Genomic DNA, 72,089 nt, shown 5'->3' with positions numbered 1-72,089 from the left:
GCAACGTGTTTCCATGTAAACGGAACTTCCTCCCCGTCTGAGTCAATCGATCCTGAATCCGATGGGTCATCTTTTGTCTTGCATTTTAGTACGCGCATCGTGGTGATGATTAGGCATGGGATTCTCGTGGATTTGGAGAAGTTGTTGATCTGGACAAGCAAGACTGAGACGAGGACTATAACCATGCCGGCTGCCGTCAGAAGGATCACAAATATAGACATGATTGCGGTACTTCCAGAGCCATGCAGCAACGTCGTTGACGCGATAGTCAGGAATATGGCGAATGACAAGAACACGATCATCGAATACCCATTTTCTCTCCGCTTGAACATTGCAGCACGAACGTGAACAGGTCCATAACGCAGAGGAAGATTATTGGCAGGTCGATGGTCAGAAAGACATACAATGGTTTGCGTTTGATCTTGATGGAGAACGTCACAGACGCTTCCTTTGCGTCCTCGCTGCTTGACCATGACATACTCCTCAAGTCCCAATCAGAGTTCGCTTCATAATATTCCAAGCTTAATCCATAAATGCCCACTTGTAAGTGAAGCTACAACAAACAAAAATGTGTTTTAAATACAAAAGGTGTTATTATTTTCACATATTCAATAAACAAAGGTTTAACACTTTATAATATGTACTTATTACTAAATACTACCGACTGGTATGATATGATTTAAAGAACGATAAGATCTTTATTGTTATTCGTGCCGCTTACATATAGATCTAACAAAATATTTATTTAATTATACATGTACATTATTTTTAAACATTCATTCTTTTTCTTACAAAATAATGAAGATGTGAAAAATAATGTTCAATTTAGTATGTAGGTTATACACATGATTTTTAGTTTATCGTGGATAATAAATGTTATATGTTAATTACTCAAAACAGTATTTAGCATTAATTTGACTTTGTCAAACATTTTATTAATTTTGAAAATGTGCGCAATATTATCAGCGTTTACTGTTGACACTGCATTAATTTTCACAATAGTCAAAATTGAGATTATATAGCTATGTTTAATATTTCACTAATTTTCCAAACAACATCTGACTGTGTTTTGAAACAACAGAGATGATTCGTTTAGTTCCATCAATCTATATGTTATTATGTATCTCTTAATACATAAGCTTAAAAACACACATAAACAATGCTTGAATGAGGGTATTCACCAGCTTCTTTATGTAGCTCCAAGACGTGAAAATCAACTCACAATTTTGAATGTCGAATGGGAAGTACGTGATGTCAAATGAACAGGTGGACTCAAATACCTGAAATATTAACATGCTTAAATACAGTCAATTTAGTAAAATCATGGCATTTCATACCAACTTTATTGCCTTTGTCACGCACTTAATGGGAGTGTTATTAAACGGGCGTCTGGTTTAAAGCCGATCTTTTTTGTATAAGAATAACGCGTGTCCTCATCTTTAGCGCTCGTTGCATTGTTTCAAAGTTTCTATTAACTGATAAAATATCAGGAGCTATTATAGCGCATTTTATACCGTTAATTATTCCGCCCAAAATTACGAAATATATGCCTCTGAATGGTAGGTACTTTTTATCCTTGAATATGTCTTTGACAGGAAATCGCGGCCATGTTTAATTATCTGCAAACTAGCATGTACATAAATAATAATGCATTATATATATATATATTATAATAATTTTAAAGAAACGCAACCTTAAACGGACGCCTTGTCATTTCTCCTGTGAAATTATTCACACAAGCAGCGAGCTGTCCCCAAGACTTTTGTTATCTAGGAAGGAGTTCTTCAGCGTGAGATCAGGTTTCCAGACTTCATTCTGTAATAAAACATTTCTTAATTTTCTGAAAGATTTAATTGTATATCGTTCATTACTGAATTATAAAAAATATGTATCATCACTTGCATCTCATCATGGAGGTTTTGTTTTGAATTTTATAATATATCCGTCTTTCAAAATCGAATGTGCAACATTTTTAATACATACATAAGGCAATACGTAAGAATCAAGTTTTCGGCGTTTTAAAGTAAGGCTCAGATTCACCTGCGACCAATGGTATAAGCTGGGAATGTTTATTGCGGCGCTATGCCAGAGGAAGCCTGTCGTTTTGAGCTCCCAGGAAAAATCGTTGACGTCGTTGACGGACAGAAGATAAAAGTCCACGGTCACATCTGCACGTTGAAAAACACGTACGCGTTTAAAATATGCCGTGGAAAAATATGAAATAAGCTGATAATATTGTTGCGCGCCGGCTGCTCTGTTTTCTCGTCAGGATTGTAAAAATGCACAAACAAGTCATTTAAAGCGTCACGTAGCTTTATTCTTTAACGTAACTGGTAATTGGTAAAATCTAACAACAGTACAATTTTCTTAAATAATAAATAATCTACAAACTCTACGAAAGCAAGTCCTGCTATAACAATGAAACTCTCGCGCAACTGTTCAACACTCATTCAACACTATATTATATGTTTTAAAGAACAATTCTTTATTTAAATATATGTACGAAACAAGGCGCTTAATTTGTAAGGTATTTAACTTGAAAGACTATAATATTGTTGTACTATCTTTGTATTGTGAATTCAGTATATTATAATTATTTAGTAATTCTTACAAATTTTCTTAATACTTTGGAATCGGTGTATATGTCCTTGATGTTATGGCTTGACTTAATTACTTGACAAAATTTCTGGGCCTCTTTATACTCGAGTGCCCTTAAAGTTGGTCACCGAAAAATGCACATGGCCCGACCAAGAATTCTTGATCGATATCTCCAAAATAAATGGTCGACGACCCAAAATAAATGATTGATGACCCAAAAGTTGGTAATCGACACGTCAATCGACCATACAAATGTTCATGAACGCTTAAAATGACATCATGTAGAAATAAATCGCCATGTTTACATTTTGAACATAAATGTATGTTAAACAATCTATGGACACTTAGAAAAGATGGATACACCACTTTAAATGAGAATAATAAAGAGATTTCATCATATCTAAAAATAACCTGCTTCATGCCTAGTTAAGTCGCTGCCAGAAATAACTAAAATTTAACCACAATCCAACGCGACAAGATGACTGCAACTAGATCAGAAATGTTAGTGATCTGACAAAATATCATACGAAAAATGTGCTAATGTATGCATATTAAAATATGCATTAAGCGAAGCTCACAATGTGCACAAACATAGACATCGTAAGATGAAATTTAAGTTAAAACACAGAAAGAACAACAATAAGAGCGAAAGTAGAATTTACGTTAATGGTTGGAATGTTTTTAAACGGCTTTTGTTTGTGTGATGTTCTGTGTGATTAACAAGTTCGCATGGAAATGAAATCATGGCTGCTTAAAGATTGAATCAATCAGTTGTAAACAAACAGGTAAGAAAAGTTGTATTCACAGCCAAATTACAGATCTTTTAATGTTCCTATATGCAGGGCATATCAATACCCCTTGTCATTTTGGCAAAACTTCTGTTGCCACACTCCACTTGTAATTTTTTACAAATAATAAAACAGTTAACTGATACATATCTTAATGGTTTGAGATAAACAAGCAACATTAAAATAAACTTTTAAATCATAAAACAACACTACATCTTCTCCAAAAATGTTACATTGAAATGTAGGTTAAGTTAATTGGATCAGATTTGATGCGATAGAGCTGCCACCCACTATCACTCTTTACTTCTTCGACTCGTACTCCCTCTAAGGCTTCTTAACCATGGACCGCCTTTCTTGGTCTGCGTTGAACCTCAGTGCTTTTATATCGTCATTCATGTTGCCCAATTTTGTGTTGATTGCACGCTACTCATTAGTGTTCTTTTTTATTGCCTTTTTAATTTCCCTATTTTCCCTGCTCAGCTGGTTCACAAGGTCGGTAAAAGCTTGTCTGAGCACCTCATTCTGTGAAGAGTTTTCCGTTGGAGGATTGTCGACGCTGCTAGCAGGTCGCTCTTGCAAGGGTTCTTCAACTGGCCCCCCGTTTCTGCAACTGCAGACAAGCACAGGTCTTGGAGAAAAGAATCCTCGACGCCACCATTTAAAAAAGTGGGTAAGCGGGGTGTTTATTTCAATTCTTATTATTGAAGCGTTGGTGCCAGCTACTGGAGCGTATCCTGCCTTGTTCACGTCTTAGATACTACACGTAAACCTTGGCAACGGAAAAGGGATCGTCACTGGCCACATGTTTGAAGGGGGCGCCTGAACTGCCCGAAAGGTGGGAACATGCGGTGGGAGATGTGGCGTTTGTATAACACTATTTGCATTGGTGGGAGTGGTTCCCACAGACCCCTCCACTCGCCTGAACGCAAAGACGATGGCAGAGGATGAAGATGTTTCCAGTCTGCGACATCCAGTTAAGTCCTCCTAATATTGTTCAAACATGCCTTCGGAGTCTTTCTCTGGGTCGTCTTCATCCAACCCCTTCATGTTGTCGACTTCTACCGGCTTTTCGGCTTTCCTCAGGATTTGCGAGTAGTCGACTACTCCGGCACGTTTAGCCTCGTCAACATGGTGTTTATATTTCGTGATGTGGTTCCATGCTGCGAAAGTTGCACAACCCACACGAAAATGGGGCTTGGTCCATCGGCACATGGTGCATTAGTATATGCCCGATCAGCCACCCTTTTATGTCGGCCTTCACGCACGTTTTACACCGGTATCGACGCATTGGGCGCTGCTGCGCGTGTACCTTGGGGATCAACCTTCTCTGAAATTGAGTAATTCTTTGTAATTAATTAATTTAAATGTCTATGAAATTTATTAAAATTCAATATCCTTTCGCTCGGACACTGTCACACATGCATTGAATTTTACGTATCCTCATTATTGTCAACAAAATGGCATTAACATAACGTCACTCACAACCACTGTCACAAATGTACATGGTATCAAACTTTATTCAGAGTTTCAAAATATAATGTCCACTGATGATAAATTTGTCTATGGTTCTGGTATTTTTTTAAATCTTCCTCCGTGCGGATGACACCCACCTTGGTAGAACACTACCGTTGCAAGGCTTGAGCTTGTTGTGGTGTACAACTCTGGTTTTGCCTTCTTTGTTCAGTTGGATGGTAAAGTTGATCTCGCAGAGTTTCGCTCTAATAAGATAAGGACCATCGTAAGCCTTTTCCAACTTAGTGTTGACTCCACCTTCCTAGTCTTGTGTAGACACCACACCACGTCGCCGATTTCATACCGATGAAAGAAAGCTGTGCATCGTAAATTTCTTTGCTGCGTTGAGCCATCTTTCCGATGTGTTTTTTGGTCACCTCGTGGGCTTTCAACATCCTTTTCCACAGCCTTAGGACATACTCGCCGGGGTTCTCTTGTTTTGGTGATGCGTAGATGAGGCTGGCTGGCATGCGGACTTCTCTTCCTAAAGCTAACAGGTTGGGTGAAAGTTTGGTGCTCTCATGTGGTGTCGACCGGTATGCTGCTGCTAGACAGGCCAAGTTATGATCCCATTCTTCCTGTTCGTAAACGAGATACGCTCTGACCATGCTTAACATCGTTCTGTTGAATTTGTCTACTTGTCCGTTGGCTGCCGGGTAGCGGGCGCTAGTTCTGGACTTTCTGACCTCTAACAACTTGCACAACTCCTTAAAGACCCTGCTCTCGAACGATGTGCCCTGGTTGGAATATATTGCTAACGGGTACCCAATCTCGCTACGAAGTCATTTAGGACCCTCGATGCGCACTCTTCCTAAGTTGGTTTGGCACTGGGATGATAAACACGTCCGTTTACACGAGGATGTACCGGTTACCGCGTTGATTAACTGGAAATGGCCCTGTAAAATCGATCGCCAGAACAACCCAGGGTACGCCGGACCTGAAATGACACATAGGTGCCCTTGGTGGTTTTTGTGATTTTTTATCAGCGTCACAAACGGCTACATTAACACGCACATCAGCCTTTATACCGAACCAGTAATAACTTATCGCTAATCTTACCCTATTTCGCTTGGCCCCTAAATTACCAGATGTCACACTGTCTTGCATTCTACTCAACACCAACTTTCGCTCTGCGTGCGGGACAACCAGCTAAAGGCAATCGTGTGTTTCATTAAACCTTTGAAACTTTCTATATATCACGTTTTCTACTAGTACTAGTGAGCCCCATATCACCCAGGAATGACGTGCCTCTGGACTCAACGTTACCATTTCTTTAACCGGCGCTCTCGTACCAACGCGCATCATACGGAAAGTTTTAGCTAGATACGGATCGTCACTCTGCATGTCTGCAATTTCAACGCTTGTGAATTCAGTTTCCCATGTGTACAGGTTAGAACTCTCACTGTCGTCTGATGGACCTGGCTTTGGCACCTCACACTCTTTACTTGTAACACTGTTCATCACATGTGCGTTTTCTGTTGGTACGACAGGCGGTGTGAATTCGTCTTCAGATGACCCAACATTCACTTCACGATGCTCGTTCCTATCTTCCTTTTCGTTTGTTTTCAACAGTATCAGATCTGCTCTCCTTTGGCATTTATTGCATGGGCTGCACTTAAACGGTTCGCATTGATCTGCGTCGCTACATGTACAGTACCGGGGACATTCACAACGTGATAAAGCATCGCATTAGGCTTGCTTGCTACGTTCTCTGTATACAATGTGAAAGTCATACGCAGCCAGAATCTCAATCCAACTCGCGATTTTTTCTACTTTAAACTGAAGGGCCATATCAACGATTGGTGATTTGTTCTTACGATAAAATGCCGTGCCAGCAAATACTGTCTGAACTACTGGATGAAGTATACTGCCGCTAAAAGCTCTTAATCTCTGATGCAGTAATTCTTTTCTGCAGTATTCAGCCCCCTGCTTTCGTAGGCGATAACTCGCTCAAGACTCGCAACGACATCGATGTAGAATTTCCCACCTTCGTTAAGTGGATATCCCATGGCATTTTCGCCGATAGGACGTCCTTGATTCGTTTAAACGCCATATCACACGCATCGTTCCATTCGAATTTGGCTTTCTTTCTAATAAGACCAATCAAAGGTAGCGCGATTTTAGCGTAATCTTTTATAAATCTACGATAATATGAACCAGTTGCCACAAAGTGTTCTACCTGTGTTGCGTATCCGGGTTTTGGCCAACTGACAATTTTTCAACGTTCGTTGGGCCTGGGCTTACATCCTCCTTTGAGACCACGTGACACAGAAAAATGACTTAGGACTGGAAAAGGCGGCACTTATCTGGCTTTAGCTTAAAACCTGCTGCTTGGATATGATGTAAAACCTCATTTTCTCTCAAAATATTTTCCCGCCATGTGTATCCGAACACCACGATATCATCAATGTAAACGAAACAGGTAAGCCAAGTTAAACCTTGCATTGCCAGCTCCATGGTACGCTGGAATGTACTTGCAGCGTTGTTCAAACCGAAAGTCGTTTTCATATCGTAGTCACCATATTTACAGCAGAATACGATTTTTAGAATGTCATCCTCCTTTAACGGTATTTGAAAGTACCCTGACTTTAGGTCAAAACTGCTGAAGTAGCTTGCCCCGGCAACACCGACTAAACAATTTTGGATTCGTGGTAGCGGAAAACCATCTGTCTTCTGCAACTCGTTGACCTTTCTATAATCGACGCAAGGTCGTATAGCGACAGATTTCTTCTCTACCAAGACGATTGGACTGGCCCAATGGGACGTACTTTTCTATATAACGCCTTTTTTAAGCAAATCTTCCAGTGCTTTCTTTTCTTCTTCAGCGTAGGCCTATAGAGCCCGCCTTGGTCGCTGTTTAATGGGTGATGCGGTTCCTGTATTTATGGCATGCTCAGATAGATGTGTAAGTCCTAGGTCCCATTCGCTTTTAGAGATCGTTTCTGCATATTAAACAAACAACCCAGCTATAACAGATTGTTGCTCTTTCGTTTTGCCGACGTCTGATTCCAACAATGATTTCAGGTGTGGGGCACGTCATTTGCATTGGAAACCGGTAATACTGCTGTCGGTTGCAGCTGTTTTCAGCTGTACTCTTTTTACCGTTGTAATGTTATCCCGTTTGCTTTCGGTCTCTTCATTAGCTATAACCCCTGTACAACAATCTATCCTCTCTGCTTTTTCTATCTCTGCATCATGTCACAACGTAACGCCCGTTGAGAGAGGATTCAATACTCTTACCTTACAGGTGAGAGCTATGTTAACGTTCACTAACGTTGCCGAAATTATCAATTGGTAACGCTGTACAAAACCCTCTGTGGGTTCAATAATAAAATGTTCTTCTTTGTCTTTATCATCCGCCTCATCGCATTCAATATACACATCATCAACTACTTCTGAGAGTCTAGGGACTACAACGTCTTCTGCAACAGTTACCTTCCGTAGCCTCTTGATAGCGAGTATCAATGGGATTTCTTTTCCTTTTAGCGTGATGATACTCTTGCTTAGAAAGATGTCCGCCCAGCTCTCCAGCCAACACATCCAGCCCTAGTAGCACTTCGTCATCTATGTCGAAAACAATTGCTTGACAGGTCACCTTTACCTGGCTTATACCATATTGAATTCGCTGATCCCCATCTCACGTATTGGTGAACCGCCTGTTCCACGCAGCTTGACTGACCCCTTAAGGACCGGCCTGTCCTTGGTGCTCAGCTGGTCATACACGCGCGTGGACACCATCGTCCTCGAAGCACCGGTGTCGGCGGTGAAGGTCACTGTTGTCTCCCCTATCAAACCTCGGATATAGACGCCAGTGGACAGCTCTCTTCCTCCCTTCATTCCCGTATTTGGTACTTCGCTCTCCGACTCTCTGACCACATTATGATGATGATTGCCTTCTAAATTATTGTTGACTTCTCTTTCTAACAGTACCTCCCTCTGGGCTGCTTGAGAGAAGCCCCTCTCTTGTTTAAATCTACCCGAGATGGCTTTTCGCTGACAATCTTCGTGGCAGATATTTTATCCTTTGCTTGGTTTTACAGGCAGTCCCTCGCGTAGTGGCCGGTCTGATGACACCTTAAGCACTCTACGTCTCTTCTTCGAGGCCACCTCTGCAAATGTTTTTTTTTCCCTCTGCAGGTTTCTCTTTTCTACTTATTAGAGTTTTTAATAACTCTTGTCCCTTTACCTGCTTACCGATGTTGCTTTCCCAACTCTCGGGCATGTTGGGCTTACATCTCTTTTGGTCCGTAACTACTCTGCAGGCAGCCCTTTCAGTTTCACATTCTTCCGGAAATTTGTCATCAAGCTCGTCGGTGGTATAGACTCTCCTGGTGGAAGGCTTGTACCCTCGAACGGATTTACTTCCACTTCCTATTTGTATAAAATTCACCACATGAAATACCGCCGTGTTGATATGCCTTGGTTCCTTGTGGCACTTGACTTCGAACTTCACCTCTTGGTCAACCAGCCCATCTAGGAACCTCCGTACTTGGTCCTCATCTCTTGTGCTCCGATCAATGCGCTTTCGTAAAGACGCTTGAGTTCGGCGGCATAGTCTACTGCCTTTTCCTCATGCTTCTGATTTTGCCTACTAAACTTGGCTGCGAAAGATCTGCGATTTTCAATTACGCGGTACTTCCTGGTCAACTCTGTGGTCAGTTCATGATAGTCGGACAACACTTCCGTAGGCAGCTGTGCAAACACAATTTCACTCGCCTGACATTCTATAATTGGCAGCAAATTGTCCAGCTTATCGTCCTCGTCACCATATCTTCTGACAATTGCCTCAATTTCGCTGACCATACAATCCAATCTACCCAATTAACCCGTAAATGGTGATATTTTTGGCACAGAACGAGTATTCCGCCTGACTGCAGGCCTTCTATAGACTCAATCAGCCCTTGGTGCGTGACGTGCAGGCAACCGCTGTCCGTAATTGAAGGCATGTCCCATGTCACTTTCGATATCGTTGTCGCCTTCACCGTGGCAGTCCTGATCTTTATGACAGTTGTTGCGATCAACTATCGACGGACGCAGGCCGATGCTGTCAAACTCCCATTTCAATAACGAGGATCCTGAATCGCGCCTACCGGTATATATGTCGTCCCGTTGCTACCTATAGACATTCCTTCCCTCGCATTGGCCTTCAAACACGTGCTGTACCCTGTTACAAGCATTTCCAAAATGCTCGATATTCCGCTCATTTACACATTTAACGCCGATTTGTACATCGCCGTCAACCGAACCCCTGTTATTGTAGCGACTTTTGCCCTTTAGATCGCGCAACTCGTATACCACTTCCTTAAGCTCTCCGGCTACCTCACGCATGAACCCATGTGTAGCGACCATGTCACCGCCGCCGACGCGATCGCTACTTCCTTCTGCATCGACTTCCGTTCGTGTTATTCTCCTTGCACGCTCGATGTTTCCAGAGCGAAGTCCGGTTGCGCATCGTCCCTTTGAGCGCCTGATGTGTGCGGAAATCGTGTCCCCTCAAGAACCCCGCTATGATAGTTACTTCAAGGTCACTGTCGCTTAGATCACTCATAGTCGGTAATTTAATCGCCGAAGTGTTCGTGGAAAGTAAGGTATCTAGTTGAGTTGTTATCAATGTTTTATATTACCGATTGTCAAATATTAGTTATAGGGACATCGCTGTATTATACTGAATACTTAATCCCGTAAGGGTTATCTCTACTATAAATCTTGTATTGATATGAATATTCTTCCTAGTTGGTTTTACACTTGTATAGTTCACGAATGGAAAGCGTATTTTCTTTGTTGTCACTGACTCAGTAATTTAAATGTCTAGATTACATATCAGATAGTTCTTTCTCGCTTGAACTAGTAGAGTTGCATATATATACGTCCAGACATGAGTCCGATCACTGGATCTTTAAGTTTTTGGTTGAAAGGATCCCACATCTGACACCATAAATTGTTACGCGCCGCTTCTCTGTTTTCTCGACAGAATTATAAATACGCACAAATAAGTCATTTAAAGCTTTATCACGTAGCTTTATTCATTAACGTAACTCGTAATGGGTATAATGTAACAAGAGTGCAATTGTCTTCAATAATAAATAATCTTAAAACTCTCAGAAAACAAGTCCTGTTATAACAATGAAACTCTTGCGCAACTGTTTAACACGCCTTCAACACTATATTATATGTTGAAACGAATGATAAACTATTTAAATATATTTACGAAGCAAGTCACTGAATTTGTTAGGTATTTAATTTTTAAGACTATTATATTGTTGTACTATCTATGTGAATTCAATATGTTGCCGTATGGGCGTTTAGGGTTCTTTCTTCGAACAACACGTTTGGGTTTCTAAATATATTATATTTATGATTTAATATCATAAACATACAGGTTGACAGCATGAATGATATGCAAAGAATCACTCTCTTATAATAAGTATACATTTCAATTATATATAAAATGATGTGTTCCGACGGTAAGATACCAACAGAATTAATACACAAATACAACTATTAAAACAAAATAATTACAATAATACAACCGACAGACATGAATATAAAAGATGTATAAATTGCATATTTACCTAAATATATTATATTTATGATTTAATATCATAAACATACAGGTTGACAGCATGAATGATATGCAAAGAATGACATTCGAAATAGTCATTCATGCACAAGGATGTGGTTGAGTGAATAAACTCATGATTGTCAAGCCAATTAACGTATTAAAATGTTAGTAAAAACAGTTCAACTTTCTACCCAGTCTCTACATACTGAAAACTAATCAACTACTACAAAAGAACGCTACTAATCCTATTTACAGTTAAAATCTACTCTGTCCAACCATTGAACAATCAGAGCAATGTTTCCTTTAAAAAAATTACTTCAATATCATTCAGAATAAATATATTTATGAACTAAATATATTTATAACAATTAAATACGTCTATAACACATTTCCCCTCTCTAAGAAAATGTCGTCCTCGACATTATTAAAATTCAAACATCGCTTGTAAAGCGAGGTTTGATAAATCTCGTGATAAAAATATCTATGAAAGCATCGTTGTTAAAAAATAATGACAGTCAACAATATAACCGTTTTCGTTTGCAACTGTTTATTTTCAATTTGAAAACAATGACAATTTGACAAATACAAACATAATACAATAATTTGTATTTTAATACTCGAAGTGAATGTTAACAGCTGTGTATCTTTCCAATACAAATCCACGAATGTTAAATTTATGGTGTCACTGTACTTAATCATAATTGCAAATACATAACAACACCTATCACAATTTATACTCCCCGGATGTAAACCACGCCGACCGACGGGTCTGACGTTGGCTGCGGCGCCGTGGTATTTTCTTCCCTTGGAGCGTCGTGTATCTGTTTCATCTTCCGACTGATTGCTGTCGGAACTCGTCTTCCCTGTGCGTTCATCCACGTCCGTGGAGGACTCGTCGGAAACTTCAGGTGACGAAACACGCTGTACTTCCTTTATCGGTAAGAAGGAACACGGAAGCAGATGATTCCGGTGGACGATTTTAATGCCCACATCGCCGTTTTCCTTTTTTCCAATAAACGTACCGAAACAGTTATCTCAACACACCTGTATTACCTCCCTTGGGCTTATTTTAAGCCAACAGCCTGACTATCACAAATATCTAATCAAAGCTCTTTTATTTTGTACCAGGTGTTTACTAAGTTCGATTTTATTTCGATTCGAACCCGCAACTGGTTTACTATCGCGTGTTTACCACACTGCCGAAATAGCGTTTATTGCGCTACGATATCGCGAGCACGTGCATTTACCGGTAAGACGCCAGTCGCACATACACGCATTAAACTACATAATGCAGTTTAAATCGTATATGTACATTTTAACATTATCAATTTTTAGAAAAAAAAACAGTGATTATTTTTCGGTATTTATAAAGAGAGTTTTCTCTTTAAAAATACGCACAAAGCGTTTTCAATTCAACCATACGTAAAGTATGACAAATTAACAAATTTACGCATTGAAACCTCTCGATACTTATTATAACCCTTGGGCAAAATCTACTGCTTCTAAATAAATCCAGTTACTCAAACCTATCTACTACTTAACGTCATGTAAGTGGTGAGTAGATTTAACTTCGCCATGCAATAAACTTTGTGCTCGTGAAGGGACTATAATTTCCTTAAAATAACTTCATATGACACTAATTTACCAATGAGCTGACAAAAGGTCGTTTCATTTATCTCGACCAATTCGCAAAATGCATGAACACAAACTTAAATTAGCTATATTGTTGTTGTTGTTTTTGTAAGTCAACTGATAGGTATTTCAAATTATTCATTTACGACAATGAAACTACAATAAATAGATATATGTACATTGCACAATAATTATAAAAATATTTACACTCACCGAACTCCGTCGGAACACTTACAAAATACAAGCAAAACACAATAATGACACGACACACAATGTCCACAACGATTTAAGTGTCCATCACTCTCCGTCCTGATTGAATGTGAATCCTTCCTTGCGTAGCAGAACGTGAAATCCTGTACGTACGTTTTAACGGTTTTGACGTCAAAGTTTTGTGCACAAGAAATACGTAGTTGTACTCACATCGGTGCTCGAGCTCGATGCCGCGCAAAAATGTGGACTCCTACTCCCCGGGAAAAATCAAAAACCGGTTTCCTAGGAATCGCTGTGTTAAATTCCTGGACTCTCCCCCTCCTCGCTACCGGTCTGAGGCTCCTGTCTGTTTTCGCCGTAGTAACGTGTCCGCTACTTCCGTTTTTCTGTTCCAAACGCTGTTGTTGCCGAAGACTCGTTGTTGGGCGCCAGTGTTGCCGTATGGGCGTTTAGGGTTCTTTCTTCGAACAACACGTTTGGGTTTCTAAATATATTATATTTATGATTTAATATCATAAACATACAGGTTGACAGCATGAATGATATGCAAAGAATCACTCTCTTATAATAAGTATACATTTCAATTATATATAAAATGATGTGTTCCGACGGTAAGATACCAACAGAATTAATACACAAATACAACTATTAAAACAAAATAATTACAATAATACAACCGACAGACATGAATATAAAAGATGTATAAATTGCATATTTACCTAAATATATTATATTTATGATTTAATATCATAAACATACAGGTTGACAGCATGAATGATATGCAAAGAATGACATTCGAAATAGTCATTCATGCACAAGGATGTGGTTGAGTGAATAAACTCATGATTGTCAAAACATTTAACGTATTAAAATGTTAGTAAAAACAGTTCAACTTTCTACCCAGTCTCTACATACTGAAAACTAATCAACTACTACAAAAGAACGCTACTAATCCTATTTACAGTTAAAATCTACTCTGTCCAACCATTGAACAATCAGAGCAATGTTTCCTTTAAAAAAAATTACTTCAATATCATTCAGAATAAATATATTTATAAACTAAATATATTTATAACAATTAAATACGTCTATAACAAATATAATATAATTATTGAGTATTTCTCTTTTTTTTCGTAATATTTTGGAATCGATGTATATGCCTTTGATGTAATGGATACACTAAATCACTTAATAAAATGTCTGGGCCTTTTTATACTTGAGTGACCAAAAAGTTGGTCACCGACAAAACTTTACATGGCACGACCAAGAACCCTTGGTCGATTGCCCCCCCCCCCCCAAAAAAAAAAATGGTCAATGACCCAGGTCGATCAACGGAATCCGGATAGTGCCATCTATAATCTCTTCCTTCTTTCATCAAGGGCGACATACGAAGCGATACACGTTATTATGCGCGACAGTCGCGGTGACGCACGATATTTTGCGCGACAGTCGCCGCGACGCACGATATTTTTTGCGACAGTCGCGGCTACGCACGATATATTTAACACGGTATATCGCCCTTGTGTAGGTAGCCCAAAAGGCGATTTATCATGTCAAAACAATGAAAAAAAACAAAGAAGATGAAATTTGCAAAGAAGACAAAGATTGCAAAGAAAAAAACACTCATAGAGAAAACAATCGCAAAGATGACATACTTAGCAAGGAATACAACAATCTCAAAGTGGAAAGCAATTGCAAAGAAGACAACACTCGCAAGCAAAACTACAGTCGCAAAAAAGACAAAACTCGCATAGAGGATGACACAATCGCAAAGAAGATAGCAATCGAAAAAAGACAACAGTCGAAAAGAAGACAAGAATATTAAAGATGACAACAATCGCAATTAAGACGACAATTGCAAAGAAAATAACAATGCAAAAGAAAACAAAATCACAGAGTACACAACACTCGTAAAGAAGATAGAAAAAAGAACTTGATAACACAATCGTAACAAAGGCAACAACCATAAAAGAGAACATTCGCAGAATCTCGCCTCCTATAAACTGAATATGTGTAATAATAAACTTTTTTGTCATTCCAAAAAGTTTGTTTTAAAATCAGTGTCTTTCGGTCATATAACGTGTCTCTTCGAACGACAATATCAGGCTGGAGAAAAAGTAATAAATATGTGAACAGTATAATTATTAAATGGATTTAAAAAAAAAACGTCAATTCATTCCGATATAAAATTACTCAATAAGATTATAAAATACGACTGTATAAGATACACTTTATCAACGAACGTCGTTTATCAGTATCATAGACGAAAATAAATATTGAATACCAAGTGACAAAAATAAAATTGACCAAATATTATCGAAGTATTATATTCACTTATAAAATAGAAATAAGGTAAGAACTTGATGCCGTATTAAATAAAATCGAATTATGTTTCATCGATATTAAATTGTATACATTGTATAATTAAAATGAAATGTAAAAAAGTAATAAAGTCAACTCAAGTTTATCCAAACCATTCGATCATATTGACTGTCAAATAGCTCATTAACGCGCTTAATACAAAGACCTCTTCGATAGCGCGAACTTAGTTTTATGCGATGCAAGATTGCCAAGTATGAATTCCAACAAAAGGGATTTGCTAATTGAGTTGCAAAATTTAATGTTCAGATAAATATATTCTTTACAATCAGACACGTAAATATAAAAGTATGTATTTATTAAGATCCAACGAAAATGACACAGTATGTGAACATATAAGGTCGGTGTCCGAATCTTAAGTTTTCCGTCTAGTGTGATAAAATAATCATTAAAACGAAACCGGTCTAATAGCATTTAAGACCTGAGAGTCACAATGCAGAAGAATGGAACGTATACAATATTACAATTTTATATACGTGTTTGATAGAAATAAAGCATGGGTTCTACTCAAATACAAATGAGATCTATTTTTTAAATTACATTTAACCCATACGAATTTATCGCGCTCTACATGGTTGTAACAAAATTTGAAAACTCATCAAACGAATATACGAAAGCACGTTTTTTTCATAAGACTTGCAGGTCACAAACATGCGAGATGGTCGGTGGTTTGTTCTATCAATTACGTAATACAGCACATATTAAGTTAGGAAGTTTTGTCACTAAAGAAACTTTAAATGCACACTTATTAGATCATATTTTATCGCGATCACATAGTTGTTTCATGCTGGACATACGCATGTAGTACTGTTTTTAAACAAAACTGCTTTTTTGCCAAACTTGTTCGTTTAAATTATTATACAAGTGTAGTGTTTTCTATATATAAAATACAATAAACATTTATAAATAAACGAATTGAGTCCATCCGTCGGCAACTTAATTGCTTTACATGCTGTGTGCAAAAAAGGCCATATAACATACTTGCACATGGAATTGTGATATTCGAAAGAGCGTCGTAATAATCGAATCAATGCTTCATTTAAGAGTTTTACGTTAATTGAATTTGTTGAGAACAATTCGTTGGTGAACATAAGAACATGGATTACCTTCATGATAGTAGCGGTTGATGTTGATGTCGCTTCTTCATAATGTAGTATTAGCTTCACGATAGACTTGGGGAGCCTGATCCTGGTGGTGATCCTGGTGGTGATCCTGGTGCTGATCCTGGGGTGATCCTGGTGCTGATCCTGGTGCTGATCCTGGTGGTGGTGACAATCTGCTGGATCTCCAGTTGTTCTTCGTGCCTCTCGTTCAATTCTATGGCTGGTATTGACGTCTGCATCTGTGCGTCCAAGGTTGTCCAGGACGCCCGCGATAAATTTTCCGGCTCCTAAAGTGCATGGCCTAAGACTTAAATTGGTGTGTTGATGAATGCTTTGATCTTGAAAACCAACCTCCTTCATCTGTTGTTTTACCTATAATTGAATGTGGGGACCGCAAACGAAAGGCTGAATCGATCGCGCTGGACAACCGCGCTCGGAATGCCTGAATGCGGGGTTGTTTCGCTCAGAAAGCTCGGAAAGCGGCGAGGATGTTAATTCGACCAGCTGGCTTCCTGTGAGTGCGCTTGAGCAGTTCAGTTTTCTTAACTCTATAATAAATTCCTAATAAAGTACAATCGCAATTACGGTATCAATTTAAAAAATGCCAAAATATTATGGCTCAAAAATAGCTTATTGGTATACGTTCCACTTATTTGTCAATTATGTTTTGAATCAACACAAACAAATTATTCAACAAGCAATATTTATGATTAAAATGTGCGTTTATGGCAGAAGTTTATTTGGAAAGATGAATTAAAAAAGACGATTTTTATAATAAATTTTGCGTAAATTTCCGATGTTTTAAAGATAATCTAAGAAATCGTAATGATCGTACTTTTAGTTCGTGTATCTCTGATTTTATTAATGTATTTCAAACTTCTGGGGTAAATATGAAGTCTAATTCTAAATATTTTACTTCTTCACAGCCTGAATGGTGGGATCATGAATGTAATATTGCTAAAATTGAAAAGTCACGAGCTTTACGATATTTTAGAATTTTAAATGATAGACACGATCTTATGACATATAAGGCTAAAAAAGTATTTTCAAATCTATATGTTCAAACAAAAAAGACATATTAGCTGAGAAAAAGCGTAATGATCTAGTTAGTTCCCGGAAAAATTCTAAAATGTTTTGGAAAACTCTAAAAGGAAACCGTAAACATCAATCAAATAGTATAGATCAAACTCAATGGCAAGATTATTTTAAAAATTTATTCATAAATAAAGAAAACGATTCTCAAGAGCAAGATGACATCAGTCTTGAAAATATCCAATACGATTGTAGTAGTTTAAACGCACCCATTTGTAACCAAGAAATCATTGATAGTATACATCACTTGAAATCAAATCGTTCAGGGGGCCCTGACGGAATTTGTGTTGAAATGTATAAATCTACGATTAATGATATATTGCCCTTTTTAAATCCACTTTTTAATGAAATTTTTGATTCTGGTCTTTTTCCTGAAAATTGGAGCGAGAGAATAATTACTCCACTACACAAAAAAGGATCTATTAACGATCCTAATAATTACCGTGGTATCTCACTTATAGATTCTATATGTAAAATCTTTTGTCATATATTAAGTAATAGATTGACCATATGGTGTGATACTTTTGGTGTTATAGATGAGTCACAAGCAGGGTTTAGAAAACAATATACAACATCAGATAACATTTTTACATTAATGGCGCTCTGTCAAAAATATTTATCTAAGAAAAAAGGTCGTTTTTATTGTATTTTTGTAGATTTTGCAAAAGCATTCGACAGCATACAACATCAAAAACTGTGGAATGCTTTTGCAAGAAAAAATGTTAATGGTAAATTTTTGGTTATTATTCAATCGATGTATAGCAAGTTAAAATCATGTGTTAAGGTTAATAACAGATTGACGGAATTTTTCCCATGTAATATTGGAACCAGGCAGGGCTGTATGGCCAGTCCCATAATTTTTTCTATTTTCATAAATGACTTAGTTACATATCTGCACTCAAAATGTGATCATGGTATATATGTCTCTGAATATATAAATGAGTTAATTGCTTTAATGTTTGCTGACGATGTTTCCAGTTTCTCTGATACCATCATACGTCTGCAAAGGCAAATTAATTTAATTGAAAAATTCTGTAAATCTGTTGATATGAAAATCAATCTCGATAAAACAAAAATCATCGTATTTAGAAATGGCGGTGTTGTTAAACAAATTGAAAAATGGACATATTGTGGAGAAAACATTGATATTGTATCATCTTAGAAATATCTTGGTGTTTATTTAACGCCAAAACTTCTTTGGTCAAAAACTCAAAAAATGTTAGCATTGTAGAGTATAAATTCAATTGCTTGTATATTAAGATATCAACGTAAATTTGGTCATTTAAGTTCTGTAGATATTTTTAAAGTTTTTGATGCCATGATTAAACCTATACTTTGTTACGGGTCCGAGATATGGGGCTATTCATATGTAGATAAAATTGAAAAAGTAAAAATACAATTTTGTAAACAATATTGTAATTTACCGCAAAACACACCTGATATCTTAGCTTTAGGAGAATGTGGTAGACTTCCTTTATGTATAACATATATGTCAAATTGCATCAAGTTCTGGTTGAAAATCACCCGTATGGAGAATCATAGATACCCGAACCAGTGTTATGAAATGTTAAAAGATTTAGATGATGCAGGTAGAAGGACATGGGCTAGTCATATCAGAGAATTACTATTTAGTTATGGATCTGGTTATGTTTGGTTTGCTCAAGGTGTTGGGCATGAAGACAATTTTATACATCTGTTCAAAACACGATAACAAGATTGTTATCTTCAAGTATGGAAATCAAAAATTGACAATTCTCCTAAAGCATTGCATTATAGATTTTTTAAACTGATTTGTACTGTGAACCATATCTGAATATAAATATGTCTTTTGTTTTAAGGAAAACTTTGTCAAGTTTCCGTTGCTCAGCGCATGATCTCATGATTGAGAAAGGTCGACATTTATCAATAGATAGACATTTAAGATTTTGTCCATTATGTGTAAAAAATAATATAAGCGTAGTTGAAGATGAATAACATTTCTTTTTTGAGTGTAATGAATACGAAACATTTAGGCAAACATTCTTCAATCTTGACTGGTTAAGAAACCGATCTCATCAAATGTTTTATGCTATCTTATGCTTAAAAGATGAACATAATATAATAAGGATTGCTAAGTTTTTGCATAAGTCGCTTGTGAGAAGAAAAGAAATTTTAAACATACATACTTGAATATATTTTTGTAATGCTCTATCTAACATTTTAATCATGTGTATCACTTCAGAAACTTTTTTCTTTTTTGCTTAAATGTTCTGAAATGTATGATTATATGATTATGTATCACTCTGCCTGATATATTTTGTAAATGCTGTATTTTGGGCCGGTGGTCTATATTACTAAATAAACATGTCTATGTCTATGTCTATGTCTATGTTGAAATGTATTATATGAAATATAACTACCTTTCTAAAGAGGTATTCATTCCATGATGTATTTATTAATCTGTTAGCAATCTTACTTAACCAAAACACTGACCACCTTTCATTTGTGCATGTTTCGTAGAGGCTGCCATACATGGTGCCATGAGGGATGTCGTATTTGGTTTAGTAAGGTTTGTGGTTTGTAGTACAGTAGGGGCTGCCAAAGATACTGTCCCGGAGCTTCTGTAAGAGCAGTCGTAGGGGCTTAATTTCATAGTGTTTAAGTTATCCGTGTACACATGAATTCTGTTTTTATTGAACAAATCAATCAAGATGCATAAAAACGTGTCAGACAGTCTGAAAAGCGTATGTGAACATCTTTCTGATGGCCAGAAAGAAGTCTTCAATTGTGATTGTTAATTCCCTTGATTATGATATACCTCTATATCGTAAACGTTTCCGTTCTATGTTGTCTGTTTTCAGGCGTAATATAATACTTTGTTTCCCTAGCCCAACCGACAGTGAGCTGTCTTCAGTTGTCTTAGGTACTAGTTGGTGTTTGTCCCAGATATACCAAAATCAAGGTAAATATACAGGGTAGTTAAGTTTAGCAACCTTTTAACTTTTAAAATTTGATTATTTTATAAGCTTAATGATTTTATTTTAATGTATTCTTTTAATAGCTGAATCAAGCCATACTTATTAAAATAATTAATGCATTAGGGCGCATAAACTTCAAAAGAAACCTTTATGTATCTTTTCGCGACAAAATGCCTTATTCCTTATTACAACGGAAAGACTTGATATGTTTAAAAAAAACAAACACAAATAGGCAAAGAAATCCCCCACCCCCTCTTCTTTTGGTCCGTGAACCGCATAGGTGTTTACAAACATACACATACGCACGAGTTTATGTAGATGTTCATCCATTTTAAGTGTAGCTAAGTTATATCGAGACGTTCAGTTACCTCAAGGTAAACATTTTCAGGACAAGTTGAGCCGAACTTAATATTTTATGCCAATTAAAACTGTACCTTAATCATTTCCAGGAGAATCAATTTCAAAACTGCTTTATGCACACGAATATTTTCCCGACTGATATTCGAACTTACAAAACAAGCATGCTGTGCCAAGCAAATGGCCGTATTGTGTATTACGTTGCAAATGCATGATATACTGCCAACCAAATGTATTTGGCAAATATTATTTATATTTGCTTGAAAATAATTCCAGTTTCCATTATGTTTTGTTTTGGTTTCACAAATTCGGGAAACGTACATCTCCGTTTTTTCCCAAACTTTCAGTTTTATTGAATTTTTGGTATTGATAGATTCATTTTATTATCATAAACTAATCTGTATCTTCCTGACTATAATAAATTGACCCAGCAATGTCGTGTCACTGCCTTACCTTTTTTGTTTGAATTATTATAAAATGACAATGTTGCTGTTATTAAAAGATGGAATTGTACAAATAAAGCTGTTTAAGTATAGCGGTCTCCTTAACATGATATGGTGGAAACTGGGCTTACTATTTTACGTAACTGATAAATCTGCATATAAGCTACCTTCATAGAAACATCCTACCTTAATATTTATGTTTCAATGACAACGGCATTGACCAAACTGACCCTGACTTCAGTTCCAATCTTTTTACCCCTGCAAGGTTTATATATCCAATGTAATATCAAGTTTGGTCAAAGACAAATCAAGTACTTGGCCGGAAAACACAAACCTTACACATATTTTAAGAATAAAGGAAATATTTATTCTAAACTTTAGGGTAAAGTTATGACGCTTTGTAAACTTATAAAAAGTGCTTCTGAATACATACAAGTTTACAAATATCATATGTAAATGCATAATCAAAATTCTTATCCTTTTTCTACAATAAAATTGGTTACCATACACCATTGTATTTTGTGATTATTATACAAAAGGCGTTAGTGACCAAATTTGTAAGCTCATTCGTAAGCATCAAAAGCACGGATATGGGAATATTCTTGCCAAGATTACCCGTTTATTGCAGTCGGATTAAATTATTAACAAAATTTAAATATAGCGTTTGTGTGCCCTTTAAAATGGGTCGCTCGAAGATAAAATTTACCACGCAATGCATTTGTTACGTTTTTTTCTCAAAAATAAGATTGCGAAAATATGAACTCTGAAAACATCGTAAAAAGTAATCTGGCGTTGTATTTGCATTTGTGCTAAGATAACCGGCTCCTATGTATGCCAGGTTTACTCTATATACTCGAGACAGGGCTTGTTTTCACCTTGGTTCAATACGATTTAGGAAGACCTAAAGTCATACATTCGGATTAAGGAATTAGACAGTTAATTTATTTTTACTGATTGTTAGATTAAATAGCATATGTGACTAGTAACTTTATCATTTACATCGACTTCTATTGGCCCTTATTTCTTGTTGATGATTAATTCACATAAACAGACAAAACATGCATGAAATAAAATTTTAAGTTTTATAATAGTCTTTATAAAGAGAATTAAGAAACAATTTCCCAATGAATTGCATTATCTCGTTTCGCCAAAACAAGTTTTCAACTGTACTCTTGACATTTAAAATAATGAACGGTCGCAAATCCCACTTCATGTTCGTTTCTAATGTTTAAGGTTTCTCGTAAAATATATATAACACATAAAACGTAGACTATTTGAAGTAATTGTCAAGTATATCATACATGTGCACACTTCAAACATGATAAGTATTAAAAATAAGCGCCACGATGGACATGTTAAAGCATGTTTACGAATGCTAACACACGTTTTGTTATCTGTATGTGCGTTTGATTGTTTTAAGTACCTCTGCGTCTTCACGAAATCACTCTAAGGTTACGTAATCGTCATATGTTCTATGAGTGAAATCGACAATAACATTTGTCTGTGAGGGCCCGAGCAAAACATGATTGATTTTTTGACACAATTAACAAATTGATGGTATTTATAAAGGGTTTGTCAAAACTATGGGTTTTGCCACAACATGACGTAGATAATATTGTTCAATATGTAATTTCATTCTATAACAAGAGCAAGTTAAAAAACACAATAATTAACACCTAACTAAGGTATAGCGTCAGTTATTACACAAAAATCAGAGACTACGTGTTTCAAAATTCCGAAAGGGCTTAATGTACACAATTTAATGAAAACTATCACTTACGGAAAAGAAATTTCTGAAGCACATGTTTAAATGAATGGAAAAATTAAAGAAATAGACATAATAAAATGGATTCATTTGTAAACAAACTCTTGAAATTTTCCACAGTTTTATCAAAATGAATTGGCAACAAGGATGTGTAATGTAGAATTTCTGAGAAAAAAATGCACGTTTCTATCGATTAGACTATCAATACAATACAATAGGCTCAATTGTTTAAAGGGGCCGTCCAACAGATTTTGACATGTATTGAAGCTTGCCATTAAATGCTTTAAATGCTTTATATTGATAAATTTAAACATTTGAACTATAAATCTCCAGTAAAAAAAGAATACAATTTATAAAAAAAAGAAAAAAAGAAACCCTCAACAGGGTTCGAACTACTGACCCCTGGATTCCTGAAGTCTTGGAGTAAAAAACCTCCCGCCTGGACCACTCGACCATCCATGCTTATATACAGAGCGGATGTATTGTTTAGCTATATAAGCAATCCTCGAAGTTTCCCAAAATATCGAATCGCGTCGATACGACGCTTTATCTGTTGGACGGCCCCTTTAACGTTATTTAAACGAAAGCGTTCTCAAATCACCAAATCTACAACATAAAAGGAAGTATTTGAATGTTTATTTGCAATAGAAAGTCGAAAAGTAGGAAAGTAAGCAAACAATTTTAGTTTTAAAAATACAAGTTACAGATTTATCACGTGCTAGAATTAGGTATGTGGCTGGTTATAGGCTGGCTTTTGTGAAAACAAAAGTATATGCAAATGCAAAGAACTCGTGTGTTTTCATATTGTAAAGACATTCAAGAAAACTTTAAATTAAATTGATCAGTTAAAATTCTAAGTTAAGTTCAAGAATATGAACCCTTTAGGGAATATTTTAAACATGAACCATGGTTCATAATTGATATTAAAAGCAGACAGTATTCTTCAAAGGGATTGACAAATATAAATTACAAAATGTTCAAATTAGATGTCAATTCTACTGAAAAAATCTGTCAATTTTAGTTTAAGGCCACTTCATTAATATGCAAAAATATATTCAACAGATGCGTGGAAAGTACCGTTCCAACCTCCTGTGATATGCACAATAATAGCTTGGCAATCTCAAACATGCTATTTAACTACCTTTTTGTTGCATCACGTGTGAAAAGGCTATATTAAAAATTGTTCCAATAGGACCTTTTATATTTAACTACTTGAAGTAAACTACGATGTCAATATTTTTATTCTAAAATGAAAACTACTGTCCACGATTTCAAATTGTACACAGTTATTCCGAAGGTTTGTAAATAAATCCCTGTAAATCCTATACATTGTCAATGTAGATTTTATTTGCAACTAAAATAATTGTTTAACATACCGGTTCGTTTATGACGAACTTGTGATACATGTATGTTTTCTAGTTAAACCTTTCATTCACGTTGAGAATCGCTTTTACAATGGCGAGAATGTTGCACTCTGGGGTTAAAGACAGAGAGAAGATCCAGCAAGTCATGTAAGGTACAACCACACTAAAACAATGAGTTATGTAAATAGAAAAGAAAAAATTAACATAAGATTAGTAAAGAACAATTCTGCCAAGAACAAAAGATCAAAGAGCCGAGCTTGGACGTTTACAGTCAGAATTATTGGGATCAAAAAAAGAACATAATTACTATATTTAAGGCTGATATATCACTGCACAACTTTCTACAAGAAAATGCACCACAACATAGCCGATATAAGCAGAACAGAGAACGAGGCCTCAGAAAGAACAAATTTGGGGTCGACCAATATACTTAAAAATAGAATAATTAAAAATATGAACATGAAACTGTATAATAGATTGCAGAATTCACACAACGAAAGTAAAGACGACTCTTCTGAAACAGCGGTAGAATTAAAAGACGAACGAAGTAAAAAGTAAATCATTACCTTATGTTTATTATTATCGAAAACATCAGAAAGAGATATGCGAAAGCTAAGACATGCTAAAAAAATGTTTAATATATTACTTTTCAGAGATGCAATACGAAGAAAAATCGATATATTGGATATTTTCCCAAAAAGAGACATCGTGATTTTCAAGAATATTAAATGACTTACTCACAGTCAAGCAATAATGTTACAGAATTTTACGAACAAAATGACAACTCATGGGTTATGGCTCGGAAGAAAACATCTAATACAACATGGAGTGACAATCAAATACGTTATTAATTCAGATAAATTCACCAAAGTTGTCATTTTGAAAACACATTTAATATCAGTTTTAGCATTTATTGCTATATGCCCTCTTTGATATAACGACAAATCGAGAAAGATCGCGAGCACCGTTTTCAATACTTCCAATCGTCATATATAATGTGTTGAGTGGGAAGAGACAAATAACTTTATATATATATAAATAGACTGACGAGATCCACAGCGTGTTATCGATTTAAAATTCTCACGCAAGGTTTAAACCTCACGACGAATACATAAACTGTGTAAATGCCTGTAGCGAAACTATATCGCAAGCGCATATATATATGTCCTAGTTTTGATTTGCTACCGTGCTTCAAGCCAACATACGAAATACTGGAAACCCAACTTTGGTATGTACTTTCTTCTTAGAACGTCGGCATTTTTATTTTTTCTAACACATAAAAATGACAATAACGTTCACAAATTATCAAAAGAAAGAAGCTCACTCCTGACTTTGTTTTATGTTGCAGATTAATTTTACTTTCGATTTCCATGAGCTTTACACACGTTATAAACTGTGTAAATTTTCTGCAAATAATTCGGTTTTATCAGTAAATTATACATCTTGAACATATAAACTGTATGAAAATGCCATTGTCAAACGTAACGATTTGAAAGGAGGTATACTAAGAGTGTCCAACAGTGTATTAAACACATACCGCACTTAACCTTTAACCCACACAATCTAATCGAACAAGTACGATAAACAAGACGACACTTATAATATTGTGTTTTATTAGCTTCTGCAACAACATTAAAGTCTGATGGCAAGATTAAATAATCCATTTTAACGATTCGACGTTGAATAATATATCCTTGTTTATTTGTTTTTTTATTATATTGTTTCGTGAAACTTGAAATATTAAGGTGTGTAAACTGTTTATATTTATGACAAGCATTGATGTTTATTTTTCTATATTCCTACAAAAGAATTTAACAAAATGCCATCTCTTTGCATCCGTTCCAACCAACATATGTATTCGTTCCATATCCGTTAACTCTGTTTGTTTAATTACTTACGATGATATAATTAATACAAATTTAAAAGTGTGCGAGGACACCACAAGAACACAGCAGATATTTTTATCTCTTAAAATTGGGTTGTTCAATAAAAAATAATCATAAAGTTAGAGCTTAAGACAAAAACGCTTATTTTATGTATTTTATCACACAGCATGTCTCAAGAACTTGAAGGTTTGCTAATTATGTATAAAGAAATAAATCAAATACATCAAAACTTTACTTTCAAATATATAATATGAGACAAAGTTTAATACAATTATAATCTTTATAAAACTTTCATCTCCCTAGGAAGCAATAAAGTAGGCAATGAAATTTCAGAAACTAGATCAGGTGAATTTTATATCAATTACTTTTATGAAAGATCACCAACTATAGAAATTATATAATTTAAAGTGGGATCACCTCATTGAAACGATAAATGAAAGCATTTAATGTATAAACAGATTAAGGGCTAGCCGAACCTCAAACTTATCTCAAAATTAAGCACAAACCAAAGGCGAAAACGATTAAATTGGATGGGAACTATGCAAACAAAAAAATGAAATAATGAATGCCAAATCGTGAAGGGTTAATTAAATACTACACAGATAAGAATGTATAATGTATAAGTGTCATGAGTATCAGAAAACCTTTACAATGATTCGGGGATATGTTTTAAAGTAATTTGTATAAAAGAGGTATTATCTATCCATCTATGAAACATGACAATACCATTTAGGTGTATACAGTTGACAATGTTTTTTAAACGCAACAGTTTCTGCTAGTACTGAATTACCAATAAAAGGAATTACAAAAGCTTTGTTATTTTACCATTTTTGGGTAATGAGTATCCATCATTGAACATTTGTTGAACAGTTTCTATGTCAGTCGTGTTATTGTGCTTATTTGAATACAGTGTATTCAATACAAGTGTATTCTAGGACATTGTTAACTTTGTTTTAAACTTATCCTTAGGAAAAGTATAACCAAATGTTAATAAAAAACAAATGCGTTATTTGATGTCTATTTAAATGCGTGTAATTTACGTATACACGTATATAGCATAAATATATCCCCACATACACCATATTAGTTTGGTTAGTTTGCGTAAGAGAGTGAGTAAATCATCGGTATAATTTGCTTAATTGAATATACAATAGAATTGCAATAACTCGAGCTGGCGATTTCTTTCTTTAGTTTAACTTTATTGTACGTAAAAACATAACAAAATCTTTGCTTAAGTCTGCATCCATCGAGTAAGTAGCTTCTTTAACTATCTTATTTACTATTCTGGGTCATGTGTTAGTTTGGCGCTCCTTAAAACATGTTTAAACACTGAAGCTTTGCATTCACCAGTCCGTTAGGAAGAACCAGTTGCATTCATGTTTGTGTATTTGTGGGGCTAGTCTTGTCTTGTCTTGTACTTTTATCTCCCACAGTTTGTAAGAGAGAAAGTATCGCGTGTTACAGTGAGGCTACTATTTATCTGAAGTTGTATTTTTATCATATTTATAGCCATCTATGAGTCTTTTATTTAAGACATGAAACCCGTTTCCTATACAATTCATGTCAATACTTGAAACATCACTAACATTTATGTGAAACTCTAGTTGCACTACAGTGTTATAAAGGATTATGTCTAACAAGAGACCCATTTTACTCATAACAAAGGCAGGTTATTATAAATAGGAGCACGTTTACTCATGTAACCAATATACTTGTAAACACACATATTTACACAAACAACTGAACGCAACAATAATTATAAAATGGTTTTGCGTGTTTAATTCTTTATTATTCAAAACTTTTTTTAAAGATTTTTTTCATAAACAAACGCATAGTCTCGATGTATGTCTTTGTCATAGGTTTTATCTTGATGCGTTGTTTACAGTTTTTATTTTTTTTCTTATTTTTCAAAACAAAATCTGGGAACTAATTCTTTACAAATTGAACTTAAATCATATCATTCGAGCCTTAAGTTTCAATCTAGTCCTCAGCGACACTAGATAATTTCAATTTAAATATTAATAAAATACTCAATAATCGGATACATTCAAAGCATCACACTTTTAACTTTCTGGTCATTAGAAATGAAGAGAAATAAAGAAAAACTCAATCTCAAAGTTAATTAAAACCTTTTAAATACATTACATCGCAGATGTAAATATTACGATAATCGTCATCTTATTCAAACATAATTGAGTTGCAAAATAAAAATATGAACGAGAAATAAAGAAAACAACTATAAGATAACATAGAACTTATAATTTGATATAATAATATTTTTTCTTGTTAATTTTGAACACTTGTGTACCTGCTTGAAAATTAAGGTAACCAAGATATCATTTTGCTATTATTCTGTATTTCTGATTTAGGGAAATGACCCACATACAAGGTGATGCTGTCATTATTGTGAACATTGGTCGAGAAGGAAGTGCGACAGGGTCTTTTCCTTATCGTGAAGGGGCAAAGAAAGAAAAAGATAACCTTAAGAAAGTATTTGTTGAGCGTTTTAAGTTTAAACATCTGAATCAAGATATTCTTAACGATGATCTTTCATTGAAAGAATGGCATTGCGGTTTCAGCATAGGCCAGCAAGGCAATACAACGAATTGCAAAAAATGCATCATTTGTCTAATCGCGGCTGAAGCTGACCCACAGTCTAAATATTTCGTTCTTGCTATAACCTCTCATGGTTTCACGAGTGACGGTGAGCAGTTTATATTGATGCGCGACGGGGAGACATTTCTGGCATTAAAAGACGTCATCGCCACTCTAAAGTCCTGTCAGAACCTAGCTGAAAAGACTGTCATTATAAGTATAGAAGCTTGCAGGGCTGCCAGGAACGCAAAAGGTAAAAACACACATAGATATGTAACTATAGATACACGTCAAGTAATGATCTTAGTTTTTCAAATGAAATAGTCGGTATATCATAGTTTCAGAAATAACAAAGTTTTGATAGTCTTGCTTCGTGAGCATATCCGTAAATATATAAAATATAATACATTCAATCATCTTTTCATATTTTCTAATTGTGTTGTTACCTTACTTTTTATGGGATATAGCGAACATAATGTGCTCATGTTGAAGTTCCCTGACTGTTTCGAGCTACGTTTGCGCTTCGGCCGTAATGTTCGCCAGAAAAACTTGTGCCTTCGATTTCTAAAAAAATACTGAAAATTCCTGCAAAAAAACTTGGTATACTGGTATTCCTATAAATGGCAAAGCAATGATTATACGCGTTTTTTTAAACATAGGTCAAATGTAAGGTCACACATGCTGAAGCAGAACTTAAAAATCAAAACTCGAAATGTGCTACAGGTATGATCACGATATTGGTATACACACTAGGTCATTTGTATGTCAATCCCTTCTTCTCGGTTAGTTTGTTTCTTTGTTCAAAAATGTGAAAAAGGTCAAATAATACTCATGTTTATCATGACTGCGAAACTTTAGATACATATTAAAAGCCAATACGGTTCATTTTTCCATTTGATAAATGTAAGATGATTTAGCTAAGCTAATAAGAACTAGTAGCATCAGTATTCTGAATAATTAAACGTTACGTAAGTTTTAATATGATGTACACATGAAACTCAATATTTGCAACATATTTATCTTAATTCGATTATGAAAAAATGGACATTGGGTGGGATTATGAAACAGTGTTGTAATGAAATATCGTATTTACACATGGGCAGCTTAGGATATAATGAAGATAATGCACATGTTGTATTTGATCGGGTTTTCAACGGGTTAGGGATTTCTTTGATGCATGTAAAACTATAAAACCCGTTTGTTTTCTGAAATGCAGACGCTGTTGATCCAGGACTGCAGTTAGTTGTTAAGAAAGGAAAAACTCCCACTCAATTAGGTGCGTACTGTTCATCAAGACAATGTCAACATGCTTTGTGGTGGGCTGTAAACGAACTTCCTATCATCCATAATATCAAAATAAAGAACAAAAATCGGAATATGTACATATGTATACGTTATGTGTAAGTGTGTGTGGTTAGATTCTTGCTAAAGACATAAAAGCATGGTCATTCCAATTTAACTGGCTTTGCTATAATAGTAAGGCTTTCGATTGAATGGAATTGTTCTGTGATATCGCTCTCTAAGTTGGTAATTTTAACGTAACAATAACTGTAAACCAAAATTGCAATAGCGTACGTCATTAGTAATTTCTTATTAAGAATACACAATGCTTGTGTCGACGAATTCTTAATGCAAACTATATAATTATCTCCTGTTTAAATCATCAAGGACATCAAGCGTCCACCAATGTATCAGTTGTACCAACGGGACCAGAGAAATCAACCGACCACATTGCCTTTCTTCTGGACCTTCCAGAAAACTTCGTTGTCATCAATGGAACAACTGCCAACAGACTATCCTACCGGTTAGCAATCGTTCTTGTCTTTTATTAATTCACCATGTTTGAATCTGAACTGTAAGTTCGTGCACCAGTCTTTCTAATTTTAAGTCTTTTTCTGTGTCTAAACTAAAATGATTTGATCTTTTTGTTATAACCTGTGTATAATATTGTTGTATTACGATGCTATCCAACTTTTAACATTTAATTAAAACCCTATTGCAGTGACGTTGAGTGTGGTTCCTGGTTTGAAGACGCCCTTCAAGATGAAATAGAGAAACTAGTGAAGGCCAAGGAAACAGAGACCATGGAAGTCAATTTCTTAAAACTCCTTACAACGACAGCGTGGAATGTTTCACAGCGAGAAGCGGGGTCAGTTACAGGCGACATGTCCAGATTGCGAATAACTCAACCATCTGATTCTTTTCTCGTAACACAAGGCCAACCAGAAATATCTGCCTCTGTCAATGTTGTCGCCGACCGTTGTGCCACTCCAGGTTCAAAATGCTGCATACAGATTGTACATCGCCTCACGAAGCCAATCAAGCTTAGATTGTAGATTAAATATGTTGTTAGATGTGCCGCACACATATTTTTGAATACTGAATTATTCTATATTCACTCATAGCACAATCAAAAATTGTGTTCACCAAAGGTAATAGTCCCCTACCGGTTTCACCGGAGGGGACTTATGGTTTGCGTTCTGTGTGTCCGTCAGTCCGTGTGTCCGTAAGTACGTGTGTCCGTAAGTCCGTGAGTCTGTCACACTTTTCTGGACCCTGCGATAACTTTTAAAGTTCTTAATATGTTTTCATGAAACTTGTTATATAAATATATGGCAATATGGACACTATGCACGTCATTTCATTTTGTTCCTACGTCAAAAATTCTGGTTGCTGTGGCAACAAATATATATATATATAAATCTGGCAATGGTGGAGCCGGTAGGGGACATATATTGCTTGGCAATAGTCTTGTTTTGTTTGATTTATTATTTATTAGGGATTGAAATCACCGAAAGCTTACAACATTTACTTTTGAAAAGGATATTGTAAATATACACTTTAATTTCTTGTCATAGAGTATGATGTTGAATTACAAAACGATTCTTGTTAAACTGATATTATAAATTTTAATTAATTGTATCAAAACTGTCTTGTTGAATGTTAGCACCAGATTTTTCTTTTAATATAAGTTGCAATTATGAGTTTGATTTGTTTGATAGGACATGATATACAATACCGTTAAATTTATGAATGGAGTTTCGATTCACTAATTTTCGCGGAGGTCTGCCTTCTGCGCTTTAATGCGCTCCCGCCATTGCGCGACTGTATGACCATCGCGAATATTTATCGACTTTACGATTAGTTAGATGGTTCATCCCTATAAAGGAGTTCACCGTTCTCAATATTTCCTATAGTTGAATGTTTGAGTTAATAAGAAAGTGTAGCATTTGTATCGTATTCAAACTTTGTAATTTTGTTTTTATAGTTGAAATAAAAATATCCAAATGAGTATACGAACACCAATTTTGCTAGTGCTTCACATTTTAAAATACGTTAACAACTGATATGTTAACATTTTGGCTACATTTATTCGTAATATTTCTCTTTGTTCTGCCTTAAACCAGAAAGATTGCTTACATTTACAACCGCACGTTCTTAACGTGGAATGGGCGTTTTTTAATAGGTTGTAGTTCCGAGAACCAACCTTTACGTCTGTAAACATATTTGTATTTATGGCTACAAATGATTTTAAAAATTAATATTATGATACATTGAGCGAAGACTTCGCGCGCACCATTTTGGATTTTAATTTTAAGACGGAATTCAATAAACAAAAAATTATCAGTCTGACATGATGTGATAAACATATCTGGGTTACGTTTAATGGATTATTCATATTAAAACTGGTCCACTTGTGAAAACTAGGTCATAACTACACATTCGTTTAAGAAACTATGACGCATTGTGTCTGTCATGCAGGCATGATATTTTGTATTTTTACCATGACTGTGCCTGAAGCTTACACAAACCCGTTGTTGATGTCTTGTAATTTGATGCAATAGTGTTGTATACACGCATTAACGTTATAACTGTGTGCTTTGTGATGGTAGTTTTTTCACTTTACACTTTTACCGTAAATACCGTACATGGTCATGCTTTAGTTCGTGATTTTATATGATAAATCACAATCTCATGAATATTACATATGCAATTAAAATTTAAATGTATATTCCTTGAGAATATGTGAATATTGCATATTTTGTTTTATAGGCTGTGTACAGATGTTATCATTGTGTGGCAAATATTGTTATCTTTGATATTTTAACCGATATGTATTTCTATTCAATTATTATGCTATCATGTTGTTAAAAACTATGAGATGTATCACGTTAAATAAAAAAATAAAAATTGAGTACCCATGTTTAAATAGTGTATTTGCATATTTGATCTCCTTCAATGATCTTCCACGTTGAAACCACAGCACACTGTTAAGAACAGACAGGAACAGTCTGCAAACACCATTGGCGTTAAAATGAGTATGGAATCATGCTATAAGTTTTAAATATACATGTTGATCGTGTACGTGACTTGGCACACCTTATAATATGTACTGTGCGTTTCATGTGTATTGCTTATAGTATATATGCATGGTAAGCACATTAAGTACATGTATTGTAACATAAATACCTTTCGACGTGTTCGAAATGAACATGAAGTGAAAATCTAACTTCATCAGATGGAGAAAAACTTTTTTTAATCCTTCATTAATGATAAGGAGTATTGTCTTTGACTCTCTTGTTAGAAGCGCCTTATACTAAATAAAGATAGTATAGGCATCTCACATTTAGGCTAAGAGAAAAGAACTCTTCATATACGAGTATTATTTATAATCTCCTGGTGGTAAAGTTTCAAAAAATAACATTAAAAAAAAAATATTGCGTAATACTATAACCATGTGTTGATATCTGGAATGAGTTATGCTATAACACATGTAGAAGGGTCCAGTAAAAAGAGAACTTATACTGCCTTGCAATACGATCCAACATTGATAGCCACGCGGTTGAGTGTCTGTCTGATTTCTTATCGGAATGCCTTTGGTTCCAATTGAAGTCGGGGATTTTCTGGTTGGGGTACATTGGCGACCAAAGTAAAAAGAACAGATTTTGTGTCCGACGTCCCTCGGATGTCGTTGCATTAGGCTATTCATGAAAGAATTTCGGAATTGGAGAGGGGGGGGTAGTAGTATGTTCGGTAAGAGGAACTTATACTGACTTGCTTTATGAGCTTACTTTTTTTGCGACGCAGAAGAGTCTGTCTGATTTTGAAACGGAAGGTGCCGGGTTCAATCCTCATTGTGGTCGAGTAATTTTCTGGCCGGATTACACACATAACGCTTTATCAGAAATGGCATAAACTTGATTAAAAGAGAATAATAATGACATTGATTTGCGATATTTCTTTTTTATCGCAGTTATCAACTCGCGCAACAATTTTCACTGAACGACGATTGCATAAGCTGGTAATGTGCCTTTAATGTAACCAAAAACTGCGTATGCGCATTTACTGTTCTAGTTTCGATTTCGCCACTACGTTTAAACGAACAACGAAATTGTGGAAACCCAATATTGGTATGTTCCTTTTCTTAGCATCAGGGATTTTGCATTTGGCTTCTACATATACAGTTTATATACAAATTACTAAGTTTTAAAAGTTTAAGTATCTTTTAACAGCATTATATATATATATATTGAGTTTTTACTTTCGATTTCCATTGACCTTACATAAATTATTACTTTAGTCTTTGCAATATATAATTATGAGAAAATATCATTATTATATTCCAAAATTGACAGAACAAATGTACTTTAAAATTACAATAAATAAACAAAGGGTGGTATAAAATAAGGTAAACGAATAATATCTAAAAATTAAACAAAAACATAACTTCCTTGATCTTTAACCCTTAAATGTATTTAAAAATACATCATCATTAAACGCAAACAAAATAATATTCTACAAGTAATCAGTATTTCTTCATTATTATAAAACATGCAAATAAGATAAGGTTTTAAAGTTTGTGGTCGGGTGTAAATATTCACGGTTCATTGGTAATAAATTGCCCACTTAAATATTGTATTCGCGTCACTGAATTTAGACGTTGAAAGATTGTTAGGTCATTGTGTTATATCAAGCTTATGTATGTATTGGATTAAGGTTTTCTACTTTGAAATGTATTTTTTTTTACCACGACCGTCCAACATAATGTAAGTTATCTCTTTGTGTGTGTTTTGTTTATATATTTAATTTGTTAAACACAATAATTATGGCGAATGCTACGATACACATAAAAATTTAGTAATTAATTAACTATGGTTTAATTGCGTATACGGTAGTAGTGTTTGAGTAATACAGTAGTTAGCATCCAACACAACATTACCGAATCTGAACTTTTCAATATTCTTATACTTAAATTGTATTCAGGGACATGGCCCGCAAACAAGGTGATGTTGTGATAAGTGTCAATGTTGGTAAAGAAGGCGATAAAGACGCCAAATTTCCTTATCGCAAAGGAGCCGAGAAAGAAAAAGCCAACCTTGAGAAGGTATTTGTTGATCATTTCAAGTTTGAATATCTGAATAGAGACGTTCTTAACGATGACCTATCGCGGACACAGTGGGACCATGACTTGGATGAGGTGAGAATGGACCCGAACAGGAGAACCAACTGTGACGGAAAATGCCTCAGATGTCTAGTCGAAAAGAAAGCAGACCCGAAGTCTAAATATTTTGTGCTTGCTTTAACCTCACATGGTTACACAAGCGATGGTGAACTAAATATTTTAATGCCCGGCGATAACTCCTTTCTAGCACTAACAGATGTTATTATGACTCTGAAGTCATCGAAGAAATTAGAGGAGAAGATAGTCATTATTATTGTAGATGCTTGTAGAGTTACCAGAGATGAAAAAAGTGAGAACATTTTCTTTTTGAATTTGAATGTTTAACAGATATAGAACTTTTACTCAACCATTAAACGTTTTTAGCGTCGGTTTTTGTTTAAAGGATTCGTATTATAATATTATTCAATTATCAGTTATAAATAGACATAACTTAACTTGCTTTTAGTTAAAATTAAAGTAAAGATCAGAAGTATCATTTGAAGAAACAATATTACATATCACAATACGTACCTTGTTTTAACTACCCCACGATGTATTGCAGTGTTTGCTGAAATAAGCGACTAACCACGAGTGTTTTTACGTTACAGGCACTGAAGACCCAGGCATATCGGTTGTTTGTGCAATAGATACACCACCAAACGTCTTATCGGGTGCTTGTATGTCCTCTTTCAACAACATTCACTGACTTTTTTTCGACCGCTGTGTTTATTTTGAAGATTTCTAAATGTATGAGTATAATACAAAAAGTGTCATAGTTGAACAACTTGAAATACATCACATGCAAATTAATTGATTATCTAATCGTATCTGATACAAGCTGAATTTGCTGTACATGTTTCAGTTTATACAATGACATCAAAAGCTTCGGTTAATAATTTGGTGCACCTAGAATAGTGCATGGCACTTCTGTACTTGTATAACAATATCCGCTAATGCACAACGTGTAAAATATATAAACGAATATAAATAGTATATGTTCCTACAAACATCATTACAGAATTTTATAAGCATAATCTTAATGAAGGAACACGTGTCCTCTACACAATAATCTATATAATTTTCATCGAGTGTAATAATTCTTATATTCATCGTGTGCAATTTATATCATTTCTTAAATTAGTAGATTCACATAGATTTGGTGAAATCCCCGCTCAGACAAGTGGTCAATCAGGAATGTCAATGACCAATCTAAGAGTTCTCCCAGCTGAGCACGAAAAGGAAAGCAACCAGCTTGGCATGTTATTTGACCTTCCAGAGAACTACATAGTAATAAATGGGACAACGGCAAACAGACCATCCTACCGGTAGGAAAATACATATTATGTCAATTTATTAATCAATCGATTCGTGCTTATAGACTCATGCTCATCGACTCATTGATTTCATTATTTTTCGATTGATTGACTCATTCCATATTGGTTTTGATATATTAATTCATCAATTTCTTCTCTTATGTTGATTGTTGACTCAATGTTCGCATGTTTGTTTGAATGCATGAATGAATAATAAATAAATAAATGGTTGATTGATTGATTGATTGATTGATTGATTGATTGATTAACATGTTAACAATGTCATAATCAAAAGTGCTTTATCATGAGTAAAAAAATGTGAACAATTCTTCATTTAAACAAACTAATCTTGGATACATTTTAATAGTGTGTATCAATTCAATTATAACTAATATCATGTTGCAGTTGCCCAATAAAGGGCTCTTGGTGTGAAGACGCTCTTGTTGAGGAGGTACAGAAATATGTGAACGCAAAGCAGACAGAAACAACAGAGGTCAATTTCCTACAACTTCTTACAAAGACCAACCAGAACGTGGCAGAGCGCGAAGTGAGATCACCCACCGTTCAGACCACAGCAGCAGATGCTATAGCTAAAAAGGAGTTGGCAAAAGGAAATACCATTATGCAAGTTGAAGGAAGACTGGAATGTCCGCAACTACCGGTAGATGTAACACACACGGCAGCTGGTGTGAAGGGAGCGGAGACACCGTGTCTTTCTCATGAAACAACAGCCACTGCCTCTACTAATGTTGTATCTGACCATGGAGCAACGGTGGGTTCAAAATGTTGCATACAAATCGTACACCGCCTCACGGAGACGATCACGTTTAAGTTGTAAACGGAGTAGGAATTCGACATGATAAGCTGTTTAGAATATATATAATAAATAACAATAGTAAAATTCCAAAGTGACCAAGTATCTGCGAGAAGCGCTGGCCCTTTATTTAAGTAATGTGATAAATTATCTTAAGTTGCTACGTCATATATTGAGGACATGACAGAAATTAAAGGCATCGATTGAATAAAGTGTAGACCAAGACCAATGGTGTCTCTCGCCGGGCTTACTGAAACAAGCAGAACATCCTCAATCTGCGCAGAAAGCGTTAAATATTTTATTAAATTTATTTTCTTTCATTTTAAACGAAACTCAACTAGAACTAACACGTAGATTGTTGTTTCTAAAAAACGAACAAATTTTCTATTCCGGAGTCTTCTTGCTCACAGGCAAAAACTTGAAATAACACGAGTTCTAAGTGTTTATGACTAATGTCTCGCGGTTAGATTTAGGGATCGATTATGGCTTATCGATTTAAAATAGCAACGAACATATATCATTCCAAAAAATCTTAGTCTATTTAGGAAGGACGGTCTTCAAAAGGTGGTTTCAGTCCAATATAAAGTGTTTTATTATTTAACTATATATACATATTGCATTCTCAAGAACAATATATATATATATATATATATATATATATATATATATATATATATATATATATATATATATATATATATATATATATATATATATATATATATATATATATATATGTATATATATATATATATATGTGTGTGTGTGTGTGTGTGTGTGTTATTTACATGCGCGCGTGCATGCGTGTGTGTTTGTTTTGTGTATTACAAAGGTGGTTTCCGGACGATAATTTGAGTTTGCATTCATTTTGATCGATCGCATTCAACGAAACTTAGCATACAACAATGTTTAATGGTGACCTTGCTTAGGATTCTATGAATGGCTTGTGGGAGAAGGGCCCATGTTTCTGTTACTGAAACAAACAGTTTCAACTATAGTTGGGATAGAGATATTGCGTGGACATGTTACACTGCTTACATGACGGGCCGAATTCGTGGTTATTTCGATAGAGGTCAAGATCTATGTAACTAAATATACAAAACTGATTTCCGCTTATTAACGTTAGAGGTTGAAGGACATACAGTATTTACGTTCATGTTTATGTTTATTATATGGAGACATACCGACAAATAATATTGTAGTTCACTTGGGATACTTTGGTAAAGGTGAAAGTCACTGTTACAAGAAAACAGCACACTGTTTCTGATCAATAACGTTCGTTTGGACAGATAAATTTTCATGAAATTGTGTGTGTGTTGGTAGTGTGCATGAAAACCTAGATTGGAGTTTTACTTGGGACCAGTTTTGTAAAGATCGAGGTCACTGTTCCGTCTTAATAAAACGTCCCCTCTCAGTTGCTTCAGTGTTAGTTTTCTGATATGATCTCGAAATTTTGTATGTTGGTAGCGTATATGCAAATCTAGCTTGGTATTGCACTTTGGACCAGATGGGTCAATGCCTATGTAACTGTTACTTTAAATAGAAAACATGTTTCCCGCTAAATGGCTTGAGTTAAGATAGACGTATTGTGTAGGAAGGTAGTTTACATGCAGAATTATGTTTGGATTTAACAATAATTTAAATGTATATGCTGAAAGCTAAAATGTGGTTCCGTTTCGCTGCCGTGTTTCTTGTATAATGATATAATGATGTTAAAATTGCCAATTCATCTTAAATACACATTGTTATTTTTGTTGATTACTTTCATTATCGATAAGTTCTTTTATATTATTTGATTTTTGTATTAAATTTTACATACACATTGTACATTAAACATATAAACAGTGTGTACGTGTTGTATAATCTTATTTATTCATTAAACAATATTTTTTGAATTGCGATTAGCATCATTGACAAACAGAAATATTGAACACGTCTGCATCAATCAGCGACATGTTGTTATTCAGGAAATATTTACACATTCAAATAATATTTAGACATTTAAAGTATACCGATAACATACTTATGGTAAACATATAATAACAGCCTAACACGAACAGATGTCCAACTCAAACTGGATTCTAACTTCGTTAAAGCATTGTCGTGCATTCTCGGGCTTTTCCATTGAGTATGCTGCTCAATGTATTCATGAACTATTAAAGCATTATCGCATTAAACCTAACAATGGCAAGTGGTCTCAATTAAATGAATGCAGTGGTAAGTAGGCTTTTCCATAATATTGCTGCAATTGCGTGACGACTGATTTTAATCTAAAGTTGCAAAAAGAAACACCTCATCTGATTTTAATCACAGCCGAGTACCTAACACAAATAGTATTTGCTATTGTCCAATACGTATCGAAGTTATTGTCCGTACACAATCTGACGGATGGACAATATAAGACGCGCGTTAGCACACACATACATCTCACCGCCGTCATATCAGCTTAGTAGAGTAGTCCATCAGCAGACTCGACATCAACTTATGAAGGCAATATAGGCGGGGAAATATTCTCTACTATCTTCATTAGAAGGCGAAAGGAGAAAGCCTACTTAGTGTACACCTCTGAACGCAATGTGACGTGTAGGTCTTCAACGAAGCAATACGAGGATATAAACGGGAGACTTGCGCACGCACTGAAGGAGGAGATTTGAATTTCTGTCCCGTTTAATCTAGGTAAAACTGTCTGTTTTCGATTATGTCTAACTGAAATATGTTAATAATAGTCTGTTATAATGTAATTATATCAAGAAACTTTGAAGACGGCTGTGCTGTCTCGTTGCTGATGTTTGTAGCTAATTCCATTTGAACATCCTTCTACATCATAACGGGCCGTTGATTCATGTGGTGAACACCGACACAATCACTATTACATTTTAAATATTTAAGTTTAACAAGAAGATGCACTCGTGTCATCAAACATTTAAGTGATGCGACAGGTTGTCTCCCCTACATTAAAACATCAAATTTGCAGCTAATGACAAAATGAAAATAATGTGTTATTCGATGTCCTTCCGCGTCTTAGGCTGCAAACGTATGGACCCGGAGTGTGCCTCGGTACTCTTAACTAATTAACTTACGAGACCAACGTAAATTTGGACGCATTTTGAATAATTGCTGCAATATCAAGTTAGTTGTGCTGTTATTGTAAACTTTTAAATTTCAGTATGGTATTGCGTTGTAGGGTTGTAGGGAACGCCGGGTATCCGGAGGAAACCCAACCAAGCCAGTATGGTGATCACCAATCAAACTTATTTAAGATAATCCCTTGATGTTAACGTTATTTTCGTTAATTAATTTAATCTCTTGTTGTTGTTTTTTTTTTCAAAAATTCAATAAAAATCTTTTACCGCGTCCCTTTTAATCGAGCAAAATTTCAAATAAATTCATATTATATTTAATACTATATTAGCAGGTGTGTAAAGTAACTATTTCCCTTCTTAAACGTTTTAACAAAAACATAGGTACATGGACAAAATTGTCAAAAATCAACAAAATTTTAAACGTTGTTCAACATTTACAAACGCACGTTATTTTTAATTTTACATAAAAATACGGAAATATGAAATTGTTTTAGACAAGACCCTATCTGCCTCATGTTTGAAATATTCCTCATTTACAAAATATAAAGACAACGTCCTTTGAGCTGCTTTTATCAATCATGAATTTCAACAATTACCAATGTGCATGTTAGTCTTAATTTCGAAAACCTACAATGCCAACCTAATCGTGTGGTCTTTTAAACACGCTAATTGCTAGATTCGTTAATTTAATCTGTCACATGCTATGCGTTTGGTCTTTAACGCGATACGATGCCTGTGTCCTCGTGTAATGTCTATAACTAATTTGAATACAATGTAGTTTTCAATTAAAAGTCATGCGTAATAAATACACGTCAACCCGACACTCTAAAACAACGGCAAAGTAAGCAGATTTCTGACGAGATATTCTCGGTGTCTTGAATGCGGTCTTAAGACATATTAGTGTCAGTCTAAAGATCGAACGAGTGGATCTCCCGTCATTTACTTCACGGATATCCTTTTGATAGTTGGCATTTTGAGCGGAGTGTTCAAGTGTTTAATCCGCTTTAAGAGTAAATGCGGATTTATCTCATTGGAACAAAAGGCATTCCATTTGAAAATACATCACAGCTGTTCAAGCATACATTCAAGTCACTATATCCAGAAACATTGCAAAGGGCATGAAATAAAGTTCTTCCTTATTGCATGATATTAATTTCTAGTTTATCGTTTTTCTAAAACATGAAAGAAACACAACTTAAATATGACTTGGCGCCGCTCGCATCAACAAGTTTAAAATCTTTATATGAGGGAATAACACATGTTGCTTAACACCCCTTCGTTCATGTAAAATATACGTGTGCTTAATCGCATCGCCTTAAGTACGCCAACACAGTTGAAACGTTATTTTAGCTCGAAATGTAAATTAATTATTTGTATTTTAAGGTTTTTTTTCATATCAATAATTTTTATTATGTACCTATCTATTGCATAGCTTTCAAGCCTGTATGATATAATGTCGGTTTTATTGATACTGTGTTAAGTACAAATTTACATGTCTCCATAACCGCATAATTCTTAAGTAGATACAGCTCATCTTCAAAATAATAATAAAGCAATAATAAAAACACATGCGTCAAATGTAATGACGACAAATTTGTTAAAGCATTTTTATCTAATAAATGGTTTCTGTTTTAGTGATAATGTAAAATGTAAGAAAGGGCTGATAATTACTTTTTAATAAAGTTAAGTGGATGTTCAAAATCCGTAATTGATCGAGACAAATATATGCAGTTAGATATCATATACAACATTTCAATTCTGAAAATTAATATTCTCTATAAGTTTAAATGCTTTAATACAGAAATTATCAAGACGTATCAGTATAGATTTTCTGGTCTCATTCGAAAATTGTTACAATTTCAACATACTTGGTCGTCTTCTGTAAACATCAGGTGTAAGTGTATTTCTTAAATAATCATAAAACGGGCATATCAAAACTAAATGGCATTCATCTTCAATTTCATTCAATATTTCTTTCATTTCCTTGCATGTTTTGATGCCTATCAGTTTCTATAAATAGGACATGAGGAGATAATCTTAATTTTCTATTTTGTTTGTAAATTTAGAGTTTTCAAGTTTGTCCAAGCAATGGGTCTTTCAAAAATGGGTTTCAAGTCCTTGTAAAGAAATAGTGATGACGTGTAGTCAACTTCAGTTGATGCTGGCTTGCTTATATATCGACAGCTAGATGCTGACTGACTTATATATCGACAGCTTGATGCTGACTTACTTATATATCGACAGCTAGATGCTGACTTACTTATATATCGACAGCTAGATGCTGACTTACTTATATATATATTGACAGCTATATGATGACTTAGTTAGATATCGACAGCTAGATGCTGACTTACTTATATATCGACAGCTATATGATGACTTAATTATATATCGACAGCTATATGATGACTGTATTAGATATCGACAGCTATATGATGACTTAACTGGATTTCGACAGCTACATGATGACTTAATTATATATTTATTGGACTCAAAATCATAATTTACAAATACCCATATGAGCGTGCGTACCTTATTACGCATCAGTATTCTGTACGAGATGTTTTTTTACAAAGCCAGACATCTTTATACACAAATACATTATTCAATTGTGTCGTCTTTCCCTCACACGTTTGTGCTGCTAGAAAGCTACTTCTTTACATCTTGTTAGTCTATATGTTAAGATCCATTTATGCATAGCGTCTAGAAGAAGGCCTTGGCAAACAGCGTAGACCCAGATGAGACGCCGCATAATGCAGCGTCTCATCATGGTCTGCGCTGTTTGCTTAAAGGAATTTCTGTAAGAAATATTCTAAATATAGAAATAAATATACTAGACATCCATATTTTTTAATTAATTGATCCAATTTAGAAGGATATGAGAGTCCACTAGGCATAAATGGGTTAAGAAACATGTAATAAGTTCTAAGAACTTTTGCTAATCAATGTAGGTATCAATACCTGGTAATTGTGTTGATATCATATAAAACAGTGCAATATATTGTTTTCGTGACATGTATTTAACATTTAAAACGCGAGTTAATGGAAATATGAGCTTCAAATACCTCAAAACAAATACTTGCAAATCCCATCCTAATCCTTAAAAGTAAATGTGTAAAAATGGTCTCTCATTTACCCAAACAAGTACAGCTATGTTAAGCTCGCCAATCCCACATTAACCCTTTAACGCAAATATACTCTGAAAAACGGTTAACTAGACAGTAATAAGAAGCACGTTAAGAGTGTCCAATCCCGATATTGTGGAGCTTAAGTTAATGTTCAAGTGGTCTTGTCGAGGACGTGAAAATCTTCATGTCATTTTTTGTGAAAGTTATTGACCCTAGACTAGATGACACGAGATATAAAGGTGTGATGAAAAATGTGTTAACAACAATTTAATAATTCTGCATAATATATTATGAGTCAATTCATTTTGAAACCATAGCAAGGTTTTGTCGTTATACATAAAGCGCATTATCCATTGCAATTGGTGATAACGGGATACGATTGTCGTCGTGAATTTTCTATGTGTGTTATTATTTTTAATTCATGGTTTTGATCTTCGTAAATTGTGGCTTGAAACTGTGTTTTCATTTATGAAGAACCGTACCTAAGTCGTTTGTCCCATTGCCTTTACTATATGTAACCGTCTTCGAAGAAAAACAACAACACGGGATATCGTTAGAATTCATACCTAACTAAATAAGTCTTTGGCCACATTTGTTAATAAAATATATTGATTGACTTACCTTTCTCATTCGAATTAGTCAATTATATACAATTTTCCGGCTTTTAAGAAGTTATCGAAACGAACGGCGTATCGATCAAATGCAAACGATGCTATTTGTGTGTATATCTACGGTAGTCGAGACGGTTCACAAAATATCTTATAAAATTATTAAAATAAAATCATAAATTTTACAACTTTCTCCAACATGGATTTTCTAGACTTTTTATATGATTAATATAATGCTTTAATCAACATATTTACGCACCCAGAAATTCTGTTGCAATAGTTTGAGGTTAAAGTGTAGATTGACTGGACTATGAAGACATAGAGTAATTAGTGATCAACATGCTCAAACGTTCAAAGGTCTTTTTCTTGTGCAAAACATGGGCATTATCATTCTTTAAAGCCTTGTTTTTACATGAAATATACACGAACAATATTTTAAAATGTGTTTGGAAAACAGTGCTCTTGCGTGCCAGGTAAAACGTTTTCACAACTACGTTTGTGTTTGCGTATGTTTTGTCAGACAAAATAGTTTCCCGCTGAAATCAGCGAAGCAAATTTACGTTTGATTCATGAACATTAATCTATATAAATTGTCTGCATTATGACAAAATAGCATAAATGGAACGCAAACATAATTGAGTCGCGTTCTGAGAAAACTGGGCATAATGCATGTGCGTGAAGTGTAATCCCAGATTAGCATGTGCAGTCTGCACAGGCTAATCAGGGACAACACTTTCCGCTTTAATGACGGTCGGTCGGTCTTCAACGTGGTGACCCCAGTTTTAGGAATTCTTGGTGTAGATTGTGATGTAGACTATTCCTGTAACCTAAAGTGCATTTGACAGTTTTCAAAAGTACAATTTTAAAAGTGACGTTTTATTTTTCCAATTTGTGTGATGCAAACTATGAAAATGATTATTTCATTAGTAACGTTTAAAAGAATAAACCGAAATAGAAGACTTTTTTTAATTACGCTATAACAAACGCAGATACTTTTTCCGTTTTGAATTATAATTAAGATTCAGGCTCTGGTGTTATATAAGAAATTAGAATGAATATACATTTTAAACCTGTTAGTTTCATAAACGTCGTACATAGTAATAGTAAACAGTGGTAAATTAATATGCTCTGAAACACATTATGAATTTTTTTCTACATTAACCAAATAAAACCAGCTCCATATACCACTTTATACCGTATGATTTGTATAATTCGTATACCCGAAGGCTGGCTTGTGTTCCCAAGTGTATGCACAATTCTCCCCCTAGGTGCAAAAAGGTTCTATGTGACATTGAGATTAGAAGGCAAATGGTACCTTTCTGTGCCAATTAGGCGAAAAAAGCATCGTTCTGTGAAAACCTGACTAAATGCATGTGCGTAAGGTGTCGTCTCAGACTGGCCTGTGCGAACGAAAATCCAGTCAAGGCAGAAAAAGTGGTGCCTGCTGAGACTGTGCGCACTGCATAGCATGCATTACTTGAGGCAGCGTGCAATACCGTCAAAAAATTACGATGAACATAACGCATCCATTTTGCCAACACATACAATTGAATAAATAAAACATTTAAATTACTATATTTATTTCTCATATGACACTTATTTTTTTTCCCCGCTGTTCGAACACCACATGCTTACGTGTAAAATGAGTACATGACATTATAAAAATTGCAATTATGCATAAGAATTTTTTTTAATTTAAACCTTAATTTAACCCATAAGAAGCAAAGTGACATTGGCTTTGGCAACCAGCATAAAACAAGAACAGCCTGCGAGTAACTGGCAGTCTGTTCAGGTTTTATAATGTTTGCTGCTCATCAGTTATTAAGTGTTGGAAATGAAGCCTCTTAAACTTGAATCTAGTAAGAAAAGTCTTTTAATTAAATTCAACTTTCTCATTGACTACAAATGCGTCAAAATGCGTATCTTAGTGGGAAAGGGTTCATCTATTTATTTATCGTGCCTCATTTATTAATGTTTTCTTACCGTTGCTAAATGCTGTCGTTTAAATTCTAGATTAAATTATTTATAAATTATATTATGTATTAACCAATTAAAACCAAACATATATACAAATTTGACTGTTATGCGTTGAAATTTGTACACAAACCAGTGAACTGAGCCGCGTTGAAGGGAGATGGCGTGTTTATGTTTTCGTTGCTTGTATTCTTGATGAAGCGGTGAACCACCAAAAATATAAATAAGCCATTCCCATTCATGTAAACGTGCATAAATCCACAACTTTCTTCTTGATTCCGAAATAATTTTATTTGTTTATATTTAACCCGGGTGTTATTGATCTCTTTCGATCCCTTGAACTTGGAATCGGATTTCAAACGACGAACTTTGAACTAAAAATTTATAAATCATAAAATCATAAACAAAATAGTAAACTATAAGCATCCTTGCTATAAAATAAGCTTAACCACTTTTTAAAACATCATAGTCAGCACTCTCGCCATTCTGTTTTGCAATGTCACCAATTACATGTCACCAATTACAAATTTACTGAATGGATATTTAAATGAGGAATTATTCACGTCGATGCAATAATGCAAGGCGCGAGTGCATTCAGTCGGAATAATTGCGATCTTATTTAGACCAAGGTTGGTATTTCCCACACTTATTTAAGTTATAAATAAAGTGTCGGTTTCTTTAATTACCGAAGTGGAGTCAATGCAACTTTGTTTTAACATCGTTATCTGAATGCGACATCTGTTCGGCATGTAGATTGTGACGTCATCATTGTTTTAAATAGAACATTTACGCGTGCTTTTAAAGAGAGCCTGTGTCAATGGTAAGGATAATGGGATTTCAATCGTAAAACTTCGAGACTCACGTGAACAAATTTACCGAATTCATTATAAATTGTGTTAAAAAATGCATTCCACTTTGAAACCTTAGCTTGTTTAAGGGTAACGAAACAAATCAAATGAAAAAAATGACATCACTGAAATTCGTTTAAAGGGGCTTTTTTCACAGATTTTGGCGTGTATTAAAGTTTGTTATTCAATGCTTTATATTATTAAATTTAAACATTAGACCTAATAATCTCCAGTACTAATACTACTACTACTACTACTACTACTACTACTACTACTACTACTACTTCTACTACTACTTCTACTACTACTACTACTACTACTACTACTACTACTACTACTACTACTACTACTACTACTACTGCTACTTCTACTACTACTACTACTACTACTACTACTACTACTACTTCTACTACTTCTACACTACAACTACTACCACTACTACTACTACTACTACAACAACAACTACTACTTCTACTACTACTACTACTACTACTACTACTACTACTACTACTACTACTACTACTACTACTACTACTACTATTACTACTACTACTACTACTACTACTACTACTACTACTTCTACTACTACTACTACTACTACTACTACTACTAATAATAATAATAATAATAATAATAATAATAATAATAATAATAATAATAATAATAATACTTCTACTACTGCTACTACTTCTTCTACTACTATTACTTCTACTGCTCAGAACTACTACTACGACTTCTACTTCTAAAAGAAATCATAAAAGCTCTTTTTATTACTTCGAACAATGCGTTGATTACGTTACTTCTAAAAGTGCAAAATGGATATATATGTGGTCGTACGTAAATACTTACAGCCACTTAAACCCGTGTATGTAAAAGAATGCGCCAAGATATTATGCTTGGTTTAGAAGCAGGTGCCCGTGCAAATTCGAATTTAATTCCCCGTGTTATTTCACTATCATGAACCTCTGATTTTAAGATTTATTCGTATTTATGAGCTAATTAAAATGGCGCGTGCGCATCTTCGTCATAAACAGCTATCCGCGTCGATTCTTTATTATTACATTGTCTGCTATTTACTGATCTTGGTTAGACCTTCGTTCAGCGGGGAACGCTTGTTAGAGCGACTCCTGAATACGTTGATGGGTATTTTCTTCTCAATTTGTATAATTGAATTTGCTAAGTTCTGCTCATAAATCCATGATCCATGTTTAATATAGCAAATTATTATAATGCTACTTCCTAAATGTTATTTAAAGAATATGACGCATTGCTTTTGATGTTAAAGTGGAGAATAATTCTTCAATTTATCTTGAATATATTATTAAAATGTTATAATTGTTTATAAATTTAACATGTTTTTCTTAACGTTTAAATGTATGCTTTATAAGCATGCATACGCTGTAGTTGGGACTTAATTAAAATGTCAGTAATATATGGGCTCATTTATACAATACTAAAAGTTTTCTCAACTTTGTTTACTACAGTCTAAAATATTTAAATTTTAATACATTCTCAATGTGTTGTATTGTATGGAAAGTCGCATAATCGCATTTTTGTTATGCGATCTCAAAGCAATTTACAAACCTAAACTGGATTATCGCTAAAAGAGAATTCTCTAAACGAAAAATACCAGACAGGCGGAAAGTGTCGTCCCTGATAAGCCTGTGCGGACTGCACAGGCTTATTTTTCATAACATTTTTCGTGTATACATGTGCCAAATTTTCACAGAACAAGGTTCATTAAACATACTCTATACTTGACACGAATTCGATACCGATGTTAGTTGCATTCATAATCCTTATCTTGAATTTAAAAAAAAAATGTGAGTAATAATATTGTGAAAATGACTACATATAAACCAGTTTGCGTTCAACTGTCTTAACCCATGTCACCGTTAAATGTGTTGCAAAGAGGTAAAAACAAGTGATAATAGTAATTTCGATACCAAAATCACATCAATTTTTATTTAAAACTAAAAGATTATAAGCTAAACTTAATTAAATGTGTTAAACGGCTATCACCACAGAATGTGCTGTTGTCAGTGTCTACTTAAACCTTTCTCATAAACAGCATAAAAGCAGAACAGCCTGCAAGTAACCCGCAGTCTGTTAAGGTTGTGTGTTTTTGCTGCTCATCAACATTTAAGAGTTTGAAATGAGGCTTTTAAAGCTTGAATATAGTAAGAAATGTCTTTAATTAAATTCTACTTTCAAAGGGACTACAAATGCGTCAAAATACGTTTCTAAGTGATAAAGGATTAAAAACGTATCTAAGGGGTAAAGAGTTAAAAACGTATGTAAGTGGTAAAAAAAGTTGATTGCGTATCTAAGTGGAAAAGGGTTTTATGCGTATATAAATGCTTAAGAGTTAAATACGTATCTGAATGTAAAGGGTTCAATACGTATGTAAGAGGTAAAGGTATACGTGTCTAAGTGGCAAAGGGTTAAATTAACGCGCTGAAAGGCTGTGGCTAACGGCAATTAACTCGTTACCTATTGTACCAGTAATACAGTAAATGAAAAATAATTTTGTAAATAATTATTACACGAAATTGTCCCGTCCATGTGACTTGTTTCTCCATGCATATATCATATCGGCATATTATTTCAAACATAGTTATTTTAAGTTTTATTTTTATATCTGATCACAGGCACGATTGGTATATAAAAACCTTCTTTTCATTACATCTGATGAATCAAAACAACACCTGGCAAGTAGGTGTGAAACTATATTCACAACAAAATTGAAATAAAATATGACAGTATACCTATGACAATATGCCTGTGTGCGGTGCAATATAAATGCAATATCTTGTTCATTGAAGAAATGAACAAGACAAACACATTTAAGGAGGGGAACGAGCAACAAAAATTGATATGTGAATTCAATACGGGTATGACTTGCACAAAATTCGTTGCTGAATAGATACTGTCACCTTTTATAACATACAACTTACATCCCATTCATCGCATTGGATCAGGTGTTTTATTGTAAAGCATGTGTCCTTTCTCAAGTTTATACTAGCACGCTTTAATTATATTGTCATGGGTATTTTTATTTTTTATTTAGCTGAACATGAATCGCGACATGTGCACTTCCTTTGGACGAAATTTACCTAATGTATCTATTAAGTTTATTTCATATACGTTTAACATATGTTCTGTCGTAAATTAGCATGGTATTATATGCATGTTTAAATATTTCAAGTCAAAGTTGTGTTTTTGTTTTACTTGCGTTGTCACTGTGAGTGAAAAATAAACACTTAACAATTCGCAGTGAAAAGTAAGAAGTGCCACTAAATACATAATTTAAATAAACAACGTGTTCGCAGAAGTATACGAATGCTTTTAATGAAAGTCTACCATATGTATTTTAAACTACAGTGTAACCATGCTGTTTTTGAGTGCACAGTTTTGCGCTTTTAATTTTGCATGATTCAGTTCAAACAGGAAATTGTTTTATTTTAAACAAAACAATATTACAAGTTTGGCCAACATGACAGGAAATCAATTTACAATTATGACGATAAGCGGTCATGTTTGCGCCAATTGGAAACCACAGAAAGTGGAAAGAAATCCATACGGAGATGGAGAACATCAATACACTAACATAACTGAAAACAACAACAAGGGTTCAGTTGCAGACTGTCATCGAAGAACAACTAAAATAAATACATTAATAGCCATTTACATACATGTCTATTATATTTCAACATCTGGCTTCCGCAATATAGCTAATAATTAAAACCTTAAGTATAAGATTAAATTACCTGTGTTGTATGGACCTAATGAACATTGGAACGAAATGGAAGCTAAAAACAAGTCACACAACTGCCGTCGTACCGTTTTATTTCGTGTGTGTGTATTTCGATGTTTATGAGGTCCCTCCGCGCCAGAGGCTGCATTATGTGAGGACCTGGAGTGTGTCCCAGCACTCCTACCTAATCAGATTTTAGACTCACGAAAGTTGGGACGAATTTTGAATGAAAGCTGCAATTTCCAGCTTTTTATTGTTAACTGAAATATTTTTAATTTTGAGGTGGTCTTGTGTTGTGGGGGAAAGCCGGAGTAACCAGAGGAAACCCCACCTGTCCGGTATGGTGACCACCAACCAAACTCACATGCGCTGGGAACGGGAATCGAACCCGGATCGCCTAGGTGAGAAGCGAGCGTGATAACCACTGCGCTTGCCGTTTTATTTCAGCAAAGGATGTCCATTTAATAGTGTTTCTGTCACGAGCTAAATAATTTTTGATTGCATACATATTTAACATTAAAGCATACAAAATACTTGAATTTCATTGACATGACTTCAGATTATTTGCACTTTTGTTAAATTCGTTAATTCATCAAACATGTTCCGAAGTGTACTATTATGTTAACGTAAGTGGCACACGCATTTAGTATTGGTTGATAAGTAAAAGTGGTTCGACAAACACAAAGTACATTTAATTATACAATATCTTAACAGCAATTGCATTTGTGAAGGATGATTCTAAACCGGTATCAATAACTGTATAAATAAGATATTTATTATGCACTTTTCGCCGTACTAAGGCATGTGTTGTCGAAACGTCTAAAAGTGTTATTAATACAGAATTTACAATAAAACGCCTAAAATTGTGTGTTGGCTTTTAAAACAATTGTAAACTAAAACTGTTCGTTATATAAGTGCCGCAACCAAATATAACGAAGATGCAAACAATGGTTTAAGTTCGACTTCATTTTCGATACTCTATGCCAAGTATATTCGGTAATCACAAACCCCATCTTGTTCGCGCAAATGTTCGTTTGCAAATATTCCCCATACGACAAAACTAATTAGGCAAAGACCATTTGGAAAGCATAATTGTTGAATTCGTGAGATATAAATAATTTGCTTTATCTGCGGATACGTTTCGGTGAGCTTGTGGGGGACATCGCTTCGATTTGTCACGTGACTTTGCGACTCTTTTAGTTCACATGTTTTTCAGACTGACATACTGTGTTCAAAGACATGATTATCTTGGGAGGTCCATATCGGTATTTTGGCCCAGGAATGAGACCATGTTGGACTTATATGTTTGAAAAATGTGCTGAAAAATAGTCAACACAACCATAATTATGTGTGCAGATTAATCCTGATCGTTTATATGTAGTTTTTTGTTCGAGTATCTTACAAGTCATAACACAAGTCCGAATATTATTAGTTTCACGAATCTTCAAATGTGAAGATAGTCATTGCAACATCGCCAGATAATAGAAGTTCATTTAAAACAGCAATTTTATTTTTGTTGTAATAAAATTGTATGCTGATGTCAAAAAAATTGTCTGTAGATGATAGAAATCCAGGATATGTTGGTTAGTCTTCTGTAGGTTGTGTTTCACAGTTTTTATTCATATATCTGACGACCATTTTCGACAATATTTAGTTAACGTTTGAAAACTTGGTCATTTAAATATCATATCAATTATTATAACACTTCGTTAAAGTTAAGGAATAATTATAACACTATTTCAAGGACATGGGTACCTCATTAATTAACCAGCTAACAACTCATTTCTAGGTCTTAGTTTATTTTGCGTTTCATCTAAATTTGTCATGAATACTCGAGAAGTCATCTAATGCTTTTGTTTACCATATATGACAATGGTAAATGTAAGGCGTTGCTAATACCGTATTGCGGTATCCTTCAATAAGAGATTTGATACCCTTGTGCCGTGTTGGACTCTATCGCTGATAAATGACATCAGATAACAAAGTCGGAGTCAAAAGTGCAATTTAAAGCTTAAATGTTGCCTTAAACTAATACAGATTGTGCTGTTTTGTATTTCAAGGAATGCACATGTTTTAAAGCAGGCTAATTAATTTACAAGCCTCTAATATCAATGATAATTTGATGGAGGAATGATCATGGCATTGTTCCGCTAATGAATAGGGGATGCTTTTCATTTTAAATGAGTTCAAACACATGTAAATATCATCAATATACATCAATACAGGTGTCCAAATAAAATTATTCATATAAATATAAAGTCCTTTTATTGTAATCGCCTAAGGCTCAAATTTCAAGATGTCATTTGATTTAACTTGACTGCCCTTAACAAAAAAATAACATGTGTACAATGAGTATACTTTGTACATGTCCATCTATTTTGAACAAGTTCATGCACCATGTGGTTTGACAGATGACCACTTGATTGGGTATGTGCCATCGGCGGTTATTCACGTCGTTTTGGACTCAACAGGAGATATTTAAAATATCAACGCGTTCAGGCTTTCATGTAATTCGATTCCTTTAAATTGATGGACATATTATTGCTACGAAAATGGACTTTCCGCTTATAACAGTGGTTTGTTCACGCTTTTCAAACCTAAGCGACCGGTGTTTAATTCCCGTTCCCAGCGCATGTGAGTTTCGTTGGGGACAGATAGTGCCCCTATCGAGTACTATGGATTCCTTCCACAAGAACACACTAAATTTTAATATCTTTTTGTAAAAGTTTAAAATATACATTATTAATTATCACCAAGCTTTTAAAAGCGTGGGGATATTGTATTGATCTCCACTTTCTGTCCGTCTTTCCTGGACACTATCTCCTCCTACACTATTAGCACAAGAACCTTGAAACTTACACACATGGTAGCTATGCGCATATGTGCGACGGTGCACTATTTGGAATTTTGATCTGACCCCTGGGTCAAAGTTATGGATGAATAAATGGGTAAAATGATTAAAAAAAACTCATTGTACTAACAAACGCGACGCACATGATAATTACTTTTGACCCAGTTGTCAGATCAAAATTCCAAATAGTGCACCGTCGCACATATGCTCATTGCTACCATGTATGTTAGTTTCAAAGTTCTATTGCTAATAGTGAAGAAGGAGAAAGTGTCCGACCACGCCCACCCAAAATTTTGTTTTAATATAACTTCTTCATTTATTCACCAATTGACTTCAATTTAATACTGAACATCTCTTTGGACAACACGGTCTATCTCGACCATCCATGTCCACATAACCCACCCCAGGGCCGCTGATAAAGGTAAAGGCAGCTTTGTTCCCGTCCTCTTTCAAATTTATAGAGAGGTCCACGGGTACTTATTCCCCGTACCCCCAATTTTTTTTCGTACCCAACGTTTTTCGTACCCCAAATTTTTCGTACCCAATTTTTTTTTTCGTACCCAAATTTGTTTCGTACCCAACTTTTTTTTTCGTTCACAAGTTTTTTTCGTACCCAATTTTTTTTCGTACCCAATTTTTTTTCGTACCCAAATTTTTTTTGGAACAAATTTTGTTCACATTTTTTTTTCATACCCAATTTTTTTTTCGTACCCATTTTTTCCCAATTTTTTTCGTACACAATTTTTTTTTCGTATATTTTTGCATACCCAATTTTTTTCCTAACCAAAAATTTTTTCCGTACCCATTTTTTTCGTACCCACATTTTTTTCCTTACCCAGATTTTTTTCGTACCCAAATTGTTTTTTGGCATAATTTTTTCGTACCCAAAATTATGTTTTAACATAACTTTTTTATGTATTCACCAATTGACTTTAAATTAATACTGAATATCTCTTATGACAACACGGTCTATCTCGACCATCCATGTCCACATTACCTATCCCCGGGGCCCCACCAACAAAGGCCTTGCCCACTCAAAATTATCTTTTGATATAATATCTATTCGGCGTTGGGATACGCGTCGGCCTCTGCCGCGATACTTCTAGTTTTCAATTTAAGTTTGACAATTTGTTATACCTATAGTTTTAATTGTGCAACAATACCAACATTGTGCGGTCGTGCTACCATGCCTTTGCGATCTATGTGTCGGTTTTACTAACATTGAAATAAGTACGAATTTCAAAATCTCTATTATCACACAATTCTTAAATGTCATTCGAAAAAATCTCTTACCCAAGCCGCCGATCTGACTATAAAAGACACAAGTTGTTTCGGCTGCAAAATGACCATGTCAATATTAAAATCAGTGTTGCATAAAACACGGTTAGGAGTCTTTCTCGTTACATGATAATGTGGGTTATTTTGATAAAATTGAACCTCGAATGTTCAATATAACAGTTTTCGAAAATAACATTTTCAGATGAGAACATCTTTATCTGGATCTCTTCGGAAAGACACGAACAATCTGGAAAAACAAAAATCATTTGATCAAGAACATAATTTGCATTATTATCAATAGTGTCTCTTCAATATCATTTGTTGTGTCTGTTGTTTTCAAAATCTAACATCAATGCTATTGGGTCATTTTTTAAGACATTTTCATACGAAATATTTACAGAAAAATCAGATCAAGATCAGGAAACATATGCTCACTCATGGAATCCGTTCTTAACGCGGACCTATCATTGTGTGATATTTAATAAGTGTACGTGTATTAGGTGTAATTACTTATATCATTCCAAAACTAGCTGAATTTTTCTGCGATTACTTTATTTACGTATTCGATTACCTTCAGAGATACCTGCGTTGTAGACTTGTAATATAAGTACGTAATTTCATAATGTATTGTTCTTCCGTCGACGAGGACGACTCTTGTCATCTTTACCCTGGGTCTGGGACAGGTCTGTGTGCACGCAGATGGCAAATGAAGCCAATCCTGCCGCGGAGCAAGTCGGACATGGAATGAGCGGGACGTTTCCATGTGCGTTGGTAGCAAGCGCTTTTCGGGCTTGCCTCTTATTCTCTGCATTAGCCTTTACGTTCGCGCCATACGTCGTGTTGCCTTTGTAATTGGAAGAGCGCAATGTGGTGTGATCAATTGCGGATTGATTATAAGTGTCTTGGTTGATTGAAAACGCTTTGAGTGAGGTTTTCGGAGCGTTTCTTTTTGCCACTGTGAGACAGTTGGCCTTGTTTCAGCTCGCCATACAACATTTTTGTTAGCCTTTCAGCAGGCATTCGGGCTACGGGCCCTACCCAGCGAAGTTAAGACTGCATCAGGATGGTGATGATGCTGAGGTGACCTGCCTGAGCAAGTACCTGTGTGTCTGGGTTTTTTTTTGCCCCTTGATGCCGAGTATCTTCCTGAGACATGTTATGTGAAAGTTATTCAGTTTCCTAGCATGGCCTTAATACAATGTCCATGTTTCAGATGCATAGAGCAGCGTAGGGAGCACCACTGCACAGCAAACGTTCAGCATGGCCTGGCTGGTAATGCCTCTTCTGTTCAAACATTGCGGATTAGCCTGCCAAAGGAGGAGCTGGCTCTAGCTATACGGATGTTCAATTGGTCTCATTCGGTCAGAGTCTGCTACCAAGGTAATTACGGTCCGCTGTGTTGTGTTTCTGGCCATTGACAGTAATTTTGGGCTGAACATGTGGCTTTTGCATGCGCAGGCTGATGGAGGACTTCAGTCTTATTTGTGCTAATCGTAAGTTAAAGTATGTGCAGGCATTGGACAACATTTCAACACAGCGTTGAATATCGGTTTCTGTGAACTCGTTAAGATCAATCATCAGCGAACTCGATATTTTTTATAATAGCTGTCTTAACCTTGGCTTTTGCTGGATGCCTCCGAAGTTTGAACAGTCTGCAATCAATGTGGTATCTCACTTTCACACCAACATCATGGTCTCTAAATGCATCTATGGACATGGCGAAAACATAAGGTTAAACAGTGTCGAGGTCATGACCCACCTTAGTTGACCCTATTTGTACCCCCCCCCCCCGCTGATTTGGACTCTGGCCTGCATCCCCTCGTGGAACTGTCGTGCCAGATTGAGGAATTTCCCTTGGCATCCGCATTTAGCCATGTTTTCCTCAGACCCTCTCTGCTGACAGAGCCGAAAGCCTAATAAGAAGAATCAAACTTACAAAATACAACTCATAATCTATTCGAGCGGAACAGAAAATAAGTTTTTGTCTGGTATTGTTCTTAATTTTTAGTAAAAAAACACACACTATACTGTTCAATATCTGGCCTTGTTATTGATGTTTTGTGTGGGTTTAACATGGTACATGTATAGCTTATACGTTACATGAATTGTGCATTGCTTTGAGTTCGGAATATGTTACTTAACATTTTAAATCTGACTTCCCGTATTTATTTGACTTCACAGCACACTTTGTCGATATCTTCTATATGAGCGTATATTTGCTAGCAGCTTGGGTTACTAGGGTATTTCGTGAAAATTTTTCAATCCAAGCCAACTACAACGGGGAAAATTTATGTTCATTTTTTTGTTAACCTAAAACTGTCACACACAAAAAAGGAATTTTAGAAATAACAATTTAAAACATGATACCCAACCATAACGTTTGTAATTGGAAAAGTAGAAGGAAAGCTTGAGTAAAAATACGACACGTTTCTTAAATACATGCCATCTTATTATATAATACATTGCAAAAAGGGTTTCGTGTGTTTATTATCTTTTGTTGAATATCGTCCTAATCGACCACGTTTGTCATGTTTCGTTTATGACGTAACTTTCTTTATATTGTGTAATTTTCAATTTATAATTTGTGTTTTATGAGTCAAACAATATGTGTATTTGTAAATATACGTTGTTTTACCTGTTTATGGCCTATGATCATGTCCCCAATGGTTAGATGATTTTCGCTTTAACTTAAGCCGCTGGCGATTTATATATATATATATATATATATATATATATATATATATATATATATATATATATATACTATTTTAAAGTTCTAGCAAGTACATAACATGAGGAGCAAACAATATGAGTATAAAATGGAATGCAAGATAGAACAATATATAGAAATGAATTAAACTCAATCAAGAAGGTAACTCGTGATTAGATGCAAAGGTATGGACAAGGTGGTGAACTAATATATATAAATATATTATATGGACCCACTTTTTGAGTAATTTAAAGCATTACTATTTATCCCAACCTCAACTTTTAACGCAAATGTGTTAAAAATTTACACTCAATTTCCCAAAACAAGCTCGTAAATCTAACCTTAGTTCTTAAATGAAAATATACATTGAACAACGCTTTACTGGACAGTTACACGCAGCGAGTTAATTTATTATAATCCCGATATTGTGTTACTTAATGTGTAGTTTAACTGGTTGGTCATTTACATGGTCGTTTAAGAAATCGAGTATGTGAGAGTATTCTTGTCGTGCATCTGTGAAGGTTATTGACCTGTGGCTAGACTATAGGAGAACTATGGATATGACGAAGAATATGTTTGCTTGTTACATAATTTTATTTAGTCCTTATTATTGATGATAATGTAATACAGGACGGTCATGTATTTACATATTGCTTTCTGCATTATTAAATCAATGTCTTCGTACTTCTTACATTGTTGATTTATACCGACGCAAGTCATTTATCTTTGTTTAAACATTTCTTGGAATCATTGCTTTTTACTTCATCTATCAATGCTATCGTAGACACAAATAGCGTTTGGTAATAATCCGCAGCACATCGGGTTCTTGTAAGAATCCTTAACAATGCAAAATATTCCCAGAGCACATGTGTTAATACAATTAATAATGAGCGCTTGTAAGCGATCAAATGTTGAGAACTTGTAAAATACCGTAATGACAACATTTTGGAAATATTCTATCAAGGTCTGTTTCAGTTAAAAAAATAACACCATTTTATATTGTGCTTGCAAAACCTATTTTCGCGTAGAAAGTGAAACGTTTTCATTACTAGTTTACGTACTTGTATTTTTGGTGTGTTAAAAGTAGCAGTTGTCCCTAAGAATTAACAAGCAAAATATAGTATTGGTGCATTAACATTAAGCTTGATGCAAATGTAAGTCTTATTTATAAGACGCGCAAAGAATTTAGAGATACTTTTCATATGGGCTAAATTCTTTAGAAATATTACCAATATAAAAAGTAGCTTAATATTTGAGAGCGTCAACAAGTTGGACTAATGCAAATATGTGCTGACATCTTCTACTAACTCTAACAACTCCGACAAAACACATTGTGTTTCAAATGCACAATATTGTGTTTGGATAGTAAAAAAATAAAATACATTAAAAAGTAAACAGTTTAACACGTTTCATACTAATCGCATACTTGGACATCTTTCGAAGTGCAATGATGTAAGGTTTGTGATTGTTTACTCCAGTCCATGCGAGGAAGACGCCTATGTAAACCGGCGTAAGCAATGAATGCTTTGGATTGACCGTCCAACTTGGTTGCTGAAATCGTGTTCATTAGTTGTGTACATTGCTGTGTAGTGTGTACTAGTATTGTATAGGACATTGACCAGTTGTCATTATTAAAAGGTAAACTACTATGGAATGGTAATAAGCACCTTCTTTTGATCGTGCTTTTGAACTTATTTTTTTTCCAATTTTATTTATGCAAACAATGTCGAAGAATATTTGATCAGAAGCGTGTAACAGATTGCGATTATCAAAGCTGTAATTATATATTAAATAATAGTTTTACGCTATTTAAAAATAAGCACTTTCATAATTGTTTAAACAATAAATGCTTTGAGCACGTTACGCATTACTTAATGTTGTCTGTTTTTGGCATGTTACGAATAAACCCAGAGTGGAGAAGGCATCCGACAAGATAATATTCTATATCGTACACTAACTAAGATAATGGCTCTGGTATCATAAAATCAATTAGAATCAATATAGATCTTAAGTCTGTTTATTGCATATACATCATATATAAGTGTTTAAACAGTGTTATAATAACTTTAAAATTCTGAAACACAATATGATTGATTATTCCACATGAACGAATTAAAACCAGCTCCATATACATGTACCACCTTGGAAAGTGTTTTTGTATTATCCATATAAACAAAGGCTGGGTTGTGGATTTCTGTGTTCCTACGTGTATGTCTGATTTAGTTTGCCCCAAAGGTTGTGTTATTGCTTTCGCATTCGTTTTGTATAAATATCATCAATGCGTCAATAAACAGCCTTTAAAACATGGGCTGAAATAATCAACCTTAACAATATGTTCTTAAAATGACAAGTATCGGCTTAAGTATATTATAGTTGTTAAAAATATATTTTTCCCGATATAGTCAAGTGATCGTTGTAAATAATTAAATTCCTCAAATTCTGAACACCACGATGCGATGGTTGTTATATGAAGCAAAAAAACGTTGGATGTATGAAGTCCTGTTCTGGATAACCTTGGCTTAATGCATGTGCGTAAAGTGTCATCCTAGCTTACAATGAGCAATCCGCACAATAGTTGGCCTAAAATTTCCTGAAACCTTACATCTGATGGCATTTCATAGGCATATCTTCCTTTTATGTTATAATGATTGCAAATACATATTTTTTTAATCTGGAGAGGATGTCACCCTCTGGGATGCTTGACGACCCTGTAATTAGGTCAAAAGGTCAATGAGTGCATTTCGCTTTAAAAATTGAGGTGAAATTGCAAAAATTGTGAAATATCATATATCATTACTGATTTTACTCCTTAAGTGACTTATATTTGATACTAAAGGGTTATCTCATTTTTCAATTGATTTTGGCTTTGGCTTTTCAAGAAGGTCAAAAGGCCATCAAGTGCACTTTTAGAACCCGTATAAAACGTAAATTGCAGTGTATTTTGAACTCAACCAAAGATCCATGTATTATATATTTGTAAGTAACTTTTCAATTAGATATGGATACTTTGATGATGAAGAGAGTATTTCTCTGTTGTATCTTAAGTGAATGTTCCTAACTTTGAAAATTAGGTTACCTAAATTAAAAGAGAGCAATGTTCATTTTTAGACTTTTAATAATTATTGCGTTTAATAATATAACAACTTTTTATAATAAGAACGAAAATTATTTCTGCATTATACCATCAATACAATTACGAGACTTTAAACAATGAAAGTATGGGTACAAGTGATCTACGTTACAGTCTAAATATATATACTGTTTAATATGCATATTATGCAAAATACTATTTTAAATAAAAGATTTCAGCGCAAATAGTACACTCTAATGAAGTCGTTAATGCTGTACGTTCTTTAATGTCATATTCATGCAAGATAAGTTTTTTTACTTCACCAAATTAGTATTAATTGTAATAGATATTAATAATGTAAAACAGAAATTATTTTACCAAAAACAGTGATCTATTTAGTAATATATTTCAACATTTTGAAGTACCATTTATAAAATAAAACAAATGTTCCTCTGACTTCAATGCACTATTATGACCTACTGTATCATCATGCTGAAGATAATGTCTGTCTTGTGTGCTAATTTATTTAATATACGTTACATAAATCACAGTTTTGTTCCAAAACACGAATTACTATGGAAGTATATGTATCTCCTTATCTTTTATCGTGTACAATAATTGTCTATGGTTTAAAAAGCCATTTGCTTCACATGCACATTCAAACAAGCATCCTTGGTCAGATCGATAGCACTTACATCGTGCAGTACTACACTTGGTGTGACAGCCACATGATTTAACTGGACACATGCTGCAGGAATCCGTGGTTTCCTCATCCATACCGGTTTCAATGAATTTTCTCCAAATTTCCATGCGCCAGTATCAAGAGGATCATCAGTCTGAAAATCCTTATATGTGGCATTTAGCCATATCTTTGCCTGATAATTTGCCCTTTACATTTGAAGTTCAAGCGCATCATTTGATGGGGTAACAAATCCAAACTCTTCCTGGCTTTCAAAAATAACCGGTACCTACATATGTCAATGTTTGGTGGTGGTCCTGACAGCAGCCATACAGCACACACAGAAATTTAGAAACTGCTAGAGCATCACCATCTCTACCAACACCTTCCAATGTATTAGGTAGTGTGATATACTTTCCCCAGGCGGTTTTCTTACTTATTCCATTAGAGCAGACGTGGTGTCACATCCTGTCAATGCGTGAAACCCAAAAATGTTCCTTCTGACATTGTCACTTAGTTTTTCAGATATTGTGTGCATGGGATAACATTATCTTTGTTTGCCTGAACCAGATATCATTTACACCTCGGCGTCAGCTCCAATGTGGTATATATACAAGAGCACAGTGTCAGTGTCTGTACAATATACTTCTAAAGGCTTGTAGCCTCTATCAATAGCGTCCCATGAGTGCAATATCATCCGCGTATCTGCCTCCCTCATGATTTACACATAGGTTTGTCGCATCAAAAGTACTCGACTTTGAATCAATATCACCTGGAAATCCACCTCCTACAACTTTAGTTGATCCTGCTGGAAGATTTTCTGATTGTTTCAGCAATTCGTTTGAGAGAAATTCAGCCAAGTCTGCTTTATTGTCATTGTGTGTGATATGCTATTCCCATATTTGCGGAAGAGGAACGACTGTACTTGTTTTGAGCTTCCTAATAGGTCGTCGCTGTCCTTTCTTCTTAACTCTCGTTTCTTCTTTGATAGATTTACTTCCAAAGTATCGATCAAAAGTAACATCAACTCGGGTAGTGTTTGCGCTGAAAAGCCTTAAAATAGATGTTACAAAAACATTTGCATATTGTCAAAATGTTTGACAGACCTTAGGCTAACCTAAATTCTGTATAAGCGCGTGTCCATCAATTATTGCACATGTTGCATCAGTCTTTGTCGGAACAACTTGAGGCATCACTATATTATTTTCCGTTTGGAAGATTTTGAAGTATGTTTGATTTCTTGGGTTCATGCATTTTCCCCTAGCCTTGCAAATGATAATCGCACATCAGAAAGTTCATGTTCTAGTACAGATGCTGTTTTTACGGCTCTCCCTGAATTAGCTGCGTTGAAAAGTCTCTGTATTAGCTTTCTGTCAGCCTATAAAATCGTTGTCACTTTTTGTCTACTTATATAGATATGCAAATGTTTTGGACTGTACCTTTTGAATAGTAGCATAAAATTCAACATTCTGCTCTTTCAGTCTTTTCTCTGCAAATTCCTTTTACCTCGACATTTACAGGTTAATAATTTAATAAATCACCTCTGATATCATTAGTTCTCCTTTTCATGCACTCCGAATATATCATATGAACCAAAGAGCTGCATAATTATCTTGATGCACTCTTCCTCTGAAGAAACTCTCGAACGAGTTCCATCTGCTCTATTCTTGAATATTCCTTTATCTTCGTCATCATCATGTTGATTGAACAGTTTCATGGTACTATTGGAAACCTCAGATCTTATTGACCACGTAATGCAAAACCTATCTCTTGCCTGGTTCGGTCTTGTTATTCCAATAAAACACACGGTCGTTTTACACATTCTGTTTATCCACTCAGTAGCTTGGTCGACAGGTACTCCGTTGAATGCTTTTTCCTTCAGCCTGACTACAAAGTGACCTTTAATAAACTCGTTGAACACTTCAGGTGCTTCATATTCAAAAGCTTTTATGTCTGCTAGATATACATGACCCTAACGGACATAATTTGTATGGTCGTACACAATTAGCCACGGTAGCATCTCGGAAAACGCTTTTATTTGCAACAGCCAATCGCCTATTCTTTGGACTTAAATGAACTTCATAAGGATGTCAACCAAATTTAGGTAGGAATTTAAGATAGAAAAGTTATTCACCTCACTTTTCTCTTTGTTGAATTTATCTAGTAATTTATCTATCTTTTTCTCCTTGACTGCTTCAAAAGAATATCATTTGCTTCACAAATATCATCTTGGTTCAAGCGACTTTGCATTCCAAAAGCAACGTCTAACTCTCTTACTTTATGTTCAAGTTCTGGAATTTCTTCTTCCTTAGATTCTAACCACTGACGAAAATATCTTAACTTTAACCTCCAAGCATATGGCCCCTAACCGGGATTAGTCAACAGGAATTAGATCAGCAGTATAAGATATATGCAGTTTAAATAGGATGAAGATAGTACACTTAGAAACAATGTAATAAGATTTTTAAGCGTTCCTTGTACTTCATTATATACATAAACGATCCTTTTAATTATGTCCCACATTATATACTGGGGGACATATTGTTTTTGCCCTGTCTGTTGGTTTGTTGTTTGTCTGTTGGTTTGTTGGTTTGTGTCAAACTTTAACATTTGCCATAACTTTTGCAATATTGAAGATAGCCACTTCATATTAGTCATACATGTGTATCTCATAGAGCTGCAAATTTTGAGTGGTAAAATGTCAAACTCATCCATCAAGGTCAAAGGTCAAATATGTGGGTCAAAATCGTCAAACTTTACCAGTTGCCCTAACTTTTGCAATATTGAAGACAGCAACTTAATATTTGGCATGCATGTGTATCTCATGGAGCTGCAGATTTTGAGTGGTGAAAGGTCAAGCTCATCCTTCAAGGTCAAAAGTCAAATTTATAGGGGGGGGGGGGAACATGGTGTTTCACAAACACATCTTGTTTTTCTTTTTACTTTACAAATATGTTAACAAAAATTAGCAAAACTATTCCATTGTTTAAAAAGCACTTTTTGAACATTATATTTTATTCTGTTGATTTTCAATGAAAGTTGTCGTGTTTATTTTGGCACAGAAGTGCACTAAATGACCTTTTGACCTATATAAGTGAACACTAGAATAGATAAAATTTTAATTACATCCAAGCAGGTTCATTTTCAGACAATATTACTGCCGTTAACTTTTCAATTTTGGTTATAAATCACAATGAGATGTATTTCATCTCCTAAACAACTGAAAACTATATCCAATAACCTTTGACCTTATTAAAAAGATGTCAAGCACCTGACAAGGTGACATCCCCTCTAGATTTTCATCAGAGGGTATGTAGATACCAAAAAACGTAAAAAAGTCATGCCTAAACAATGCGCACCAACTTTTTTTTCCAGACACATTTCTCAGCTTTTATGTTAACTACAAGCTATTCAGGCTAAACACTTTCCGCTTCCATAGAATATTTTGTTTAACGAAAGTCTTCCTAAACAGTCGAGTTATATACTGGTGTCCCTTATAAACTGTCCGTACTAGGATGACACTTTACGCACATATATTGAGCCCAGTTTACCATCTACGTGTCTAAATTGAGTCAGTGAAAATAAGCATTACCTGAAGAAAAAATGTGTTTGTCATCTCAGTCAAGCAATAAAGTCCCCTACCGGCGAAAGTCCAACATTTACAGCAATATTTATAGTCTATTTGTTGCCATAGCAACCAGAATTCTTGACGTAAGAACAAAATGAAATGACGTGCAGGCTCTCCATATTGCCATCTGTCCATGTTTCAAGATTCATGAACAAAATATCAAGAACTTCTAAAGTTATCGCAGGATACAGAAAAGTGTGACAGACTCACCGACACGCAGAGCGCAAACCATAAGTTCCTACGGTTTCACCGGTAGGGGACTAATAAAACATATGTACGCTATTGAAAGAAAACTGTATCAAATATATACCTTACTGGATAGTACATGTTGAATGTATCATCGGAGGAAATTTACTTAATACTACTATAGTTATAGTTTTTTCTTCACATACTTATTCTGCAGGTAAGACAACTAACGCTAATCATTAATTACTAACTGTTAACAAAGTTATTGCACGATAATAACAATAATTACCGTGCATTTTGAGAAAACACACTGGGTGAAAGTACAGAGTAACATGTCGTATCCACAAGACACAAAACATGCACATCAATAATGTGTATTATTCATTATGTTTTGCTTAGTATCGGATATAATTTAATTGCATGAAGAGGTACAGTTAAAAACTGACAACTCCATGTTTCCGTGAAACATCAAACGATTCAAGTTTTTGTAATTTTATCAAACATTCTAATGTCTTCTTAATTTCAATACACTCTTAAGAAAATAGTAATAGATACATATTAATTGTGGAAAGAGCTTTCCGTATCTAATAATTACCGAGTGTTTGAGCATACTTACCATGATCAATCACCAGGAAACAAACGCATGAAAATATCCAGCAGAAACGGGATTACATGCTTCAAAGAAATTTTAAGTTTATAGCGACGCCCAAATCCATCCCTTCCAAATGAAAATTTTTGAACGGTTTTTAAGAAATCTTTTACGAGTACGCGGTTGATATTTCGTGGAAATGTTTTGCGTCTTGCTAAATTTTTGAAAATGTTGAGACAATGCCCGTTTTATTCTTAATTAAATAAATCAAATTCAATGTCCGCAAATAAAGTAATTCTTATGTATTTCACAATGTCATAAGCAGCATAAAAAATCTGTCTTTTATGAACTCGTGAGAGGTCTTAAGAAACTTTGTTTTAAAAAGTTATTGGAAAAAAGCAAGACTTACCGGTGTGTTTTCATCCATTAACGTTAAATTGGGAACCTAACAAAGTCACGTGATTCTGTACCCTATTACTTTTTCTTTTGTATTCACTATTTAATGGTGTACCCGGAAAAGTATGTGCAATACTATCCGATACGCGTGTACAAAAATCATGTTTTCCCTCCGAAAGTTGCATTATTTATTAGCTCAAAGCAGCATCAGATTAAACGTTATAAATCGTATATTCTACAAAAAGTGTTTTCTTGATTCGGACAAATTGATCGATTTTAACTTAAACAGAAATGTTAGTGATGCTTTCGATGTTTATAAACCGGGATCGCTTTTAAGCGGACACGACGCACGTTGTAGATGCATATCGGTGGCCTTTATGTCAAAATGCTGCCTCTCTGTTCATTCTTTGCTGCCTCTATGTCATAAACCAGAAAAATGGATGATCGTTATTCACAAAACTGGTAAGAAAATCTAAAATTAAAACCCGTAAACACTTTTGTGAATAAAAAGAGGTGGTTTATGAGTTGAAGCATATATCCAGCTACAGGTTCACAGTATTCCGCAGTAACTGTTCCAAACACTTATCACACACTCTACCGAAGATGGTATGAGGACGAGGGTGGTGGAACAATCGTGCATATATGCCAATTTGATGACTTTTTAACAGCTTTTCCGTAATATGTCAAATATCTCATGTCATTGATGTCATCTTTATGATCAAAACTTTACGTTCAATCTACGCTGTATAGTAATTTTCGTCAATTGTACTTAAAAAATGCATACTTTCGCTTTCGTTATGGCACGGAAAGCCTCTCGATCGGCTCATTTTTCATGACACACCGTCCAATGATGGTGAACAAAGGTACCGAGTCATGTTAAAATCTCACAACAAACGACATAGTTATGGCCCGGACTGGCTCATTTATGGCCATTTTTGACCTGTGCACTCAAAGAGTGACCTTGACCTTGGATATATCGACGTAATTCTTTCGCATGAAACACCGTCAAATGATGATGAACAAAATGCCAAATGATTTTAAAATCTCACAATGAACGACATAGTTATGACCCGGACAAGCTTATTTTTCGGCACCTCAAAGTGTGACCTTGACCTTGGAGGTATCGACGTACTTCTTTTGCATGACACACCGTCTCATGATGGCGAACACATGCACTAAGTCATTTTAAAATCTAATAATAAATGGCATAGGTATGGCCCCGACAAACTTTCGGTTTAAAACGCACTAAGTGATCCCGTGACTTAGTTTTTGACCCGGCATGACCCATATTCAAACTTGACCTAGATATCATCAATATACAACTTCTGAACAAGTTTGGTGAAGATCGGATGAAAATTTCGGGACAGACAGACCGTCCGAAAGACCGACCGACAAAGTGACTCCTATATAGCCCTCATATCATATGGTTATGAGGGAATAAAAACGAAAAATAAACTCAGTTAAACTCACCAAAAGCAACGTAAACTATCAGCATCCTTGCTATAACTTTAACACAACGATTTTCGTTAAAACTTGATAATAAGCACTTCTTCAATTGTATTACAAATTGAATGACACCATTTACAAATATCTTGTTGTGATATGTAATAGCGGAATTATTCACGTCGATGCAATTCTGTGAGGCTTTTTCTCGGAATGATTTCGATGTCATTAAGATCAAAATTGGTATTTCTTACACTGTGTATACAAATAGATTTAAAGTTTCCTTAATTACCGAAGTGGAGTTGATTTAACATCGTTATCTGAAAGCATTGTTTTAAATATATTATATTGCGCGTGATTTTGAAGAGTTCCTGTGTCCATGCTAATGCTTATTGGAATTTAATTATAAGACGCACGGACCACATGAAGAAATCTACCAAATTATTTATAAATTGGCTTTTATAATGAACTGCATTATAAAACATTGGCCTGTTTAAAGGTGAAACACATATTAAATATAAAAAAATATATAATTCGTTTAAATATGACCTAGGTCGCCGTGGTGTAATGGATATATTGTGTCCGCCTAGCGACCGGGAGGTAACGGGTTCGATCCCCGCTGTGGGAGCGTTCTTTCGATCTCCCATATAGACACCAAGTACTGGTTCTAGGCCCAGAAAACGAACTCGTAAATAAGTAGGAATTACTTTCTATGCAATCGAGCTTAAATAAATAGGTTTAAACTAAATATGACCTACATTTTGTATTGTGCATTCTCTGTACTTTCGAGAAAAAAAGTCATGACCCTGACCTATAGAATCTACTTCTTCGTGAATAACTTGTATACAATTAGATATTGTCATATTGCTTACGTTGCTTTTAAAAGTGAAATAGGATGCATATGTACCAGAACGATGTAGTGTAATATGTTGTAGGCGTTCTTTATAAAAGCATTAATTGGAACTCGTGTCTGTTACTTGTAATATGTTAACAGCGACCAAAGGAATTCGCCAGTACGGTATGCCTGATTTAGAAGCTTGTTATCTCGCTTTCATGAACGAGCTTATTAAAATGGCGCTAGCACAACTGCGTCATAAACAATTGTCCGTTTCGCTTGCTTAGTTTTATGTTGTTTTCCATTCTTTGATCCTGGCTAGACCTTCGTTCAGCGGGTAATGCTTGCTATAGCGTTCAACCGTTAATACGTGAATACGTTAACGGATATCGTCTTATCAACCTTTATAATTGAAGTTGTTAAGTTATACATCTGCATCGAGGGATCTATGTTTTATGCAGCGATGTGTTAAGATGTTATGTTTTAAAAGGTATTTATAACAGATGACACATTGCCTTAGATGTTTTATTGGAGGGTACTCTTGAATTTATATTGAATATATTTGTCAGTAAGAATGGTTTCTATTTTTATGTACGTGCTTTCGTGCGTTTTTTATCTAATGTTAGAGATTTATTATAACGCACTAAAAATAAAAAATTAAAGTACTAGAATTAACAGAAAATAATGGATGGACTTTATATTCACGAGTTATGTACACGCAGGTTAACCTGTAAGTGGACCGGCTTAGGTCGCATCTTATAACTATTTCTTACTTATTAACATAAAAACACAGTCTTAAATATTCAAATTAAATTTAGAATTACGTTATCGCATCATGGCAATGTTTGATATGCGATAAATAAACAAAACGCAAACCACTTTTGAGAACAATCACATCGTCCTCGTATCCACTAGACACAAAACATGCACATCAATAATGGTTTGGTTTGGTTTTATTTCAGAATACATTAGGCTTTAAGCCCATGAGTACACAAACATATAATACACAATGTAGTAAACCGTGGTCAATGGCATACAGGTATATATATATATATATATATATATATATATATATATATATATATATATATATATATACTATTTAAGGCAATATAAGTTAACAATTTGTAACGAAAGAATTGGCAACTCTAAAGACATCCATATTCAAAATAAACAAATATTTTGAACATTTATATATTAAGGTAATTATATAATATGCATATTGTAAAGTCTTATCGTATTCAAAATAAACTTGAATGTTCTAACAATGTGAAAACATATATTTTGTATTGATTGACAACACATAGACAGTAATATGTGGAGAGAGGCTATTGATAATATAATTCAGTTCTCAAGTTAGCTGCGTTAAAAATAAAAATAAAAATACTAATGTAGTATTATTCATTATGTTTTACTTAGTATCGGATATAATTTAATTACATGAAGAGGTACAGCTAAAAACTGACAACTCCATGTTTCCGTAAAACATCAAACGATTCAAGTTTTTGTAATTTTGTAGTTTTTATGCAGATTCGTTTATAAAACATAATTTTGTTTTACGGATCATTTCGGCTAAAAGGACTGGGTGAGTCATGTAAAATATCGAATATAATATATTGTTTTTATAAACAACTGGTAGCAAGATAAGTTGCAGGTAATTGGTCAGTAAACACATTTCAATTAACTCTTTTAAACTGTTAATTCTTTTCAGCTCAATTCAACAGTGAAACATGCCCATAATATCACTTTAAACTTAATATGGCGTATTAAACGGCAAGATCCGTAAAGAGTGAGCTACCCAAAAAGGACTATTCATTACTGAAAACATCCAGATTTGAAATAGTCTACTTAAAACCACTCTGAAAGGTTGCTTATGGCAATTTACTCGTTACCTACATATATGTTACCAGTAAAATGATAAATAATGTAGAAATTAATCATTAACAAATATTTATTTCGTCAAGTGTTGTCTGTTTTTCTCCATGCATATATATTGTTAATATATTATTTCAAATATTTTCATTTACCGCTTTTATTTCATATCAGATGACAGCAACTATTAATTTCAGCACGATCGCTACATAGTAGCCACCTTTTCATTACATCTGATAAATCAAAACAACACCTGTACATGTTTTCTGAAAACTATACTTACGACAAAAGAACAATAAATAATGCCATTATGCCAGCCTATTTGCGATGTAATATAAACGCAATATCTATTCGATTTTTTTTACAAATTTACAAGACGAAATAATTTTAAGATGAAAAGGCGAAATAGATCAGAAATTGATATGGAAATTCAAAACAGGTATGACTTGCACAAAATCCGTACACTGAATAAATAATGCCAGCATTTATGATACAACTTACATCCCATTCATCGTACGGGCTCAAGTTGTTGTATTGTTAAACATGTGTCATTTCGAAAGTTTATTTTAACATGCGCTAGTGATTGTATTATTTTTATACGTATAATGTACTTAGCTAAACATGAACAACGACACATGAACCTATTGCGAAAATTAACCCATTTATGCCTAGTGGACTCTCCCATCCTTCTATATTGGATCAATTTATTTCCAAAATTAGGGGTGTCTGGTATACTTTTTTTCTATATTTAGAATATATCTAACAGAAATTCCTTTAAGCAAACAGCGCAGACCCAGATGAGACGCCGCATTATGCGGCGTCTCATCTGGGTCGACGCTGTTTGCAATGTCCTTTTTTCAGGACGCTAGGCATAAATGGGTTAAAAATGAATGTATGCAGCTTTGTTCACCTTACATCGTTCCACATATTTACTCACCTTATAAGCACAGTTTATACTTTTTTATGTTCTTCAGTTGCCACTTTGTGTTCCAAGAATATGAACAATTCACAGTAAAGCAAAAAAAGAAGTGGTGCAAGAGAAAAAATTGCAATGAGCAACGTTTTGTCAGCTAGAGTGTGTAAACCTGTTTTGAAATATAATTCTGCAATATGAATCTGACAATGCTAAGTAACCGTTGAGTGCTTTTGAGTGCTTTTGAGTGCTTGTGAGTGCAAAATTTTGCGCTTATAACCGTGCTCTGTAAAAGGCAGGGTTAACTGCATGTACGTGAAGTGTCGTCCGCACAGGCTAATCAGGGACTATACTTTTCGCCTAAGCTGGATTTTTGCTAACAAGAGACTTTCTTTAAACAAAAATACCATAAATCGAAAAAGTGTCGTC

At 34.7% G+C, this 72,089-nt stretch overlaps 2 protein-coding genes across 3 annotated transcripts; both read left to right on the top strand.

The window, feature by feature from the left end:
* Nucleotides 1–25,791: 25,791 nt before the first annotated feature.
* LOC127831337 (uncharacterized) lies at nt 25,792–33,438 on the top strand. Its single transcript, XM_052356308.1, has 5 exons — nt 25,792–25,990; nt 29,018–29,496; nt 30,460–30,519; nt 30,912–31,047; nt 31,246–33,438. Exons 1-5 carry the CDS (start codon nt 25,887–25,889, stop codon nt 31,577–31,579), a joined length of 1,113 nt encoding a protein of 370 aa, XP_052212268.1. The 5' UTR covers nt 25,792–25,886; the 3' UTR covers nt 31,580–33,438.
* A 1,142-nt stretch (nt 33,439–34,580) lies between these two features.
* Nucleotides 34,581–38,436, top strand: LOC127851354 (uncharacterized). Of its 2 annotated transcripts, none has more exons than XM_052385206.1 (5): nt 34,581–34,654; nt 35,508–35,995; nt 36,294–36,362; nt 36,830–37,010; nt 37,404–38,436. In XM_052385206.1, the coding sequence occupies exons 2-5, from the start codon at nt 35,512–35,514 to the stop codon at nt 37,834–37,836; spliced, it is 1,167 nt and encodes a 388-aa protein (XP_052241166.1). In that variant the 5' UTR covers nt 34,581–34,654; nt 35,508–35,511; the 3' UTR covers nt 37,837–38,436. The 2 variants fall into 2 exon arrangements, with proteins under 2 accessions (XP_052241166.1, XP_052241081.1); XM_052385121.1 differs by having other exon boundaries at nt 36,827–37,010.
* Nucleotides 38,437–72,089: the final 33,653 nt, after the last annotated feature.

This window comes from Dreissena polymorpha, chromosome 1, assembly GCF_020536995.1.
Source record: "Dreissena polymorpha isolate Duluth1 chromosome 1, UMN_Dpol_1.0, whole genome shotgun sequence".
NCBI classification, from domain to species: Eukaryota; Metazoa; Mollusca; class Bivalvia; order Myida; family Dreissenidae; genus Dreissena; species Dreissena polymorpha.
The sequence above is the reverse complement of the archived record's forward strand: the minus strand, read 5'-3'. Positions and strand labels throughout refer to the sequence as shown.

What these genes read in the sequence shown, in the direction of transcription:
- LOC127831337 (XM_052356308.1), top strand. Translation starts at nt 25,887, where the DNA reads ATGCCTGTAGCGAAACTATATCGCAAGCGCATATATATATGTCCTAGT. An exon ending in GGCTGCCAGGAACGCAAAAG is followed by an intron (nt 29,497 to 30,459) that starts GTAAAAACACAC and finishes TCTGAAATGCAG; the next exon opens with ACGCTGTTGATCCAGGACTG. An exon ending in GCCAACAGACTATCCTACCG is followed by an intron (nt 31,048 to 31,245) that starts GTTAGCAATCGT and finishes ACCCTATTGCAG; the next exon opens with TGACGTTGAGTGTGGTTCCT.
- LOC127851354 (XM_052385121.1), top strand. Translation starts at nt 35,512, where the DNA reads ATGGCCCGCAAACAAGGTGATGTTGTGATAAGTGTCAATGTTGGTAAA. An exon ending in AGTTACCAGAGATGAAAAAA is followed by an intron (nt 35,996 to 36,293) that starts GTGAGAACATTT and finishes TTTACGTTACAG; the next exon opens with GCACTGAAGACCCAGGCATA. An exon ending in AAACGTCTTATCGGGTGCTT is followed by an intron (nt 36,363 to 36,826) that starts GTATGTCCTCTT and finishes TTCTTAAATTAG; the next exon opens with TAGATTCACATAGATTTGGT.